Source organism: Rhinatrema bivittatum, chromosome 8, assembly GCF_901001135.1.
Source record: "Rhinatrema bivittatum chromosome 8, aRhiBiv1.1, whole genome shotgun sequence".
Lineage (NCBI taxonomy): Eukaryota > Metazoa > Chordata > Amphibia > Gymnophiona > Rhinatrematidae > Rhinatrema > Rhinatrema bivittatum.
In genome coordinates this window covers 55,816,893-55,888,981 of record NC_042622.1, presented here as the reverse complement: position 1 = coordinate 55,888,981, position 72,089 = coordinate 55,816,893, and the positions used below count along the sequence as shown (strand labels likewise).

The 72,089-nt window shown below is 45.0% G+C and overlaps 1 long non-coding RNA gene across 2 annotated transcripts; it reads left to right on the top strand.

The window, feature by feature from the left end:
- Positions 1–19,128: 19,128 nt before the first annotated feature.
- On the top strand, positions 19,129–58,751 carry LOC115098202. Of its 2 annotated transcripts, none has more exons than XR_003858447.1 (4): positions 19,129–19,290; positions 35,071–35,184; positions 44,662–44,789; positions 58,713–58,751. It is a non-coding gene; the product is annotated as an uncharacterized LOC115098202 (long non-coding RNA). The 2 variants fall into 2 exon arrangements; XR_003858446.1 differs by having other exon boundaries at positions 35,068–35,184.
- The last annotated feature ends 13,338 nt before the right edge of the window (positions 58,752–72,089 follow it).

Here is a 72,089-nt window from a genome sequence, read left to right as displayed (position 1 = left end):
TATGTATTTTTCCCCTAGATACAGAATGGAGTCTTAGTAAATCAGGCCCATTGAGTTGTAATTGAATATTATATTTTTAAAAAGGGCATTTGAATTTCTTTGGTCATTTATTTATTAGCTGTTGCCCAATTTAAAAATTATGCCTTGCTTTCCTATTAAAATGAGAATTCTCAAGTCCCATAGCATTTTAAAAGCAATACGTGCAGCAGAGCCAGGAGATGCATGCAAATGTAGTGTTTACAGGATACATTTTAAAAGGCACACAGGGGCATACATGTGGGTGCGCAGTTCCTGGCACGTGTATATGGACACACTGAGGTAGATTTTAAAAACATACGCGCGCGCGAACAAAAGTACGCTGGATTTTATACGATACACGCGTAGCCGTGCGTATCTTATAAAATCTGGGGTCGGCGAGCGCAAGGGGATGCACATTTGTGCAACTTGCGCGCGCCGAGCCCTGCGCGCGCTGCCCCGAGCCCTGTGCGCGTTGCCCCGAGCCCTCCGAGGCCGCGCCGAAATCGGAGCGGCCTCAGAGGGAACTTTTTTCTACCCCACCCCCCCGCACCTTCCCTTCCCTTCCTCTACCTAACCCACCCCCCCGGCCCTATCTAGACCCCCCCCCCCCTACCTTTATCAGAGAAGTTACTACTGCCTCTGGGCAGTAGTAACTTACGCGTGCCGGCGCGGCAGGCCCCGACACAGGCCGCTGTGTCGGGGCACTCAGCCACGCCCCCAGACCGCCCACACGCCCCCGGACACGCTCCCGATCCCTAACCGTGCCCCCTGGCCACGCCCCCGACCGCCCCTTTTTGCAAGCCCCGGGACTTACGCTCGTCCCGGGGCTTGCGCGCGCCGCCGAGCCTATGCAAAATAGGCTCGGCGCGCAGAGGGGGGGTTTGGGGTAGGTTTTCGGGGGGAACGTGCGTATCTTATGCGCATACCCCTTTGAAAATCTACCCCTCTGATTTTATAACATGCACGCATTGCCGCGTACATATTATAAAATCCTATACCTGCGCGCATATGCAGACTTTGATTTTATATCGACACCCGCATGTGTGGGCGAGTACCAACTCGCGCGCGCAAGGGGGTGAAATTTTTTAGGAAATGCACGCTGACTCCACTAGGCCTTTCCCCCGGTTCCCTCCCAGTTCTAAACTCCCTAGCTAACCTTCCTCCCTTTTCCCCTCTCCACCCCGACCACTAACCCCCCCAACTAATCTTTTTTTTTTTATTTTTAACTTACCTGCTCTCTGAGCAGCAGTAAGTTCTATGCGCTGGCCGACTGCCGGTACATACTTCACCGGGACAGCGCCTAATAGCACTGTCCCGGACAGCCCAGATCCTGGCTCCGGCCCTCTCCGGCCCACCCCTTTTCAAAACCCGGCTCTTCCGCACATACTGGGAGAAACATGCGTGGCTGGTCTCCTTTGAAAATGCGCGCAGCCTGACCATGCGCATATCTCCCGGTATCAGTGCACGCCAGGGTTTAAAAATTAGCCCTTAAGGGCACCCAGTCAATTTTATAAAGCTGCCACATACACGCACAACTACCGATGCACAAATATGTCACATAGGAGGAAAAAAGGGTGGAATGTGGGCGTGACATAGGTGTTCTGGGGCGGAGCCAAGAGATATACATGTATATAGCTACGCACATGGGCACGTGTTTGGATCCATTTCAACGCAAAGTTACTTCTGCAATTGATGAGGTATAAGTATGAATAAAACTATTTCTAACCATATGTGAGGGGACTGGCTCAAATGGGGGTGTGCAGGCTAAAGAAATAAGGGGGATCTTGAGGATATTCTGTAGCTATAGACTGGGAAAACTGGTTAAACTGGTCATTTCCTGGACACATGCATGTTATAAAATTCTCTCACTTGTGCATCATAATGTCAACATTTCCCTGCTATTCACGTACACACTTAAAATTAGGAGCACACATACATGCGCCAGGTCTACTTTATAACATGTGCGCTTATCTGTGTGCAGGATATAAAATTTTAGCACATCTTTCCGCATGTCCATATATATGTATATATGGGGGCCCGTGCGCACATTTTAAAGTTGTCCTCCCTATATCTAGATTTTTTTTTTTAAAAAATCAACTTGCAAGTTCAATATGGGGCAGATTTTCAAAGGGTTACCTGCCAGGCCTATTTTCAAAAGACCCGACGGCACGCGTAAAGCCCCAGGACGTGTGTAAGTCCCGGGGCTTGCAAAAAGGGGTGGGGCATGGGCGGTACGGGGTGGGACGGGGCAGTCAGGGGCAGGATGGGGCGGGGCAAGAGGCCTCCACGTGGCCGCTGGCAGGCGTAACTTCTGAGATAAAGGTACGGGGGCTTTCGGGCTGTGGGGTGAGACAGGGAGGGGAAGGGAGGGGAAGGTGGGGGTGGGGAAGGAAAGTTCCCTCCAAGGCCGCTCCGATTTCGGAACGGCCTCAGAGGGAATGGGGAAAGCCAGCTGGTCTCCCCGAGGGCTCGGCACGCACAAGGTGCACTAGTGTGCACCCCCTTGCGCACGGCGCCCCCTGATTTTATAACATGCGTGCAGCTGCTTAAAATCTGCCCCTATGGGTCTCATGTTAAAAATGGCTCTCACCTAGTTTTTGAAAAGTGCTCCCTACCATACAAGCTTCATCCCTGCTCCTTCCGTGTTCCCTCTCTTTATCTTCATTTCTTGACCCCGTCATCACATCATTTCAAAACTTTGTTATTGTAACCCAGAAGAGATTTCTCCCCTCTTGCCCTTTCCTGACTCTCTTCCTCTAACTAAACTCTCCTTCCATTTCAACATCATTAGTAAAAGTTCTTTTCTTCCCCATTGCCCAAGTACCTTTTCCACTCTCCCCGACGTCTTCCTCCACCCTCTGATTTTGTTCACTGCTCATCTCCTGTGCTGGGTCCACTTTACCCCTTCCCACTCTATTCTTTTTCCCTTGCACACACATTTGGGTATTTAATACTAACAAGTTTGAGACTGCTCCTGTATAAAAGGTACAATTGTATGTAGACAGGGAGGGAAATTTTGAAACCCTACGGGAAACTTGCCCGCCAGCAGATATTTTGTAACGGCAGGCCTGCAAGCACATTTCCAAGTTAAATTCTTTGAAAATTCAAGCAGCGCCCACAGGGGCAGATTCTCAAAGGGTCATGCGCGTAACTTACGCGCATAATCCCGAGAAAGTGCCCCTGTGCGTGCTGAGCCTATTTTGCATAGGCTCGGCGATGCGCGCAAGCCCCGGGACGCATGTATGTCCCGGGGCTTTGAAAAAGGGGCGGGAAGGAGGCGGGAAGGGGGCGGGGTGCCGGTCCGGGGGATCGCACTCTGGCAGCCAGCCGGCGCACGCAGGCAGGCGTAAAAAGGACAACAAAGGTAGGGGAGATTTAGGTAGGGCTTGGGGGTGGGTTAGATAGGGGAAGGGAGGGGGAAGGCGGGGGGAGCGGAAGGAAAGATCCCTCCGAGGCCATGCCAATTTCGGAGCGGCCTCGGCGGGAACGGGGAAAGCCATCGGGGCTCCCCTAGGGCTCGACGCACGCAAGGTGCACAAGTGTGCACCCCCTTGTGCGCGCCGACCCCGGATTTTATAACATGCGCGTAGCTGCGCGTGCATGTTATAAAATTGGGCATAGATTTCTGCACGCCAGGTTGCGTGCACAAATCTACGCCCGCACGCATGTTATAATATCTGGCCAACTACGTGGGTACCTTTGTACCTGCATGCTTTTTCAAATCCCCACCCAAACTTTCCCTCCCTCGACTCCGCCTGCATTTTTTTATGGGGATAAAATTGCATGCTTATTTTTACCCCATAACAGAGAGGGAGGGGCCATTTTTAAACTGCATTCTTACGTGGCTAAACACACGGTTAATGCATAAAAGCTTTTGAATGTTGGGCCCTAAAATTGTATTGGACTGCAAACAGATGTGCATTATTGGGATTCACAGCGTAAACCCACTGTGCCGATTCAAGGAAAGTGAGAGTTGAAAAACTTGGCAACTTTTCCACATCAGGCTGCATTCTTTTTTGTTTCTTTTTTTTTTTTTTTTTTTATTAATTCCTGATGGAAAAAAACATTTTTTTTTCTCTTTTGAAGCCTTATTTTATCCTTTTACTTTATTTATTTTTGTGCAGGGTTAAAAAAAAAAAGGGTTGATTTTGCAGTTTAGCATGTTCAGGTCTCACAATGAACACTGTCGGGGAGGTGCTGATTACCCAACTCCATTTATCAAAGTGTCACTTTTCTGACAGCCGCTAATAAATATACTGCCAGAGACCCTCACACCTGGCAGCCGTGGCACACTGCAACACGCCACTAACCTAATTTGCTAATTGCTGCTTTCCCCATTAATTTTAGTCCTGTCTTGTTTGGTGTTGACATGGAGGGAAAAGAAATAGGCTGTAAAAAAAAAATACAGAAAAAAGTAAAGAAAATATCTTTTTTTTTTTTCAGGAATGTGTAAACATCAACTTGTTTTGTTTTGTTTAGTTAGAGGTTTTTTTTTTTCTTTTACTTAATTTTGTTGCAGGCAAGTTAAAAGTTTGAGGTAGTGATATGCTGGAACATTTTGTTATTTTAAGGGCAAAGACCAGTAATTGCTCAAATAAAACATGAATCCAAGTATGTCTGTTTTAAAACATCACACTAAACACATTGCTTAAATAATTTAGTTAGAAGAGAATATGTCATTAAAGTTCCCCTTTTACTGCCAATATTTATTTCATTTGTAGGAAAAAATAGAAATAATTGAGGCCTTTGAAATGGCCTATTATGTTACTTCTACCAGTATACATCAATTTAAGGATAAATCATGATTTTTAAAAATGTTTAAGTAAACTTTTCTACAGTTCCTCTGTACTCCTAGCAGTAGCAAAGGCTAGAAGAATCACAAATTGCCTCCCCCATGATGGGATCCATTTGGATCATACAGTGTACGTGAGGTCATTTTTGCATGACATCGTAACCAATATGGATTAACCATATCCATTAAATGTAAGGGAATGTAGATTTGGCTGCTCCAGAGATTTGGGGGAATATTTGGAAAAGCTACCTGAAAACAGGGTTTCCCTAACTTCTCCTGGGGACCCTTCAGCCCTTCAAGCTCTCCCAGGATATCCACAATTAATATGCATTAGGTGCATTTGCATACACAAACCCAGCTGGCTGTACTATCACCAGAACAGGTTAGGGAAGCTATGACTTAAAGAATCACAAAAACAATGCCCTTAAAATAAAAATGTTCGCGGAATGAGTATTACTATGTTTCATGTGCATATAGGAACAGTAACTTTCAAATGAGCGCATGCGTGCCCCCATACACGTACGTATGAGCGTGCTAGCGGAGACACACTGGAATTTTAAATCATGCATGCACTTGAACGCGTATGATTTAAAATATGCCTACCGCGCCTAAGTATGCTCCTAATTTTAAGCAGCTACTCTAGAAAACGTACTTCCCATATCTTTCTTAGGACTTTATTGGCTTTAATGCGCTCAGGTAAGCAGATTTTACAACACGCTCGTGCGAAGGATGTTCCCAGTTTTATCAAGTAGCCCACCAGTTTGTTCAATCTATCTCGAGGTCATCCAGACCCCCTCTGGCTCTTCAACCTACACTGCCCCCCCCATTGGTCCGGACCTCTCACCCTGTTGTGTAAATCCTAAAACGCAATTTCTGCAGACTTACTCCTCATCAGGAGCGGCAGTAAATATATGCGGCTAACAAGCTGTTGCACACTGCTGCCTCCGGTTTTAAAATGCCGATTTACACACAACTTTTGGCCCTGGCCTGGAATGCTCATGCCCACCCCTTTTCTGTTCCTTTTTTTTGTTTTGCTTGCGCATATACATGCATAATTAGCGGCTTTTAAAATCTGCATCGCTCACACGCAACCCACACACTCTCATATATTGGCCTTTTAGCGCAAGCAATGCTTTTACAATTCTGCCCCAAGGGCCGAATTCAGCTAGGTTTACCAACCAGCTCTATTTTTTGAGGATGAGCTGATTCAATCCTGATTTTACCCTGTTGTATGCATGGACATATAGTTCTGATTTCCCTAAGAAATGCAGAACTATATAAATGCATGAATGCAAAAGAAGCAGGAGGTAAAACCAGGACTGGAACAGCCTGTCTTGAAAAAAATGGGTCCAATGTAATGTAAGACTCCCTGCACTGCATCAGTTTCTCTCTGTTTTTAATGAAACCATTGTAAAGTAGATTGAAAGATCATTTTGTTGTGTAAATTATGAGAGCAAAGAAACTAGGTCAGTCTGACAGCGGTGAATTGGACTTCCACGCTCAGTCAATTGTACATGACTCTCTGCTCAAAGACCCTGCTGTCGTCCATTGTTTAAATAGGATGGCGGTTTTTTGCAGTCAAGGGCAGACAAAAAGAGGAAGACAGCTTCAAACATCTGTTTTTCCTTCAAAGCCTCAACCCCTGATAGAAGGGAGAGTCTCCCCGTCCAGGCTCTCTTCAGAAGGTTATCAGGGTCCTCAAGGTAAAACACGCTGCAAAGTTCAGGGCCCTTTGGCATCCTTGTGTTAAGCACCTTTTGTGCAAAGCTCAAAGCTGTTAATTAAAGAATGGTGATTAATGATTAAACTCTAAGTGGTTCCAACCTCAGGTAAAACGTCCTAGTGCTGCTGACTTTGCTCAGGGCTTTCCTATTAGCGAGCAGCTATTTATAGTTGAGTCCAGTTGCCAATTGGGCAGGTGGAGAACTATCTGTGCCTTTCTTCTCCGTTTTGTGACTGAGGAAAACTGAAACATTTCATGAGTGAAAAGATCAAACCTTCCTCATGATTTGAACTTACTTCGGGGCCGATGCAATAATGTTCGCAGAAAGCGGGCGCTGACTTTTCAATGCCCGCTTTCTTAATGCACGCATGGCGCCCGCAAGGGGGGAGCCATGCAATATGTAAAATAGGGGGTCACTTTAGGAAGGAGGCGCTAAGGTCGCTTGCTAACGCGACCCGCCGCGGCTGCCAGTTATGAAGACCGACGCCGGTAAACTCAGCCTCGGTTTTCATAACCTGCCTGTCTGCCAGTAATGTAAACAGCCGTCGAGTTTATCGGCTAAGCGCACTGTATTGCATCGTCGCCTGATTCCCTACAGCATAGCGGTAGCAGTATTGTGCAGTAGAAGGGGGAGATACATTGAATGGGATTGCTATATTTTATTGTTTTCTAAGTCCTTTATTATGAGTGTTACATTGTATCCCATACTGTGCGTCTTTTGATAGGATAGGTAAAATATCAAAATAGAGTATGCAAGCTATCAGTTTATGCCTAGCTATAATTTACAAAGGGAACACTTCTACAGTTGTGTTGCCTGATTCCTTTTATCCAATCAGAAATGTAAAAATAAAAATAAAAGTCATATTTAGTCTGTCAGGATGCCTTCAGGAATTCTCAAGCAAACTATCAGTACTAAATAATACTATAATAAATTCACCATGCTTTTTTCAGATCTGTCTGACACTTGGGACTGCCCATTGAATCTGGTTACCCTTGCCCACGTTGTATATGGAGTGAACCTATGAGACCTCCTGCTTCCAGTTTCATAAACATAGTCAACATGGGTATCTTAGAATAGACCTTAGCTCCCTGGAGCCTCAGTCCAGTGGAGAAGCAGCTCCCAGTGGTAAGGGAAGCAACTGAATGCACATCTCTTCACCATCCATAAGAAGCCTGGAGTACATGTTCCCTTAGGAAGAAACTGTCTTGCCTTCTCATCATCATGAAGCCCTGGTTTAGAAAGCGTTGAACTAGTCATAATGAGGACATTAATGAGCCTTCCCATGAGCTTTGCATCTCATTTTCAAAGAGAAACTCCATGCAGAGTCTTCTTTTTAAAATCCCAGTGGTGCACACACCATGGGTAGATAGTGCCCATATACTCTCTGATGTGAAGTACGAGTTGGAAAGTACATGTGGAGATTTTAAAATGCAATCTCCATGTGCGCTTTCCCTTCCCTAACCTAAGCCTGTCCACTTTTCCCTGTGAAAAGTGTGCATATTTTAACATACACTAAGGGGCAATCAAAGACTGTGTTTTTAGATGGGTAAACACTGGTTTGCCTATGTAAAATTCTTGATTACATAAATATATTTTGTATTTCTAGACTGTCCCCAGTTTTTAGCTCACAGAGGTTTTCAACATTATTTTCAGACATAAGTCCCTTCCTCAAAGAGCTCACCATCTAAGCAGTCAACATTCAGAAGCTTAGTGGACATTTATCCGGCTAAAGTGCTTATCTGAGTATCTTGGACATATCCAGCTAAACAAGGTATCAGCAATTGTGCATTACACATTATAGTTGTTGTAAAAAAAGAAGACATTTAGGGTCATGTCAGGGACATACATGAAACTTAGCTGGACAAGTCAAATTTTTAGCACCTCCATGACACACAAAGTGCGATGTATATTTAGCTAAACTTAGTGTTGCTATTGAAGCACATAAAACTTTACACAGCTAGTGTTTTCCACCACAGTTCCTGCATTTAAGCTGGTTGATACACTTAATAAAGGCAGAATGCTTCCACTATGGCAGTTTTGGTGTTGGCAGCAGAGGAGACAGGTCAAGTGGTAGAGGCAGCAGAGGTGAATGAGGAACCAGGCACCAAGGATGTACAGGCCCAAAATGGATTGTTTCCACTTACCTGAAGAGCAAGTCTTCACTAGATATAGGTTCAATAAACAAATCAAGAAATGTGAGCAGGCTCCAGGGATGATCATTTCTCATGATCTTAAGATGGACAATCAAATAGATAAGGCAATGGCAGAACCCAGAAAAAATGATAGGGTACATATGGAGTGGAATGGTCTGCAGAAAAAGGGAAGTGATATTTGCTCCTCTGTGTCCCTGGTGAGTCCTCATTTGGAATATTGTATACAGTTCTAAAGACCGCACCTTCAAAAGGATATAAACCAGTTGGATCAGTCCAGAGGATGGCTACTTAAATGATAAGTGGCCTTCATTTTAAAGCATATGGGAGCAGACTTAAAGATCTGAACATGTATTCCCTAGAGTCAAAGCAGAGAGAGATGATAGAGACATTTAAATGCTTCCAAGGTATCAATGCATATGAGTCAGACCTCGTTCAATGGAAAAGAGGCTCTGGATTGAGGGGTCAAGAGATATCAATGAAAGGGAGTAGACTCAGGATTAATTTAAGGAAATGTTTCTTTACAGAGAGCGTGGTAGATGCCTAGAGCAGCCTTTCTGTGGAGGTGGTGGAGACAAGGTCAGGTTCTGAATCTGAGAAAGCATGGGATAAGCACTAAGCACAGGGGATCTCTGCAAGAGTGGTATGGATTATAGACCTGAGTAGTTGGTGTGGATGGGCAGTAAGGATGTGCATTTGTTTTTAATGAATGCTAAAAATGCAACGGATGAGGCTATTTTCAGTTTGCTCCAAATGGAACAAACTGAAAATAGCCTTTTATGAAAATACGGGAACATTTCTGGGGTATATTCCTATTTGTGGCATTTTAACATATGTTTGTTTGGTTTGTTTATTAAAATTTCTTAATCGCTTTATGCAAATACTCTAAGTGATTTACAAAATGACAGACATAATGATAAAATTAATAAATAACATAAAATCATTCAACAATCAGAAATACACATACAAAATCATGACAGACATAAATAAAATAACCGCATGCTAATCAGGGAAAACTATGGAATGGTTACACAGTTTTTCAAAACTCCACGGGTTTCATGACACAGGAATAGAACCCTCTGATGACCCTGGTTGGTCCTTCCTGACCAAAAAAAATCCCAGGCTGAGCCTGCCTGGCACTAAGGCCTTGTCCTGGGTGGGCTCAGTACGAGACAAAGGCCAGGACCAGTGCCCTATCCATCTGTCACTGCTGGAGCCAGGAAGCTCCCACCCTGGCTCCCACTTACCCTGTTTCCTGGTTCTGGCTGGTACAGGGCAGAGCAATGCCTAGTCATGTCTGCTTGGCTCCTGGCACTTTATGAGTGGTGAATCATCTATATAAAATTGTATGTTCATATGAACAGTCATATAGGATGACAGAAAAATCATGGGTTACTATTTTCACCCTTCTAGAATCATTTGCCAATTATAATCATAGTTCATATAAAATGTACCTAAATGTGATTGAGAAAAGTGTCCAAACATCAAGTGTCCATTCAGAAATTAATAAACCAAATAATTCACTTATATAACTTATGTGTCCATTCAATGTCTCCAAGAGCTCCACAGTCTCAAACTTCCTCGCCCAACACAGCTGCATTTCGGCGTACTTCTGACGCCTGCTTTGGCGGCTTCATTCCAAACATGCGACCTTAGATTCAGACACTGGTCACAGTGGTTTCATTGCCACATCTAATTATCGTGCTATTGCTGTGGTATGAAGTAAATTTGAAGCAAATGTCAAAACATTCCAAACAAGGAGCTGACAAAAGAAATCCAGGATAGCATTATTCAAAGGTACAGACTGGGGAATGCTATAAGAAAATTTCAAAGTGTTTGCATATCTCTTGGGGCATTTTCAAGTCCATCATTGTAAAGTGAAAACGGTGTGACACCACCAAGACATTGCCATGATCAGGTCACCCTTCCAAGAATACTAAAAACAGGGAGGGCAATATTCAGCACTACTTAGCCGGATAAGTTAGGACTTATCCGGCTAAGTAGTGGTGGCTGAATACCCGACCCCACTGAACAGCCAGCACTTAGGGAAGAACTAGTTATCCAGCTAAATAGTGGGTGGGGCATGGGCATTCTGGGGAGGAGCCAACTGAACTCAGATATTCTGAATAACTTATCAAACTAAGGGGTGGATTTATCAAAATGCAGTAAGTACTGCATGCAATAGGGGTGTGTTTTATGCTAATACAGCATTTATCACTAATTTCCTGTGTGAAGAGCTAAGTTTGCACAAATCGTGATACCATTTCAGATTCTGTGATACGTGTCAGACCTGTTGTATTTCTGCCATTCAACCACTGTTAATATGAGAGAGAGAGAGAGAGAGAGAGAGAGACTGAGACTGGCCATAATATTATGGCCCATAGGTAGGTATTTGTATCCCTATGGTAGGCCCACCTTGTAACTCGAGGTGGGCCTCGAGGTAAGAGTGTAGGGGGTTAGGGGCCACTTTGACATTCTACGTGACACCTACGAACAGAACAGTGGTCTCTTGTGAAGATTTGATGGCCTTCGGAGTGAGGAAACTCACTCCAAGATGAGATTTGGGCAAGGTTCTCTCAACTTAGCTTGATGTTACCCAGGTAGAGAGTCCATCAAGCTTGGTTGAGAGTACCTTGCCCAAATCTCATCTTGCATGTTAGTCTATCGCATGCCATGTTAACCGACCCTCATATCCACTTAATCCACCCAAACTCCTCCCACACAAATATTAATTTTAAATTTGCATATGCATGTTTTGCGATACGGTATTTATTGGGCATGTTACGGCATGATTGCAGGTGTTAGGGCCCTAACACGCACAATAAGTCCCTAACGCAATTTGGTAAATGATCCTGTACGTCTGGTCGGCCCAGAGGGCTGTCCTAAAGTTAACTGGATAAATGAAAAAATAAACCAAAATGAAAATTGTGGGCCTGCATATCCCCAGTGTATGGTGAAAAATGTTATGACATGTTGTAGTCAAAGCTATAGGAATAGAAAGAAACACCAGTCAAACCCAGAAAACTAATAATATCAGTTCATAGTAGCTTTATAATCTTTTCTCAGTACATTTCATTAGTAATCTCTCTAGGTTGTTCTACTTTGTACAAAGCTAGTTCTAAGGGACGTTGTCATAGTTTGGCCTTTGAATTAAAAACATAAGAGCATAAGACTTGCCATTCTGGATCAGATCGACAGTCTATCAAGCCCAGTATCTTGTTTCCAACAGTGGCCAATCCAGGTCACAAGTAAGTACCTGGCAGGATCCCAAGGGATAGATAGATAGATAGATAGATAGATAGATAGATAGATAGATAGAGAGATCAAATAGATAGATAACATGCTGCTTATCCAGGGGGTAAAGAGTGGATTTCTGCAACTCCACCTTAATAAGAGTTTATGAATTGTGGTGAGTTTTAAGGGAAACATCCAAGCTCTATTGTTGGGGGCATTTCTGTAGATGCACAGTGTGTTACAGAACTGGAGGTGTAGGGTTTATATTGACATTCTTTCCCTTCCTGTATACATTCCAAACTTCACTCTCATAGCCATATGGAATTAGTTGAATGAGGCTATCAAATAATTTTAATAGTAGTTTTACTAGAAGTATGAAACTAGCCAGCTTTTTAAATTACGCAGAATACCCTTTGGACTTTCTTATTGAGAATTTTTTTATAGCCAGTTTTAAAGCAGGGGGCCATGCTATGGAGGTGGGTGTGATATGAGGAAATGTCATTTTTGGCTTGCTGCCCCCCCTCCCCCCCCTCAAAATTCTTCTGTCTAGAGATGCCACTGATTTAATTTTCTGTGGCTTTCAGCATTAGTACAAGAAGGATGGAGGGCGCTGGAGAGGCACACAAATGCATTGGGCCCCGGGCACTGGAGACCCTCTGTACGCCACTGATCTATGTTACTTTGGAGCTACAATTTTGCTGTGGACTTACTTTAGCTGTTTTTATATATGTATGTTTCTTATTGTAAAGTCCAAAATTAAGCAATTGTAAAACCCAATGAAATTTCAGAATACAGTCCAATTAAGGGAAAAACATTCAGAGAAGAATAAAATCCAGTTTCTCTTTGTTGCTTTAGAACTAAAATTGTGGTGTGAACCTTCCTTCTTTTTGTGGCTCTCGCCTTGGGCCTCCCAGATTTATCTGGTCCTCAGTTGGTGAACTCTGCTAGTGGATTGTTTTTCTTGTTTCCAAGTTTCAGGGGCACCTGCAGCCATCAAAGCTGATCCCAATAAGAAGGGAGTTGCCATAATATAACCAGTTAAATCCCATTTAGATGATTAAATATGCATGATTATATTCAAATATATAGAGGGTCCCAAAATCAAAACTGTCACTTACTAACAAGCCACAGAATCTCAACAGACCTGAAGTTGATGTAGAGAACCTAAAGAATTGTCTACCAGAAAGATTGATCCAATTCTTTGGTAGGGAAACAAAGTAACTAGTTAATGTTACTTTTGGCTGGCCACAGGGTAAGCCTGTGACCAGCCGCACTCGCCAGCTCATCCCCAGTATTTCCAGCGCTCACACATGGGTCCTTTGCGACAAGGTGCCGCCATCGCTGTAACGCTGCAGTCCACTTCTTCAGGGGCATGTATTATAAAGGCCCCACAGCAGGAACTCGCTCCAGGAACCATTTGTTGATGTCAGAGGGTTCCTGTCAGGCTATTTAAGCAAAGACACTTTCTCGCCTCAGCAATGGGTCTCCCACCTAGAGAAGTATGTGTTGCTCCTGTGTTCCTGTTTTTCCTGGGTTCCTGTGTCCAGCCTGCCTTTCTCATCCAGCCTTGCCTTGCTCAGCCTGTGTCATCCAGCCTGTCTCATCCAGACTTGCCTTGCCTTGTCCAGCTTTGCCTTGCCCAGCTCACCTCATCCAGTGTCTCCTCGCCTGTCATCATCCATTCTCCAGTTTGATCTCCTGGTATTGACCATTGCCTTGGACCTGCCCATGCTTCCCTGCTGCCTGGACGTGACCCTTGCCCTGGACCTGACCTCACGTTCTTGCTGCCTGCATCAACCCTTGTCCTGTTCCTGGTATCTCCTGTCTGTTGCCTGTCCTGTCCCTGTTGTGTTCTTGAACTCTTGCTCGCCCTACTGCCCTAGGGATCCACCTAAGTCCTGCTGGCTATCAGAATCCAAGGGCTCAACCTGCGGGGCAGGCAGCTGGTATAGGCGAAGCTCCAGTCTGTCCCACTTCAGGGCACATTTTCCAGCTGTCGGCATAAGCCTTATAGGTTTGTCTATGATCAACTATGTCTATGATCAACTATGCTATAGCACTAGGGGCTCACACCCAGGGCTGGTGGAAGCACTAGGCGAACTAGGCCTGGGCCTAGGGCGCCGAGCATTAGGGGCGCCGAGCTACTGATGGCTGACATGAAGGCTCATGCGGCCACCGGTGCACCTCATCCCACTGGCGGCTGAGCAGTGATCTACTGCTGTGCTGTGTGCCAGATACACACAGCAAGAAGATCGGCAGGGCCGTGGTGGAGCTCTTGTCACCACGGCCCAAAGAAAAAAGTTGCGTCCAAACCTGCAGGTGCTCCTCCTCCTTCCTGCCTGCACGGACCCGGAAGAAAAATGTTGCCGGAGCCACACGGGCAGGAAGGAGGAGGGGCATCAGCCGTGTGCAGAAGAGGAGCAGCGCTTACGGACTGCCGCGAATCCCAAGTAGCAGCGGCCTGATAAGAGGAGGAGGCCCGGTAGCCGGGCCTCAGCCGAGGATCCCACATTGCGGGCGGCCGAGAAGATCAGGGCCTGCAGAGCCCATCCTGTGGTGACCCGTGAAGAGGAGGCCCAGAGATGAGATAGAGGCTGAGGGCCTGTAGAGTGTGTGTGTATGAGATGAGTTGAGAGACTGTGTGTGAGAGTGAGTTGAGAGACTGTGTGTGGGAGTGAGGACCTGAATGTTTGCAGAAACAGCATGTGAGAGCCTCTGTGTGTGTGAGAGAGACAGCATGTGACAGTGAGAGCCTGTGCTTGAGCAAGACAGCATGTGAGAGTGAGAGAGAACCTGTGTGTGTGAGAGTCAGACAGCATGTGCCAGTGAGAGACTGTGTGTATGAATGATTGTATGAGACAGAGCATGTGAGAGTGAGAGCCTGTGTGTGTGTGTGTGTGAGAGAGAGAGAGAGAGAAAGCATGTGAGAATGAGAACCTGACTGTGTGTTTGAGGGAAGAAGACAAAGACAGTTGGAGAGAAAAGAAATAGAAAAAAAGACATTATAAAAGGAATTGGCAAAAAAAATAAGAAAGGGAAGGCATTAAAAAAAAAAAGCCCATGACCAACCGATTAGAAAACTAAGATCAGACAGCAAATGTAAAAAAAAAGAAATTACTTTTTACTGATTGGCACATGTAATCTTTGGTAATGTGCAAGAGTAGTACTTTCTCTTTGCGGATCTCACAATGTATGAGATCAGCATGGAGGAAGTGGAAGCCCAAGGGGCCTGCACAGAGGAGGCAGCAGAATGGGCTTCAGTGCCAGTAGCAGCAATCAGCACCTCCCCAATAGCCACGCAGCAGCATTGACAGTGGCAGCAGAGGAATGAGAGAGGCTCTGAGGTTGCTGGCAAAAGAAAGAGAGGGGGTCTCTGCCTTTAGTGGTGCATGTGTATGAATGGGAGTCTGCCTGGGAATGTATGTGTGTGAATGCATGGTTGCCTGCCTGAGGGTGTGTCTGTGTATGAGAATGAATGGGTGTCTTCCTGGTGTTTGTATGTGTGAGAATAGGTGCCTGCCTGTGTGTGGTGTATGTGTGTGTGAGAATGAATTGGTGCCTGCCCTGGGGTCTGTGTGTGTGAGAATGACTGGGATCTTGCCTGTGTGTGTGTGTGTATTTGTGTGAGAATGTGTTAGTGTTTGTGGTAGTTGTGGGTGGATCCTTGGGCCGGTGGTAGATGACCTCGCCCCCAGGGGAAGATCCCGAGAGGGTCCACCGGTCAGGCTCAGAGTATGGAGACAGACACACACTAGTTATTTTATTAAACAGTATATCGATCCACCAGAGGTGGCAGTAGTGAGCTGGAAGTGCCCGGCTCGGCTGTAGACCCTCAGATACTGGAACAGCGATCCCTGGAGGCTGAGCTGTAGAGAAAATGAAGATAGTGAGTAGGCAGGGTATGCAGAGTTCAGGAACAAAACCTTGATGGTAACACTCACACAATAGTCTCTTAGAAGCAGCCCAGGAGCTGGAAATGAATTAGGCCCTCGAGGAGCAAGTACCTGGTTCCAGGGAACGCTCTGAGAGAGAGAGATGGTAACTCACTGGTGTTGCAGGCAGCGAAGACCTCCTGGCAGAAGTGGTATTCAGTAGCAAGTCTGGGAACGTGGGCCCTCGAGGAGCGAGTACCGGTTCCAGACTGAGACCTGAAAAACAAGAGAGAGAGCGAGGCCCCCGAGGAGCAGGTACCTCTGGTAAAGTCCGAGGAGGCAGAGTAGCAAGGTATGCAGAGAGCAAATCCCATCCGCAGTGATACCTGGAGGAAGCTAGGAATCCTTTCCTTTGCTAACTCGATTAGTTAGCGAATTCAGAGACCTTAAATATCCGATGAAGATGACATCACCTCAGGGGGACGCCCCTGAGGTTCGCGCCACTGCTGGTACTTGAGTCAGGGCCGCACCGCGCGCGCACCCTTAGACTGCTGGGAAACATGGTGGAGTGCAGCGTCTAGCCAGTCCGGGGATGCAGGAGGGGAATGCGCGGCAACCAAACTTCCAACAGGCAAAGAGGGAGTCGCCAAAGAAGTAAGGTGGGCATAGTGGAGACGTTGGGCAGTGACGGTCGCAACAGAATGATTGGGAGCTTGCCTGGGTGTGTGTGTGTGTATGTGAGGGAGCCAGAGAGAGTGAGAGCATGAGTATGTATGAGAAAATCCAGGGGAGTAAGAGTGTGTGTGGCGGGGGGGGGGGGTTGTGGAGGGGGAGAGAGTGTCTTACAGCCTGAGAGTGTGTCAGTGTCTGTGAGAGCGAGAGGTTATGGTGGGTATAAGAGCATGAATGCGTATGTATGTGACAGTGTATGTGTGAGAGAGAATGGACATGTGAGTATGTGTGAGAGAGACAGGATAACCTCCTAATCCTTGACAATATTAGGGTGACTGGAAATCAAGAGCTCCCATGTATGGGCAGCAGGGGCTTTTTAAAATCCTTATTAGTTTTAGTTATTGGGTGTTATTTCATATATATGCTGTTTTGAAATATTTTATTGGTGTTTGGGAAATTGTAAAAAATGTATATGATTTTAATTAATAGAAATTCTATTTATCAGTAGTTTTAAAATATTCTTTTATTAGTATGGTTTTACTATTATAACTGAAGCTTTATGTTTCTTGATTTTATTGTTTTATGAGGAATGGTGGTTCTGTTTTTCCATTGTTAATACACAGAGTCTGGCTTCTTGGGGTTTCCATTTCAGTTTTTCTAATTTGTGCTCCTTTATTTTGTATTCTGTATTTGGTGAGGCTCTGTCTCTGCTCTGTGTATGTGACTATGATGAGAGATTCTGCTAGCATGTAGTGTCTGTATTAGGGATCTATAACAATCGGGTTTGTTTTGTTTCCTCAGTAGGTGGTGTATTGATATTCTAGGACCCAGTGTAATATTTACCCTTGCTTTTTCACAGGTAGGGTTATTGTTGTTTGAGTCCATGGTGTTATTACTGTTATGTTATGATGGGACTGCAGTATAGATTTTGAGTGTCTTTTTTGCGGGATTTTGTGTTAGTTCACAATGTGTCTGACAGTGAAAGGTGTTTGTGCTGCTGTTACTGTGAGGTGACACCAGAATCTGAAAATATCTTTTAGTATGATGAGCTGTAAAGGAAACATCCAAGCTCCATTGTTTGGGGGAATTTCAGTGGATGCACAGAGTTACAGAACTGGAGGTTCAGGATTTATATTGACATTCTGTCCCTTCCTATAAATTCCAGACTTCACTCTCATAGCCATATATTATAGAATTAGTTGAATGAGGCTATCAAATAATTTTATAGTGTGAAACTGGCCAGCTTTTTAAAATTACGCAGAAGACCCTTCGGACATTTTTATTAACCCCCCCTCCCCAATTCTTCTGTCTAGAGACGCCACTGATTTTCTGTGACCTTAAGCATTAGTACAAGAAGGATTAAGGGAGGGATGCTGGAGAGGCACACAAATGCATTGGCCCCCAGGCGCTGGAGACCTTTGGTGCGCCACTGGGTGCGAGCCATATGGGGCCGCAAGCGGTGACAAGAGGAGTGGAGATTTGGCGGGCCGCAAGCAGTGCCCAACCTGCTCGTGACCCAGAAAACACACAGTCAGCGGGCGTAATCGAGAATAAAGTAGGAGTCAGGGCTGAGACCGGGGGGTGGCGGCACAACAGGGGGAGGGGGGGGCACAAGGGAGAAGGCTCGCCTAGGGCGCCTAATCCCCTTGCACCGGCCCTGCTCACATCCATGCCTCTCATCACAATTAGCAGTAATAATTAGCAGTAATAAATTAGCAGTAATAAATTAGCAGTAATAAATTAGCAGTAATAAAAACTACCAAAACTACCAAACACATTACCTTGAGAGATCGGGCCTTTTCAACAGCCGGCCCCCTTCTATGGAACTCCATCCCACCGGACCTTAGACAGGAGCCCAGCCTCCCAACCTTCAGGAAGAGACTTAAGACCTGGCTGTTTAAAAAAGCTTTCCCGGACACCGATTAATTCTATTCAGCCAGATTCTACCACTTCCACATGTAAAAATGTTATTACTAATGTAAATACCTATACCTAATGTTATTCTCTTTCTTTTCTTCTCTCCTCCCAGTTCTATTACCTTGTTATTTGTAACTGCTTCCTTCTACACAAATAGGTTATTGAATTGTTTACTGTACACCCCTGTTATATGTAAACCGGCATGATGTGTTTGCAACATGAATGCCGGTATATAAAAATTTTAAATAAATAAATAAATAAATAAATAATAGGTTTTGGCTCACCCATGTGGGACATTCAGATGATGTGCTCTCACAGTTTATAAATCCCTGCCACCATTTCAAGGCACGGGTTTCCTTGTTTGACCCTCTTAGGGTGATTTTTTTTTATGGGACAGAACTCTGTGGTCATGTGGATTATGATCTGGGTAAAAGAATGGAGACAGAGTGCCATATCCCCTACTTTTTCTCCATGGTTTTGGAAACTTTTCTGTTATTAAAGGAGGACATTTTTCTACCCTTCCTTCCTCTTTCTTTGTTTCCCTTTTGAATAAGATTTTTCCTTCTTGTTTTCATTTAACTGAATGCCCTAAGGTCCAGGGACTCAGATTTGGTAACATCTGGAGGATTCACATCCATTACCTGGGAGAAGGAGAAGACCAGAGGCATCAGCTAGATGCATCTACTATTATCTTATTTATTTATTTATTTATTTATTTTTCTTTTTTTTTTTTTTATATACCGAAGTTCCTGTATGAAATACAAATCACTCCGGTTTACAAGGAACAGAAAATCGCCCAGGGCTTAAAACAATTGATCTTATAAGGAATCTGTAACTGAGAAGAAGAGTTGAACAGTACCAACTAGGTGCTACAAGGAGGAGAAAGGAGAATAAAGAAGACTGCAGGAGAGGTATGAGAGCTGGTACTTGAGATTCATTTCATTTCTGGAACTAAATTTCCACTCATTTCACAATGCAAGGAAGCCACAATTAACTTTCCTGGTTGGGAAAGAGAAGGAGCTAAATTATTAAAGAAATTGGCTTTATTCATCTATTTATTTAATAGCTTTTATATACCGACATTCGTGGGTACATCATGCCGGTTTACAAAATAACTGAAGGAGGAAAATACAAAAAAACAGGGTGGGGGGAGGGGAGCAGCTAGAAAGAGAGAGGAGCGAGAGAAGAGGGGGAAAAAGAGGAAGAGGAGAATAGGAACAGTACCTGATGGAAAAACAACCAAAGAACATAATATGTAACATTGCAAATTATACACTCAAAAAGGGACTGTGTATGACCTTATACACTGTGGATAACCTTCATGTTATATGGTTATTTAGTTAGCCCCTAAGTTCCATGTAAACCGATTTGATATGAATCTTTTTCATGAAGGTCGGTATAGAAAAATGTTAAATAAATAAATATATATATAAATTATACATTCCAAAAAGCACTATGTACAACAATATACATTATCTTTCTAACTAGTACATTCAGAAGACACTATATATGACATTACAAATTATACGTTCAGAAAGGCAACTATATATAGTTTAGCAGGGGTTGCTAATGGGAAGGAAGGGTTTAAGGACAGGGGAAAGGGGTATATAAAGGGGTATAAAAGGGGGTATAAAAGGAGGTGCAGAGATATGAGAGACAAATCAGAGTACAATTATAGAAGGCTCGCCTAGGGCGCCTAATCCCCTTGCACCGGTGCAAGGCTCCCCTTGCACCGGTAATGACAAGGGCTCTTTCTCTGAAGGAGTAGAGGGAGCAGGGGGACTACGTAGGATCCGGATCAGGGCAGGCCATTTAAAAGAACCATGTTTTAACCCCTGTTTTGAATTTCCGAATGCATGGTTCTAGTCGGAGCTCAAGTGGCATAGTGTTCCAGAGGGAGGGGCCTGCAATGGATAGGGCTCTTTCTCTGGTGGAGGTGTGGTGAGCACATTTAAGGGAAGGGGTGTAGAGGGTTCCTGAAAGTGCGGTTCTAATAGGACGATTGGAGGAGCAGAATCGAAGAGCATCCTCAAGCCAGGAGTGATTGTGGTTGTGCAGGGAGTTGTGAATAATGGTGAGGGTTTTGTATCTGATGCGGGAGGAGATGGGAAGCCAATGGAGTTCCTTAAGAATAGGGGTGATGTGGTCGGCTTTGCATGTATTTGTAAGGATTCTTGCCATAGCATTCTGTAACATTTGCAGGGGTCAAATAGTAGAGTAGGGGAGGCCTAGAAGTAAAGAGTTGCAGTAATCCATTTTTGATAGCATTGTTGCTTGCAGGACTGTGCAGAAGTCTTGCGAGTGGAGCAGGGGTTTAAGTTTTTTGAGGGTGTGGAGCTTGAAAAATCCTCCCTTTATGATTGTGTTAATGTAGTTTTTGAAGTTTAGTTGGTGGTCTAGGGAGGCACCGAGATCTCGCACGAAGAAGGGAAAAGCATTTGAGGGGAGGGTGAGGTCATAAGCAGAGGGCAGCGTCCGGTCAGGGTGATTTGAAATGATGAGGAGTTCAGTTTTGGAGGAGTTTAAAGCAAGGTGGAGGTTAGAGAGTAGGGTGTTAATGGAGGCGAGGCATGTTTCCCAAAACCTAAGAGATTTGGTGAGGGATTCTTGAATAGGGATGAGGATTTGGACATCGTCTGCATATAAGAAAAACTTAAGACCAAGGTCGGAGAGGAGGTGGCAGAGCGGTAACAGGTATATATTAAAAAGCGTGGAGGATAGTGAAGAGCCCTGAGGGATGCCTTGGGTAATGAGGATGTGTGAGGATTCGGAATTTGCAATCCTTACAGCATAACCTCTATTATTGAGGTAGGAGGAGAACCAGTAGATGGCTGTGCCTGAGATGCCAATCTCGGTTAGGAAGGTAAGGAGGATTTTGTGACTGATAGTGTCGAAGGCAGATGATATGTCAAGAAGGGCCAGGATAAAGGATTATCCGTGGTCCATGCCCTTGAGGAGAGTGTCAGTCAGTGAAAGTAAGAGGCTTTCTGTGTTACGAGACTTACGGAAGCCGAATTGAGAGGGGTTATGGTCTTCCAGATAGTCAGAGAGCTGTGAATTGACTATCTTTTCCATAATTTTAGATATGAAGGGAAGGTTAGAGATAAGACGGTAGTTTGAAGAGTTGGTGGGGTCAAGGGTAGGTTTTCTGAGAAGAGGCTTGACAACAACAAGTTTGAGGGGGTCTGGGACTTTGCCATAGGAGAGGGAGCAGTTGATTATGTTGGAAAGGGGTTTTGCGATGATGGAGGGAATGGAAAGGAGTGCTTTAGTGGGGATAGTGTCAGAGGTGTGTGTAGCAGGTTTGATTTTTTCTTTTTTTAAATGGATTTGATTTCCTTGGTGGAGGTTAAATTGAGAAACTCGAAGTTGAGGTTGGGATTTTTGGGGAGTGGTTTGGCTGGAGAGGGGTTGGAATGGAAGCGTAGGAGGAGGTTTGATATTTTATTTTTGAAATAGAAGGCGAGTTCTTCGCATTTGCTCTTGTCTTGTTCATCTGTGGCGGGGGGGGGGGTAGATTTAGTGAGTTCTGCGACATATTAGAATAAAGCATTTGCGTTTAATTGGTAAATATGGATTTCTGCAGAGTAATAGTCGCGCTTAGTTTGGAGGGTAGAGAGTCTGTAGGTGTGTAGTGTAGATTTGTAAATGGCTGCGGGCCTAGGGGTAGGGTTTTTGCGCCAGGTTCTTTCTTTACTTCTGAGGTCGTTTTTTAGATTTTATAAATCAGTGGTGTACCAGGGTTTTTTAGTTGACTGAAAGTGGTGTATTTCTTTATTGATGATAGGGCAAATTTCATTGGCTATGGTGGTGGTGAGATTGTTCCAGGAGGAAAGGGCAGCATCGGGGTTGGTGAGGTCTAGGTTGTTGGTAAAATTGTCAAAAGCAGAGATGAGGTCTTCAGTGGCGCATGGTTTGCGAAAGGAGATTTTGTTACTATGTGTGGGGGTGATAGAGGAGGGCAATTTTATGGAGAGGAGTATCCCTGTCCCATGGTCTGACCATGGGACAGGGATACTGTCAGGTGAGTGGGGAGAGTGTATACAGGAGTTAACGAAGATAAGGTCAAGGGTTTGACCTGCTTTATGTGTGGGGGAGGTGATGAGTTGTCTGAAACCAAGGACAAGTAGGGAGTTAAGGAAGATCTCACAGGACAAGTGGTAGGGATGGTGTCCACATGGAGGTTGAAGTCTCCTAGTATTACAGCAGGGGTGTCAATATTGAGATTGTCAGATATAAATTCAATGAGGGGGGATGGGTCATGTTCCAGTAGGCTGGGGGGAGGGGGCATATATGAGGCACATTTGTAATTCTTTGGATTTAAGAAGGCCGATTTCAAATTTGTGGGGGGCATTGATGTTTAGTAGTTTGAGTTTGAGGTGTTTTTTAGTGGCAAGGAGGAGGCCACCAGCTCTTTTTTTAGGTCTTGGGATGGAAAAAATGTCGTAGGCATGTGTGGGCAGCTGGTTTATGAAAACATGGTCAGTGCTTTTGAGCCAAGACTCTGTGATGGTGCAGATATCAGGGCTGGAATCAGTAAGTAGATCATGGAGTATGGGAGCTTTTTTTTAGGAGGGATTGGGCATTGAAGAGAGATATAGCTAGTGTGGTGAGGCCCAGAAACTGTGTAAGTGGTGAAATCATAATTGGTAGCAGTGATTTGTGCTGAGCAAGGGGGCGGAGGGAAAAGGGTATGGGGTGTCTGTGGGAGGGGCAATATATGCGGGGGATGGTGTGCATGTTCAAGGGGGCCGCTACAAAGGGAAGATGGGGGGGAAGAAAGATGAAATTAAGTTGCGGGAACACTAATGGGCGACACTAAGGGGCACAACAAGGGGCAAGCTCCTTGGTCGCGCTCCTTGGTAATGCTCCTTAGGCGCGTGATGCCTGAGTGAGAGGCAGATATTAGGGAAGTGCCTAGGGAAGCTCTCTGGTCTGAGTGTACCTACTGCCTGTGAGCAAAAAACTGTTTCACTTTGTTTTGTTTTGTTTTTATACTGAGACTCTCTTTCTATATTTTTTTTCAATATAGAATGTGCACTAGTGATGTGCATTCGTTTTTCCCAAATTAGGCAATTTCAATGAAATTGCCTAATTTGTATGGTTTGGGGGAACCGAAAAAAGAAATAAATTTTTCCAAAATTTCAGCAAAATTCATTTTTCATGTTAGTGCGTGCTAACTCCCATTAGCGTGCACGACTGCAAAAATTGGGACCCCCCTGAAAAAAAAACCCCGAACCGCAGGAAATACGAAATTTCCCACGGGGGGCCCCCGAAACGAAGCCCGAGACGATAGGGCTTAATGAAGCACATCTCTAATGTGCACTGTGATTTTTGTTTCCTGCGATCAAGGTACCAATGAATGATTTTATGGTTGAACAATAGCTACAGTGTGTGTTGGGGGGGGGGGCATGTTCCTTTTGCTCGTCTGATTCAAGAGGAGCTCCAGGAAAAAATAAATACTCTTAAGGGCCTTGAAAGGCTGACTCCCTGCTGTGCAGGAAGAACTTAAGAGCATGGGGCAGAGGCTTCACAAATATAGCCAGGTAAGTGTAATGTACTCACTCAAACGCTAAATATTAATGCTACTGCCTATCCCAAAATAACCAACTAATCTGCTTATTCAACGTTATCTGGTCAGATATCCAAATATGTGGATAAAAGTTTAACAGGATAACCGGATATTTAGATTTAGCCAGATAAACTCTAGTTCATTTAAAAATTTGCTCCATTTTCACCCATTCTAATTTAACAGGCTATATTGTAGGGATGTGCAGGCAAAAAGTTTTCGTTGACTCGTTGATAAGTTTTCGTGGGGTGTCGATTTCGTTCAATATGGACATAAGGAGAATTCCATAAGTTGAGGGTCTGTCCATTAGAGATGTGAATCGTGTCCTCGATCGTCTTAACGATCGATTTCGGCTGGGAAGGGGAGGGAATCGTATTGTTGCCGTTTGGGTGTGTAAACTATCGTGAAAATCGTTAAAATCGTGAGCCGACACACTAAAACCCCCTAAAACCCACCCCCGACCCTTTAAATTAAATCCCCCACCCTCCCGAACCCCCCCCCCCAAATGCTTTAAATAACCTGGGGATCCAGCGGTGGTCCAGAACGGCGGCGGTCCGGAACGGCCCCCTCAATTGAATCCTGTTGTCTTCAGCCGGCGCCATTTTGCAAAATGGCCGCCGCAAAATGGCGGCGGCCATAGACAAAAACGATTCGATGCAGGAGGTCGTTCCGGACCCCCGCTGGACTTTTGGCAAGTCTTGTGGGGGTCAGGAGGCCCCCCCAAGCTGGCCAAAAGTTCCTGGGAGTCCAGCGGGGTTCAGGAAGCGATTTCTTGCCGCGAATCGTTTTCCGTATGGAAAATGGCGCCGGCAGGACCGCCACTGAACGACCTCCTGCAGTCGATCTCCTGCCGGCGCCATTTTCCGTACGGAAAACGATTCGCGGCAAGAAATCGCTTCCTGAACCCCGCTGGACTCCCAGGAACTTTTGGCCAGCTTGGGGGGGCCTCCTGACCCCCACAAGACTTGCCAAAAGTCCAGCGGGGGTCCGGAACGACCTCCTGCGTCGAATCGTTTTTGTCTATGGCCGCCGCCATTTTGCGGCGGCCATTTTGCAAAATGGCGCCGGCTGAAGACAACAGGATTCAATTGAGGGGGCCGTTCCGGACCGCCGCCGTTCTGGACCACCGCTGGATCCCCAGGTAATTTAAAGCATTTGGGGGGGGGGGGTTCGGGAGGGTGGGGGATTTAATTTAAAGGGTCAGGGGTGGGTTTTAGGGGGTTTTAGTGTGCCGGTTTTCCTGCCCTCCCCCTTCCCCCGATTTACGATTTTTTAACGATAAATCGGGGGAATTGGTATTGTATCGTGGCCCTAACGATTTTTGACGATTTAAAATATATCGGACGATATTTTAAATCGTCAAAAAACGATTCACATCCCTACTGTCCATATGTTCACCGGTTCCCTAAATAAAAATTTAAACCCCTCACCCTCCTTAATCCCCCCCAAGACTTACCAAAACTCCCTGGTGGTCCAGTGGGGAGTTAGGAAGCCATCCCTGCACTCGTCTGCGATTTCCTCATGGCGCCGATAGCCTGTGTTACAGGGGCTGCCGTGCCATTGGTCAGCCCCTGTCACATGGTCACCGGCGCCATCTTGTGCTCCTACCACGTGACAGGTAGGTCATGCGGCAGGAGGTCGCTCCGGGACCCCCGTTGGACCCAACCGGAACTTTTGGCCAGCTTGGGGGGGGTCAGGAGGCCCCCCCAAGCTTTTTTTTCTCTTTTAAAAATATAAGTTGCGTTTTACATATGCGTTCAAAACGAATGCACACCCCTACTATATTGCTACTCACTGACTTACTGAATATAACCCCTGGGTGGCATGTAACCCCTGGGTGGCATAGAATGTTGATGCTGTCCCCAGAGGTACATGGAATTAAAATAGACTCTATATGCAACCGGTTCTCCCCAGATAGCTTTTACTTCTGAGGTCCACGGCTCCCTTTGGGGGGAAGCATAGCTTCAAGGCCCTTTTGCAATTGCCAACTTACATTGCCTTTTTCCAGTCCTTGTAAACAGCACTGATAATCTCCACAGTCTATAGCAGCAATGATCACACTGAGAGCAATGCGGTTTCCAACTTCTTTACTGATAGTTGATTAAACTGAATGAAGATTATTTACAGCATTTAATGTCAAATCAAATTGATGGACAATAATGAAAAAGAAAGATCAATAAATTTGTGACCTCACTCTTTTAGTAAAGTCTCCGAATTTATACTTAGCTACATAAGAAATGCCATACTGTGTCAGACCAAGGGTTCTTCAAGCCCAGAATCCTGTTTCCAATAGTGGCCAATCCAAGGCACATGTACCTGGCAATAGATAGATCACAAGTTTTCTATTGCTATATTGTATATTAGGGATGTGAATCGTTTTAGGACGATTAAAATTATCGTCTGATAATTTTAATATCGTCTTAAACCGTTATGGAACACAATACAATAGAGATTCTAACGATTTATCGTTATAAATCGTTAGAATCGTGAGCCGGCACACTAAAACCCGCTAAAACCCACCCCCGACCCTTTAAATTAAATCCCCCACCCTCCCGAACCCCCCCCAAATAACTTAAACATTTCCTTGCCAAATCCTACCTCCTTCAATCCCCCACCCTCCCGAACCCCCCCCCAAATGACTTAAATTACCTGGGGGTCCGGAACGGGCTCCTGCTACTGAATCTTGTTGTCTTCGGCCGGCGCCATTTTCCAAAATGGCGCCGAAAAATGGCGGCGGCCATAGACCAACAGGATTCGACGGCAGGAGGTCCTTCCGGACCCCCGCTGGACTTTTGGCAAGTCTTGTGGGGGTCAGGAGGCCCCCCCCAAGCTGGCCAAAAGTTCCTGGAGGTCCAGCGGGGGTCAGGGAGCGATTTCCCGCCGCGAATCGTTTTCCGTACGGAAAATGGCGCCGGCAGGAGATCGACTGCAAGAGGTCGTTCAGCGAGGCGCCGGAACCCTCGCTGAACGACCTCCTGCAGTCGATCTCCTGCCGGCGCCATTTTCCGTACGGAAAACGATTCGCGGCGGGAAATCGCTCCCTGACCCCCGCTGGACCTCCAGGAACTTTTGGCCAGCTTGGGGGGGGCCTCCTGACCCCTACAAGACTTGCCAAAAGTCCAGCGGGGGTCCGGAACGACCTCCTGCCGTCGAATCCTGTTGGTCTATGGCCGCCACCATTTTTCGGAGCCATTTTGGAAAATGGCGCCGGCCGAAGACAACAAGATTCAGTAGCAGGAGCCCGTTCCGGACCGCTGCCGTTCCGGACCGCCGCTGGACCACCAGGTAATTTAAGTCATTTGGGGGGGGGTTCGGGAGGGTGGGGGATTTAATTTAAAGGGTCGGGGGTGGGTTTTAGCGGGTTTTAACGATTTTAACGATATATCACGATATTTTACCCCCCCAAACGGCAACAATACGATTCCCCTCCCCCTCCCAGCCGAAATCGATCGTTAAGACGATCGAGGACACGATTCACATCTCTATTGTATATTGTTATATTTTATACGCTTTCATCCCTCGGTCCCAAGCAGCCCTTCTCGCCAGTTCCCCTGTTACCCTCCACTTTTCCCTACCTCAGGTCTCGGTTCATAATGCTCTAAATGGTTTTGAAAAACGTTAATACCCTGTTACCAACCAAGTTGTCATCCCCTGTTCAATGTACCTCTCCTGTGTTTGATGTAAACCAATATGATATGACGGGTCATGAATGTCGGTATAGAAAAAGAATGAATGAATAAATAAATAAATAAATAAATAAGCAAGCTACTATTGCTTATTAATTACCGTAATAGTGTATGGATTTATCCTCTAGGAATTTATCCAAACCTTTTTTAAACCCAGTAACACTAACTTCTGAAACCACATCCCCTGGCAATGAATTCCAGAGTTTAACTATGCGTTGAGTGAAAAAGAATATTCTTTGATTTGTTTTAAATGAGCTACTTGCTAACTTCATGGAGTGCCCCCTAGTCCTTCTATTGTCTGAGAGAGTAAATAACTGATTTACATTAACTTGTTCTAGTCCTTTCATGATTTTCTAGACTTCTATCATATCCCCCCTGTCACTTCTTCTCCAAGCTGAACAGTCCTATCTTCTTTAGCCTTTCCCTTCTTAATAATTCCAAACATTCTGTTTGCTTTTTTGATCGCCACAGCACACTGAGCCGACGATTTCAATGTATTATCCACTATGACGCCTAGATCTCTTTCCTGGGTGGTAACTCCTAAGACAGAACCTAACATTGTGTAACTACAACAAGGGTTATTTTTCCCTATATGCATTACCTTGCACTTGTCCACGTTAAACTTCATCTGCCATTTGGAAGCCCAATCTTCCAGTCTCGCAAGGTCCTTCTGCAATTCATTACAATCCGGTTGAGATTTAACTACTCTGCATAAGTTTGTGTTGTCTGCAAATCTGATCACCTCCTTCGTCGTACCCTTTTACAGATCATTTATAAATATACTAGACGTTAAGCCCGTAACAACAGGCTACATTAAAAAAAAGTTTTCGGTCCATTTCCTCCCCCCATTCTCCTCCCTCCCACCTCATTCTCCCCTCACCCTTTATTCTCCCTCCCACCTCCCCCCCTCTAGTCTCCCTCCCTCCTCCCCTCAGTCACTCCCTCCTCCCCTCTCCCCTCCCCTCAATCACTCCCTCCTCCCCTCAGTCACTCCCCTTCCGGATAGCACAAATGAAAGATCTTCGGGGGAGGTCCCTCGCGCGCGCTTGCCACTACTGCGCCTTGCCTCCACCGCTCCTGGCCGCCGCCGCTCCTCCCAGCGCCATTTTTGTTATGGGCAAGCTCTGGCCGACTTGCTCCCCCGCGCATGCGCGGTAGAGTTGCTCTCTACTGCGCATTTGCGGCACGTCGGTCCGGGCTCCCTTATCTAGTAGATTAAAAAGCACCGGTCCTAGTACAGATCCCTGAGTTACTCCACTGCTAATTCCTTAACAATTGATCTCCTTTTCTTTCCAATTACTTAGACTTGAAGAATGTTGCGGTCCCAGGCCGTGCCCCGGTCCCTCCTCCTACTACCACGGGGATGGTCCGGGCCACTGCGGCGTTTCTCCGGCCTGTACAGGCCTGCACAGCTCCTCTCCACAGCGCTCCCTGCTGGAGGGAGACGCCGCCAATGCTCTGAGGCTGGCCCCGCCGCTTAGGCGCATGCTTGCACAGGGACTCCACTCTTAAAGGGGCCAGCGCGGGAAAGGGTAAGCACCGCCCCAGGATGACTCAGACGTTTTTAGGGTATTTAAACCCTGCATCTAGCTCCAATCCTTGCCTTGCAACGAGGTTCACTCGCCTTAGAGTCTCTAGTTGCAGGTCTGACTCCGGCTTGATCCTTGACTTCGGACTTCAGCCCGACCCTCTGTATTCTGCACTTCTATCCAGGAGACTTCACCTAAGTCCAAGCGGCTGGGTCCTCACAGGCTCCTCCTGGCGGGATCTCGGGCTTCCAGTGGTGAAGATCCATCAGGTCTCCTGCCTCGGGCCGCCTACCGGTTGCAACCTCCACTGTGGGCCTTCCCACAGTGCATCACCATCTGTTTCAGCCGGCTCATGGGTCCACGAACTCAACAGTTTGCAAGGCCATGGACCCGGCAGATCTTGCTGGCCTCCAGGCCATTCCTGGCATCGCCCAGCAACTACAACAACAACAACATTGTCTGGATGTCCTGACGGCCACTGTGGAAAGACTGGCAACCCGAATGGACACCACACCTCCATTACCACAGCCGGTGCCTGCTCAGATGCCTAGCCTTGAACCAGTGACTACTACGCAGCTGCCACCCCCTTCCCAGTATTCAGGGGACGCTAAACAGTTCCGAGGTTTTCTCAACCAATGCTTTGTTCATTTCACCCTGCTCCCATCGCAATTTCTGTCTGACTTAGTCAAGACCAGCTACATCATTTCCCTGTTGGAAGGCCTCAGCAGAACCAGAGGTCACGAGCTGAGGCTCCAGGGAGGAAGACTAAGAACCAATGTCAGGAAGTATTTCTTCACGGAGAGGGTGGTGGATGCCTGGAATGCCCTTCCGGAGGAAGTGGTGAAGTCCAAAACTGTGAAGGACTTCAAAGGGGCGTGGGATAAACATTGTGGATCCATCAGGTCTAGAGGACGTGTATAAAGAGGAGGCAGCAAAACACTGCACAGAGTGGCAGTAGCCACAGAGGCATTCACGGAGTGGGATGCCAGTGGCCAGTGGTTGATGTTCCACCTTCACGGAGCGGAAGGATGGAGGGCTGCCATCTCCAAATTAAAAAAAAACAAACAAACAAAAAAAAAAACAGGGGTGGGTAAGAGTATGTAAAATTAACGGAGAGTTCATAGGCTATAGGTATTACCAATTATTAGGCTTATTCAATATTTGTTGATGGTTAATGTGGCTTTCAATGCATACTTCACTTTCAATGCATATCCAGCATAGCTCTCTGCTTAAACGGCAGGGGAGAAGAAAAACTAATACTTCACACATATCCAGCATAGCTCTCTGCTTCAACGGCAGGGGAGAAGTAAAACTAATAGTTCACACTTATCCAGCATAGCTCTCTGCTTCAACGGCAAGGGAGAAGAAAAACTGATACTTCACGCATATCCAGCATAGCTCTCTGCTTCAATGGCAGGGGAGAAGAAAAACTAATACTTCACGCATATCCAGCATAGCTCTCTGCTTCAACGGCAGGGGAGAAGAAAAACAACCAATAAGAGCTGAATAACATAGTCTGGGTAAACAAATAAGTATGGGTGTAGCTTGCTTGTTGCGGCAGTTACTACCCCTAACTAATCAAGCTTGATATTTCACTTGGATGCAGCTCCATCACTGCTCTCTGCATTAATGGTGGGGGTGAAAGGGAAATAGAACCAAGGGTTGCTAAGAGCCAAGAGAAACAGATAAGTATGAAAGGAAAGAAGTGTGAAGCTTGCTGGGCAGACTGGATGGGCCGATTGGTCTTCTTCTGCCGTCATTTCTATGTTTCTATGTTGTCTGGGCTTTGCTGTTGTGGGAATGTAAAGACCCCATCTTGGGGGACCTGGAACAATTTGTGGCTACCTTTAGACAAATTTTCGATGAATCTGCTCACTAGGGATGTGCAGACAAAAAGTTTATGTTCATAAGTCCATAAGTCGAAAAGGGGGGTCAATTTCGGTCAATATGGACATATGGAGAATTCCATAAGTTGAGTCTATGTCCATACGTGCACCAGTTCCCTAAATAAAAATTTAAACCCCTCACCCTCCTTAATCCCCCCCAAGACTTACCAAAACTCCCTGGTGGTCCAGTGGGGAGTCAGGAAGCCATTATTCTATTCCTTTGCGAGGAGCACGTGACGTCCGCGTCACGTCGGAGTGACGCGGCAGTCACGTGGTCCACCGCGGTTCCGCTCCCGGACCCCTCGTTGGACACAAACGGAACTTTTGGCCAGCTTGGAGGGGCCTCCTGACCTCCCCAAGCTGGCCAAAAGTTCCGTTTGTGTCACTCCGACGTGACGCGGACGTCACGTGCTCCTCGCAAAGGAATAGAATAATGGCTTCCTGACTCCCCGCTGGACCACCAGGGAGTTTTGGTAAGTCTTGGGGGGGATTAAGGAGGGTGAGGGGTTTAAATTTTTATTTAGGATCAACGATCGCGATTTCCAACGTATTCAACATAGCTATGTTGAATACGTTGGAAATCCGATCGTTTTCGCCTCATCACTTTTTTAAGTTAAAAAAAAAAAAGTAGCGTTTTACATATAAGTTCAAAACGAATGCACACCCCTACTGCTCACTCCACGGCAGCTACGGAACTACTACGCTTACGCCAGGGTACTCAGTCACTTGCAGAGTATGCGGTTGAATTCCGCACCCTGGCCACTGAGCTAGACTGGAGAGAGGACAGTCTCCACGGGATTTTCTTGGAAGTTCACTGGGAGAGGCTACGATAGACGGCTGCTACCTCAAAGAAATATGCAGACCAAATGCGGCGCTCTGCGCCAGTATTTCCGCCTGGCGATAAGGTATGGCTAAGCACCAAGAACATCCAATTGCGGATCCCCTCCATGAGTTTGGCTCCCCGGTATATCGGTCCATTTGCCGTTGTGGAGCGAGTGGGCGCAGTCTCTTACTGTCTATGCCTTCCGCCCACCTTAAGGATCCACAACGTCTTCCACGTGTCCTTACTCAAGCCCTTGATTCTGTCGGTCTTCCATGACAAACCTCCAGATCCAGTTAGACCCACTGCTGAACCAGACATTGTCTATCAGGTAAAAGAGGTCCTTGATGTTCGGTTCTTTCATAGAAGATGGGAATATATTCTCTCCTGGGAGGGGTATGGTCCCAAGGAGAATACTTGGGAACCAGCCTCCAACATCCTGGAAAAGAACCTCCTTCGCCAGTTCCACTTGGACCACCCTGCGAAGCCCAAGCCTCCAGGAAGGGGGCGTAGGAGGGTGGGTACTGTTGGGGTCCCGGGCCATGCCCCAGTCCCTCCTCCTACCTCGGGGACAGTCTGGGCTGCTGCGGCATTCCTCCGGCCTGTACAGGCCTGCACGGCTCCTCTCCACGGCGCTCCCTGCTCGAGGGAGACACCGCCGATGCTCTGGGGCTGACCCCACACCTGCACACATGCAGGGACTCCACTCTTAAAGGGGCCAGCCGGGAAAGGGTAGCACCGCCCCAGGATGACTCAGATGTTTTCAGGGTATTTAAACCCTGCATCTAGCTCCAATCCTTGCCTTGCAACGAGGTTCACTCGCCTTAGAGTCTCCAGTTGCAGTTCTGACTTCGGCTTGTTCCTGGCTTCTGACTTCGGCTTCTTCCTGGCTTCTGACTCCGGCTTGTTCCTGGTTTCTGACTCCGGCTTGATCCTTGGCTTTGGACTTCGGCCCGACCCTCTGTATCCTGCGCTTCCATCCAGGAGGCCTCACCTAAGTCCAAGTGGCTCGGGTCCTCACGGGCTCCTCCCGGGGGGATTTCAGGCTTCCAGTGGTGAGGCTCCAGTAGGCCTCCTGGCACCAGCTTCCTCATCTTCACTCCAGGACGTCTCTCCAGCTACTGCCCACAGGAGACCATTAGTAAGTCCAAGTGGCTCGGATCCTCACGGGCTCCTCCTGGGGGGATCTCAGGCTTCCAGTGGTGAAGATCCATCAGGTCTCCTGCCTCGGGCCGCATACCAGTTGCATCCTCCACTGTGGGCCTTCCCACAGTGCGCCACCATCTGTTTCAGCCAGGGATGTAAATAATTTTTCTGACAATTGAAAATATCAGAAGATATTTTCAAACTCGTCAGAATTCGGGGGACCCTCGAACCCGATAGGAAAACCCCATGAAATTTTTTGCGGGTTCTCTTATCATTTGGGGGGGGGCGGGAAGAAAGGGCACTTAAAAATAAACCCCAAACCCACCCTGACCCTTTAAATTTAATTCTTTCGCATCTCCCACCCAAAATTCTTAAAGTACCTGGTGGTCCAGCGGGGGTCTTGGGAGCGATCTCCCACTCTCGGGCCGTCGACTTCCACTAATCAAAATGGAGCCTATGGTCCTTTGCCCTTAGCATGTGACAGGGTAACCATGCCATTGGCCGGCCCCTGTCACATGGTAGGAGCAATGGACGGCTAGTGCCATCTTTAAAAATGGTGCGGGCCATCCAGTGCTCCTACCATGTGACAGGGGCCGGCCAATGGCACGGATACCCTGTCACATGCTAAGGGCAAAGGGCCATCGGCGCCATTTTTATTAGTGGCAGCTGACGGCCCGAGAGCGGGAGATCACTCCCAGGAGCCTCGCTGGACCACCAGGTACTTAAAAAATTTTGGGGTGGGGGATGCGAAAGAATTAAATTTAAAGGGTCGGGGTGTTTGTTTTTTTTCAGCACGACACAGCCGATTAAATGGGTAAGAATCTCGGGAACGAAGATTTCCCGTGGTTTTTGCCCGAAGTCGATACCGGAAACGAGTCCGGTACTGATTCACATCCCTAGTTTCAGCTGGCTCAAGGGTCCACGAACTCAACAAAGAAAGCATAATCCTTCTTCCAATTCTCAAATTTATCTCAATCTTCTCCTCACTGTAGAATGGTTAGAATTTAGTCCCAAGTTATTAATCAGAGCCCAGCAAGTCCCAGTTCTCTTACCTTTCCTGTAGTCTTCTTAAGTATATTAGATCTCCTTCTGAAAGCACAAGTGGACACTTTCCTATCAAATGCAGCAGACTTCAGTCAATAGGAAACTCATCTCTTGAATAATACCTTCAGTTCCTTCCCTCTGGTAATGGACAGGAATCCATTTCTCCTTGTTGGAACCTCCACTCCTCAGGATCTTCCTAGGTGAAAGATTCCTCCTGCTCCCCATTGATTGGAAACTGGGTTCCTGGTACTAAGGGCACTCAGTCCCAAAGGAACAAAAACAGAACTTGTCTGAAAAGGGGAAAAAGCAAAGAAGAGACAGGAAGGGTGGAAAACCTTGTCTCCCAAAATGAAGAAAAACAATTCAAATATGTACCTCCTCTGCATCAGGTCACCGATTGATCTATCCACTGGAGGTGAGATAGAAAGCAGCAGAATCTTCCCTATATAGGGATGCCCCCAATCCTCCATGAAGGGATACCAAGGCTTTCACAAGGAAAGGCTCCAAAAAGTGGCTCATAAGAGTAAATAAGCCAAAACAAATCAGACAAAAGACTGATCCACAAGGGTAACACAGGATGAAGCTCTTAAGTTAAAAAAAAAAATTAACAGGCGGCAGGGACATCTTGCTTTCTGAAAGACTAACCAAAAATCCACCCCCTTAGCTGGTGGCAGGGGTTTATATATTGCTAGAGCACATCATCTGCAGCTCCCATGTGGGGGAGTCAAACCAAAATCTCTCTAGTCTTCACTAAAGCTCTCTGAACCTCCCCAGTTAGTTAGTACATTCCTTCTGGTAAGGAAACCAGAGTGGTACATGTGAGGTCCTCTGTGTGGTAACTGAGGCAGTAGGAGATAAAGTGACTTGCCCATGGTGATGAGCAATATTCCCTCTAAGTTTTGTGGATTGTGTGTGCCAAAAATTTCTCATATGTAATGTAGTGTACAAATGTTCTTTAAAATGCAATCCAATTTTTCTTTGTTTTCATGTGTGCGTTTTGTTTTCTAGCAGCTTATAGAAAGCCTTGATGGTCACAAGGAATGTCAATGAGAGAAGTGGGATTTGAACCCTTGTTTGCAGCACATTGTTCTAACTACTACTACGTCACTTCCTTCTTCCCCCAATGTGAGTACCAAGATAAATTTATGCTGACTGCAGGCAAAGGCAAAATACTGTTCAATAAACTTTATTGCACTGGTACTGATTTTGCTGTATTATATCCACTTAAGACAACCCAGAGACCTATATTAAAATTCTATTGTTTGCATTGCTGTTCATTACTAAAACATATTGTGCAGTATTAGGTATCAGGGTTGCCTAGTAATTTTTTAACCCAGCATAAAAACCCCAAAGAATATGAAAGATGGACACTTATACAACTCTGCCTTGGAAAGGGAGTCACACTTCCAATCCCTGCTGCGTACTGGCTCACTTGTTATAGGATTGGGGAATACTGATTCTGTAATGGGGACAAGGCAAACTATAGAACCCTAAATGGGATCACTGTTGAAAATAACCAATCCACATTTAAAATGTGATTTTCCAAGCAAAATCTAAAAGTAAGCATAAAAAGACTGATACAATTCTTCAATTTCCAGAAGCAACCAAAATACAGGCTTGATTCCTTAAGCTTCTTAAGTACAGATCAACACCACTAGGATCCCAGTGACTTCTAGGGATGTGCAGCCCCCCCCAATTTTTCATTTCAGTTTGTATTTTCATTTTGGGATGATTTCGTTTTTTGGTTTGTATAATGTTGTTTTTTTTCAGTTTAGTTCATCTGACAAAATGAAAAACAAACCCCAACAACAACAAAAAAACAAAACCGCCTCCAGTGTCCAGTGGCCTTCAGGGGACAAAAACTGAACCAGGACTCTCTCCCATCTTAAAGTGTCAGGGCTGGGGAGCTCCCACTTATCCCACTCCCAGAGCCTGGTTCCCAAAGGGCAGGAGCGAAACCCACTCACTTCCATAGGACTGTGCATCAAAATGCTGCTGGCTGCACTGGAGGAAGGCACCAAAATGACATCACTTTGGAGCAACCCTCCAGGCAGCAGTCAGCACCATTTTGAGAGCACCAGGACTCAGATGGGAGTGAGTGTGCATCGTTCCTGCCCTTTCGGAACCAGGAATCTGGGACGTGGGTAAGTAGGGTTAGGGTGCTAGTCAGCTCAGTGGCAGGCCAGATTACTTTTTTGGCCTAGGGAGGCCCAATCAGGGCCATTTTTCCAAAAATTCCAGGAATACAAAAATACCCCCAAATTTTCAGGTACTTTCATTGGTGGCTATTTTTGCTTTGTTCCATTTGGAATGAAATGAAAAAGGCCTCATTTGTTGCATTTTTGGAATTTGTTTGAAATGGACGCACCTGCCTAATATCTTCCCAAGAAAGCTTTTTGCCTCTTCAGCCCCAGAAGGAAAAGTGCAGAATCCTCTTCTTACCCTGCTCTTAATTATTCACTCACTAGTAGCAGGCTTGTAAAAGGCAGTCCCAATTTCTAGGTTGGATTCCTCCTTTTCTCCACCTTTCGTCATGCTCTCCTGCAGATCTGAGAGCCTCAGAGCAGAGCCCAGGTCCTTGGCTGCTTTCCCTGATCTCCTCAACCACTCCTAAAGTGCTTCCCTCTGGTGACTCATTGAGTTACATTAATAGTGGTAATCTGCTGACCCATCCTTCAGGGGGAGAACCCTCCTGTAACGCCTAATGATCACTACACCCACTGAAATCCCTCATTGCTGGAATATTCCAATTATACTTTATGGGGAAAACCCCTTAATCTTCTCTACACTTGTTTGGAAAATTGAAATCATGTCTTCCTGCATCAGCCCCCTAATCTCATGGAGATAAAGTCACCAATGGCCTGCCACACGCCTAAGTTCAGAATATCAGCAAGGCACAGCAAAAAAAAACAACAACATTAAAATAAGCTGATTTTAAAAGTAAATATTTTTAAAATAGGAACTAGGTCACAAATTCTATAATGTAATCAACTCTTTCCAGAATGGGAATAATTAGCCCCTTTAATTAAACTTTTCTTGCTGCTAGACATGAGAACGGTGCCCAGTAGCACCTGGTTGGAATGTCTATCTGCCTATGCAGCAAACAGAGTGCCTAAGGATTTTACTGACCTAATCTACCCCTTGTGTCCCATGGTTGCTCGAGGTGATTCAGTTTCAAAATGGAGAGTTGCAGGAAGGGTAGAACTGCCAATCGTTGTTCCACTCACATACTGTGGCGAAGAAATTCACAGAACTGTGCTTACCTGCAAGCTGTTAATTTAAATTCTCTCTATTGGGAAAAATAACATTGCACTGGCAGGACCGGGCTGGCCCAGTGGCACAAATGAGGCCCATTATAAGCTGCCAAAGACTTAAATTGACTAAACAAATTCTGTGAAGGCGTAATGGGACCTAGCATGCCTGCTGCATGTGTATTCCAAGTATGTTTAACTATGATGAAATACTTCAGTCAATGTGGTTTGTGTTTTTAATCTAAATACAGCATTTATTTCTGCATTCTAACATACATTGAGCTAAGTATGTTGAGGGATTTTTGCTTACACATAGGCACAAAATGACCAGTGAGCCTAACTTCAGTGCCGGGAAAAATAGTGGAAATTATTCTCAAGATCAAAATCGTAGAGCATATGGAAAGACATGATTTAATGGGACACAGTGAACACGGATTTACCCAAGGGAATTCTTGCCTAACAAATCTGCTTCATTTTTTTGAAGGGGTTAATAAACATGTGGATAAAGGTGAACCGGTAGATGTAGTGTATTTGGATTTTCAGAAGGCGTTTGACAAAGTCCCTCATTAGAGGCTTCTACGAAAACTAAAAAGTCATGGGATAGGAGGCGATGTCCTTTCGTGGATTACAAACTGGTTAAAAGACAGGAAATAGAGTAGGATTAAATGGTCAATTTTCTCAGTGGAAAAGGGTAAACAGTAGAGTGCCTCAGGGATCTGTATTTGGACCGGTGTTTTCCAATATATATATATATATATATATATATATATATATAAATGATCTGGAAAGGAATATGACTAGTGAGGTTATCAAATTTGCAGATGATACAAAATTATTCAGAGTAGTTAAATCACAAGCAGACTGTGATACATTACAGGAGGACCTTGCAAGACTGGAAGATTGGGCATCCAAATGGCAGATGAAATTTAATGCGGACAAGTGCAAGGTGATGCATATAGGGAGAAGAAACCCTTGCTGTAGTTACACGATGTTAGGTTCCATATTAGGAGCTACCACCCAGGAAAAAGATCTAGGCATCATAGTGGATAATACTTTAAAATCGTCGGCTCAGTGTGCTGCAGCAATCAAAAAAGCAAACAGAATGTTAGGAATTATTAGGAAGGGAATGGTTAATAAAACGGAAAATGTCATAATGCCTCTATATCGCTCCATGGTGAGACCACACCTTGAATACTGTGTACAATTCTGGTCGCCACATCTCAAAAAAGATATAGTTGCGATGGAGAAGGTACAGAGAAGGGCAACCAAAATGATAAAGGGGATGGAGCAGCTCCCCTATGAGGAAAGGCTGAAGAGGTTAGGGCTGTTAAGCTTGGAGAAGAGACGGCTGAGGGGGGATTTGATAGAGGTCTTTAAGATCATGAGAGGTCTTGAACGAGTAGATGTGACTTGGTTATTTACACTTTAGAATAATAGAAGGACTAGGGAGCATTCCATGAAGTTAGCAAATAGCACATTTAAGACTAATCGGAGAAACTTCTTTTTCACTCAACGCACAATAAAGCTCTGGAATTTGTTGCCAGAGGATGTGGTTAGTGCAGTTAGTGTAGCTGGGTTCAAAAAAGGTTTGGATAAGTTCTTGGAGAAGTCCATTAACAGCTATTAATCAAGTTTACTTAGGGAATAGCCACTGCTATTAATTGCATCAGTAGCATGGGATCTTCTTAGTGTTTAGATAATTGCCAGGTTCTTGTGGCCTGGTTTGGCCTCTATTGGAAACAGGATGCTGGGCTTGATGGACCCTTGGTCTGACCCAGCATAGCAATTTCTTATGTTCTTATGAAACATTTACTACATCTGTCCATTCAGTTTAACTTTTTGCATGCAACAATGTCACAATCATTGTTTTAACAACCCTGACAACAGCTTTTGCAAACCAAACTGCTACTTCCAATCCTGGAGGTTGTATCTCTAAAGGGATATAGATAGAATAAAAAATAGTTAAAAAAAAGACTACCAAAATACAGTCCAGAAAAGAGCCACCAAACAGCCTATGGAGTGAGACTTAAGGACCTAAATATGTATAAATTAGAGGCCAGGAAAGGAAAGAGAAAGATATTTAAATATCTCAATGGTATAAATAACTTGAAGCAAACCTTTTGCAGTGGAAAGAAATTTCTAGAACAAGCGACACAAAACTGGCAGACTAGAGTATTTCTTCACAGAAAGGGTGGTTGATGCATGGAACAGCTTAGCAGGAGTGGAGAGCAAACCAGTAACAGAATTCAGGAAAGTTTGAAGTGAGCACATAGGGGTGAATTTCCAAAACGGTCCATGCATAAAAATGAGCATATTTTCCCTTAGGCTCAGGATTCTGTCATGAGGCTGTTCTTCCATAATAGATCTACCTTATGTTATGGACAGAAAATTTAGATATGCTGAGATATTACAAGGTCCACTCAGGACCGGAGGAAAAAGGTTTTGGCTATGCACCAAGGGGCTCAGGCCCTTGGTGCACAGTTCATGGTTCGTTATCCATGTACCAAATGCATTTTGAAATTATAATAATGCTTGACATGTGTACTTTCAGCCTTCTCAGTTGCCATATTAATAGAGATATGATCTAGTCTTTTCATATTTTCTTCTTCTTTTTCTTGGTTATTCTTGCTCTCATTTATTTCACCTCTCCTTTTTCTTTAAAATGGAATTTTGGTTGTTTTTCCCTTCTTTCATTAATGATGTTCATTTTTCTGTTGTCTGTGGGCCCAAAATTTCTGTAACAAGTCTTGTGTTATAATTGTAAATTGCAATAAAAGTAAAATGAAATTTAAAAAAATTAGCATATACACACACAAGTAACCCCTACACGCGTATTCCATATTTCAAAAAAGTAAAAACTGCAAATTTATTTTCAATTTCGCATAAATAAGGGAAAGTCTACGGGCATTCCAGAGCCAACATTTACACTCATAAGTTGCTATTTTAAAAGACATAGATATAGATTTGCCAACTTACTTGCATAATTTTATACCTGCTAATTATCTGGCATAAATTATATTAAATGTACTTATTGTGTAGTATTGGGTGAACTGAAAGGAGTTCTAGGCTGAAGAACCAGGAAGGTCTTGATGACCTGCAGAAGGACTGGGTGAACTGGTGGGCTAATTTGTAACACTGGTAATTTCCATGATGTGTGCATGTTTTCAAATACACGTCTTACGGCATAAATCCCGATATATGCGAGTAAAGTCCTACTTTATTTTCATGCATAAAATTTCTACATGTATATTTTTAAAATATGTAGGAAAAGTACATGTATTCAATGCGTTGGTATACAGTATGTTGTGGGGTAGAGATACATGGGGTAAATATTCAGCGCTGAGCGGCTAGTGAAGTTAGCCGTATGCACATATCTGGCTAAGTTAACTGGGATATTAAGCGGCACAGTCGCACCACTGAATATACCTGGATAAGTTAGAGTTAGCCGGATATGTCGTATCCAGCTAAGTTTAGACCTGCCTATGGTTAAGTTAACTGGCTAAGTCCGCTCCTCCCCGGAACGCCTACCTCCTGCCCCAAGAATGCTCCTGATTTTCCGGGCTAAATTCTAGCCAGATAAGCCTTTTAAATATTCAGCTAAGCCATTTAGACAGGTAACTTTCCCGTTACCCAACTAAATGGCTTTTGAATATGTACCCCACATGTATTTTATAAAACACACATATATAAAATACTAGTGTAGATCTGCTCGCAGCCATATATGTGCATATGTGCCACCATGAGCATTTGTTTGAAAGTTATCCTCAATGGATTCTTTGTTAAAAAGAAGTGAAGATAACATCATAGATCAAGTGGGGTCTATGGTATTGCAACAGGGAGGAAATTGTACAGGCTAGGTGGGCCTTATGGTCCTTATCTGCTGTCATATTCTATGTTTCTGTGTTTCACTGGTCTGGATCACATTTCTTGTCAAAGGATACCCTCCAGTCCTGACTGTAGTGTAATATAAAGACTGAGGTTATGTGGGTAGTTTTGATCATTTATGTAAACACTCTTGGTGATTGTTCCTAAGCCATGCTTTGTAATTGAGTAAAGTGTACAGTAGAGGTGGGTTCTAATAGCCCTGCTGTTGTGGAGGAAATTGGCTTTTTTCCAGGTTGTGAATCCTTTCATTCAACAGGAGTTTATAATTGCACCAGGACAAAATTATCCAACAGTTATCTGCCCACATAGGTTCCTTCTTCACAACTGTGGACCCTTGCTGCTGTGGTGGGTTGAGACCTTGGATTCCAGAAGCTGGCAGGTCTTAGGCAAGAGTCTTTGTGGCATTGATGTACGTGTTGATCCAGGGCCAGGCTAGGGTCAAAGGCAGGTGGCAAACAAGACTGGTCAAGGTTCAGGCAAGGGTCAGAGGTAGGCGGCAAACAAGAATGGTCAAGGTCCAGGCAGGGGTCCAATCCAGAAGTCAATCCGAGGGAAGGTACTGGTAGACTGGTCTGGAGAGGCAAGGCAAGGATGAGCTGGAGAGACGAGGCAGGCAGTAGGAAGCAGGAACCAGGAGCAGCAGCACCACACACACACACTGCACACATCCGATGTAGGAGAACTGTTGCTGAGGCAATGCTGTGGGGCATGGCTGGGCCTTAATTACCCAGCCGCATGTCATCATCAGGAAATGCCAGCGGCTCGGGTTTCCACCACAGGCCTTTTAAGAGGCGGCACAATCTGCGCGTGAGCACCTGGAGGCAGCTTGTGGGGGAAGGAGGATGGCAGCTTGTGGGGGAAGGAGGATGACAGCACTCACATCGGAGGTGTGAGTGCTGTCAGTCACGAGTGGCTCCCATGACCGCCAAACGTAATAATGCTGTCCCTAAAGCTTATGAAGAATGATATATTTAGCTAATTTGTATGTTGCTCCAATTATAGTTATTACAATTTTAAAGAGTCCAGTAGAAATGGGTCAATACCAGGTGTATAATCTAGGACAGGGGTCAGGAACCTTTTTGGCTGAGAGAGCCATAAACGCCACATATTTTAAAATGTAATTCCATGAGAGCCATACAATATGTTTAAAACTAAATACAAGTAAATGTGTGCATTTTATGTAAGATCACACTTTTAAAGTACAATAAGTCTCTGAAAATACTACACCAGGCCTTAAGACACCAATACATCTCCTATTAGGAAAACGAGGTTTGCTCGCTCATTCACTCTCTCTCTCTCCCCCACCCCCACCCCGGGAACTCACGGCAGCAGCAGCCTTCTCCCAACGCTAACCTCTTCATTTTCAGCCCTCGCGGAGGCGGAGTCCCATCGGCCACGGCTGAACCTCTTCATTTTCCTCCGAGCCGCGCTGCAGTCTTCTTTTCTTCGGGCCGATGCCGAGCGCACTAGCGTGGCCTCTTCTTTCTGCGCACGCACCCGATACTCTTCACTTCCTCTTCCGGGCCGCGGGGGGGAGGGGGGCGGGAAGAAGAGAGCACACCGGTGCCGCTGACTCCAGCTGTCCTGCCGCGTTCCGCCCGGGCTGACAGCATTTTAAGCCCGGGCGGAGGAGGACCGGGGAGCAGCTGGGTCAGCGGGAAAGTGTGGCGACACTTGTCTGCGAGCCAGATGCAGCCCTCAAAAGAGCCATATCTGGCTCGCGAGCCATGGGTTCCCGACCCCTGATCTAGGATCTGCAAATTATGAGCCTATCCATATAAAACAAAGTATTTGTTTCCTAAGATGTTATGTTTCATTTTTCAGAGTCCATTTCAATCATATTACACTCTGGTTCCAGCTGAACCATATTGCTAATGACAAAAAACTGTGAGTGGCTAATACTCATAGTCCATCCTGGACTGCAGCCTGATAACACAAAACAACCAAGCAGAAACGGTGTCCTTTAAACATTTTCTGGGTCTGTTACTTCACAGATAATAGCACAGTTCCTCACTTGAGCCAGCGGTGCTCCATACATGTAGGGCAGGCCTAACAAACTGGAACAAAACTTCATGCACCAACTTAAAATGCCCTTTAAAACAGAATCCTGCCACTCTCTAAGCCAGGCCTAAAGCTGCAGGCTCCAGCCTGGAATGCTAGGTCTAGGTTTACCAGAGTTCTCCCTCTCACTGACCCCTGCTCCTCTGGCTGTGCTGCCTCCCTGGCAGAGTCCTGACTCTTGCAGGCTCCAGCACGCAGGTCCTTGGCCCTTTGTTTGCTGGCTAACCTTTTCCAGCCCCTCCAAGGGACTTTTCTTTCTGCTTAAGCCATGCCCTAATCAGCCACACTTGTTTTGTTTCCATGGCCCCTGTCCCCTTAGAACTACACTATCAGCAATCTCCTTCCTATCTCCCTTTCATTTTCCCCTTTGCAGAACCCTCTGCTCCGCTGCTGGGCTAACTCTGTACTTTATCCCTGGTCGGCTCCCAGCCAGGTGAAGTCCTGACTCCATTATAGACTCAAAAGCCTCCCCTTGAGATCTTCACTGTTTCTTTTCTGCCATTCCTTTTACATTGCTCTTTCTGTCTCTGCCAGCCTACCTGCTCCATATTTCCAGGTCACCTGCAAGCATGCAGAGCCTTGGCTCCACCACAGCTGTACAAGTCAGTAAGTATGAGTCACTACTGTTTCACAGCAGATACAGGGCAGGATGTACTGAACAATTTTCCCATAGGAGTGTGCATTTATTTTGAAATGACAAAAAAACCCAAAAAAAACTGTACAAAACGCTCGTTTCATTACGCGTCACTTCAAAATGAAATGGAAAAAAAAAAAACCTCATTGGGTTGTTCTACCACAGAATGCAGCCATGATGTGGTTCCCCGCCCGCCCGCTTGCCTCCGTCTCTCCCCAGCAACACCAAAATAAAAAATTGAAACTCCCCGGGCCTTCTCCTGTTCTGCGTGGGCTCGTCTTACCCCATCCATGGGACGCAAGAAGTCAAAATGAGGCTGGAGCAATCCCCAGGCGCTCCTTCTGCTCTGGATCCTGTTTTATGGTCCGAAGGTGGGCACCATTCAGTTTTAAGGCGATAGGCTGTACGCGTGCACACTGCATGGCCCCGACCTCAAAGCCTGCCGGCAGAAAGGAGCAACTGGGGGTTCACTTCTGCCCCATTTGGACTTCCTGCAACCCACAGATGGGATAAGATTGACCTGAGCAGGGTGGAGGGATGGAAGAAAGTTTGCTCTGGGGAGTTACAATTTTTATTTCAGTGGGGCAGAGGGGGTGGGTTTGGGGGAGGAGGGAACCCGGCTCCTTCATTTCTTTGGGGGTATTTTTTTTTTGGGGTGGGGGGGGAGAGGGCTTTTCTGGGAAGGGATCGCTTTGTCAAATGCAACAAAAAAATAAAAGATACAAACAAATCCAAACCGATGAAATGAACAAAATCTGTTTACATTCACAGCCCTGTTTTCCTGTAGACACAAAATGAAGAACTCTACAGTGTGCTAATTAAGGATTCCTTCTCAGTACAGTAGAAGAAGGTTGCCTTTATTCGAACTCGGTGAGCTAAACGTTTTCTCCACATAAAAGGTAAGGAAAGTTTCTCATTGTCTGCTCTAATGGCAATTTGTCTTCTTTTTTTTATCTGTTCTTGCTTTCTCCTTCACTGTTTCTCCTCTCATATCTTTTCCTGGATCTCTTTTCCCTTTTAACTTTTCCTCCTCCATCTCTCTCTCTCTGCATGTATATTCATATATTACAAGCATTTGATTGCTCACCCTGACACCAAAGTGTCCAAGGTGAAGTACAATGGAGCCTTAGCTGCCTTTTGCCTCACTTCTCTTCAGCTCTCCTGTCATCACCACCTCTTCCCTCCCTCCTCTCCAGCATATCTATTTTATTCCACTTCCTTCCCCCATCCTTTCAGTTCCCCCATTTTTAATTTCCCATGTGCACTCCATTTGCTCTTTACCCACCCCTCACTGTTTCTCACCTCGTTCTTTATTTATTTATAAACATATCTATTCTGCCTATAGCGGCAAACCGGGCTAAACGGATTATTTCTGCTTACATATTTATTCCTCCTGGACCACAGGCCACCCACAGATTTAACTCTCTAAACCAGCCCCCATTCCCCCCCCCCCCCAACAGTAAGCATCTCCACTCTCAGTTTTTATAGAATTCAACCCTCTAGCACCTCTTCTCAGAATTCTCTTCCAACGCTCACCTCCCCTCTCTCAACTCCCCCAGAACATATCCCTTTCCTCTTTCATCCCTCAACATCTCTGACCTCTTTCCTCCAGAATTCACCCCTCTGCTCTCTCACTGATTCACATTATTCACAGGTACCTCCCTCTATTTCAACAAAATCTCCTTACAGTGATTTTAACCATTGAATGTCCATGGAAGTGATGTATGCTAACATTTGCCTTCAATATCAAAATGCAAGCCATCTGAAACATGAAACTCTAGAAGATGGCACTTGCCTCCTGCATGGTAGGAAATATTTGTTGTAAAAAGTTAAAGGTTAGCTTGTTTCAGTGCCTATCTCTCCTCTATACAGAGATTATACATACCAGTCACCACCACCTAAATCAGGGTCTTATGTACTGAGCTAGATGTACACACTTTTATTCCCAAAATGGGAGAAACCCCATAGAAAGATGATATCTTAAAATATCCATCATGCATCAATAATATTATACCGTTTATTCATCCAGTCTACCTCCTCCATTTGAACTCCTTGTTTAAGCAATAAAACTATTTTACTCAAGCACGTCAGCTTCCTAATAAGTTACATGGGACTTATCCCATCATAATATCATCATATCTAAACAGAGGATCTGTCTGAATCACAGTTAAAATGAATAATGATCACAATTATGGACTATATAACAGTCCAATAAAATCTAATAAAAATGATCTGTGTCCCATCTGCTAAAGCAAACAAGCAATACCAGCTCTGAAAAAAGGTAAAATATACTAAATATACAGCCCAGGCTAAGATTTTCTTTAACCCATTTCATATTGAAAGTAGCCATTTAATTGTAATATTATCAAATGAAAGAGAGAGACTGATCTGAAATTAATTAAGGATTTAGATTCAAAGAATAGTTATAAAAATACTAGGCAGCTGATTTAGGAGCTATTTAATAAAGTGTATAGTATTTGTACCACAGGGAAAACTACCATAGGATTTACTAAATTACGATACTGAATACCACATAGTAGAGATGTGCTTCGGGATCAAATTTCATGTCGGGCTTTGTTTTGGGGCCCCTCTGCGGGAATTTTGTTTTTCCCACAGTTCGGGGTTTTTTTTTTCGAGGGCCCTGAGTTTTGCTTTAGTGCGCACTAATGGGAATTCTGCCATGTTAGTGCGCACTATCGGGTGAGTTAGCACGCACTAACTCCCATTAGTGCGCACTAAAGCAAAAATGAAATTTTCAAAAATTTCGGAAAAAATTCTATCATTTTTCGGTTCTCCCGAACCATTCCAATTTGGGCAATTTCTTTGAAATTGCCTAATTTGGGAAAAACGATTGCACATCCCTACAATGTAGTGCATCCACCGATAGTTTTCTGTGCATTACCATAGCTAGGAACTTTGTGTACCTGGATATAGCAAAGTGCTATGATGGCCTCCCTCCCCTCATCCTAGGACCACCATGTTTTAAAGGGGCTGCAGAGCTCTAGCAAAGTCCCCTCCCTTCCCTCTTCCAAAATGATCTAGGGGTCTAGTGAGATTCCCTATCCTAACCCCACGTCTACACTTCAACCCATAAAAAAAAGAAAATTAGTAAGAAGCTCCCTTAGGACCTGCTCTCCCTTCCATGCCGAATTGACAAAAACTGCCTCCCTACCACCCACTCACTGGATTCTCCCCCTCCCAAAGCTTACTTTAAATCCTGGTAATTTAGTGGGGACTGGAGTACAAAATGGTGCTGGCTGACCCCACAAGAACATAAGTACTGGAATATTAGGTCAGTCCACCAAGCCCTGTATCCTGCTTCCAACAGTAGCAAATCCAGTTCACAAGTATCTGGCAGGATCTCAAATCGTAGACAGATTCCATGATGCTAACACTCAGAGATAAGCAGTGGCTTTCCACAAGTCTACCTGGATATTAACTGTTTATGGACTTTTCTTGGGGTGTGCATTCGGTCCCTACATATTGGCAATCCGCAACGGATGTTGCCATATTCGTTGTATTCGTGGGGAAGCGAAAGCGAAACGTATCGCGATTCCCCATGAATACACGAATCTTCGCCGAATTATTCGGCTGCCTAAATAAATCAATTTAAACAAACCTCCCATCCTCCTGACCCCCCCCCCCCCCAGATTTGTTTGCGCCGGGTTGCGTATGTTACGCGCGTAACCCTTTGAAATTCTGCCCCTTAGGAAATAGCCACTGCTATTAATTGCATCAGTAGCATGTGATCCTCTTGGTGTTTGGGTAATTGCCAGGTTCTTGTGGCCTGGTTTGGCCTCTGTTGGAAACAGGATGCTGGGCTTGATGGACCCTTGGTCTGACCCAGCATGGCAATTTCTTATGTTCTTAAGTTAGGGCTGTTCAGTTTTGAGAAGAGACGACTGAGGGTGGGATATGATAGAAGTCTACAAATCATGAAAGGACTTGAACAAATTCATGTAAATCACTTATTTACTTTCTCAGATAATAGAAGGATTAGGGGGCACTCCATTAAGTTAGTAAGTAGCTCATTTAAAACAAACTGAAGAAAATTCTTTTTCACTCAGCGCATAATTAAGATCTGGAATTCATTGCCAGAGGATGTGGTTACAGCAGTTAGTATAACTAGGTTTTTAAAAGGTTTGGATAAGTTCCTAGAGGATAAATCCATAAACTGTTATTAATTAATAAGCAATTGTAGCTTGAGATTTATTTAATGTTTGGGTACTTGCCAGTTAGTTGTGACTTGGATTGGCCACTGTTGGAAACAGGATACTTGGTTTGATGGACCCTTGGTCTGACCCAGTATGGCATATCTTATGTTCTTATGGGTGGTAGAAGATAGATTTTCTAAGATGGTTCATTTCATGCCTCACTCTGGTCTCCCATCCGTGCCTGATCTGGATAAACTCTTTGTCCAACACATCTTCCATCTGCATGGGCTCCCTCTTCACATCCTCATAGACTGGAGGGTTCAGTTCACAGCCCGTTATTAGAAAGACAAGAAGTTTGGAATTACATTGGATTTCACCTCAGCTTACACCCCAGAGCAATGGACAAACTGAGCAGGTAAATCAGTCTCAAGGCCTTTTTGCAAGCTTATGTGAACCAAAGGCAGGATAACTGGATCTTCCTCCTCCCATGGGCCAAATTCTCACATAAGTACATGAACAGTTCCACTGGGTCATCACCCTTCTACATCATTTCTGGACACCATCCCCATTCATCCAGACCCATTCCAGTCTCTGACTCTTACCCAGAAGGTAACCTGATGAGACAAGAACTCCAGGAACTGTGGCGGAAGACACACCATCTTCTAGAACAAGCGGTTGAGCGTTTTAAAAAACACACTGATAAGAAACATCACCTCGTGCCTCAACGTCATCCAGGAAGTTTAGTTTAGCTCAGCACTAAAAATCTACAATTAAAGATGCCATCTCTGAAGATCGTACCATGATTCGTGAGTCTGTTTCTCATTGAGCAACAATTAGGCCCTATAGCTTACAAGCTCAATCTATCAGCAGCTTTATGAATTCATGATGTTTTCCACATCTCACTGTTGAAGCCTGCCATTCTCACTTGGCTGGGCAAACCTCCCCTCCAGACCACTGAAGTTACTACAGAAGAGGACACACAGTTTGAAGTCCAGGAGATTTTAGACTCCCAATGAGTCTGAAACCAGCTGCAGTATCTTATCTCTTGGAAGAAATATGAACCCAAGGAGAATTCTTGGGAGCCAGCCTCCAACCTACAAGCCCCCAATTCATAACTGAATTCCCCAGGAAACCCAAACCCAGAAGACAGGGAAGGGGATTTGGAGGAGGGGTTCTGTTATATTTGGCCAGCTGCAGTCAGGCACCATGGCTGGCTACACTTACCTCGTGAACACTGAGGGCCCCTGATGCTACACAAGAGTGCCACACAGCAGGGATGCCACCAGGATGCTGCTCCCTCTCCTCTCCATGCCAGCCTTAGGCACGTACGCACACAACTGCATGCACTTTAAAGGACCCATGGCAAGAAAGCTGCTTTATGGTACCTAGTGAAACCCTCACTCAGTGCCCTATTTAAGGCCCAACCATTCTGCTCTTCCTTGCCTCAGCAATGGGTCTTCCACCTTGCAGTGTGTGTTATCTTGCATTCCTGATTCCTGTGTTTCAGTACCTCATCCAGACTTGTCTTACCCAGCCTTGTCTTCCAGCCTTGTCTCCTGCCTTGCCTTGTCCAGCCTACCTGGTCCAGTCTCAGTGTGTCTGTGTCTACCCTTCGCCTGACTCTCCGGATATTGACCTCTTCCTTGGACCTAACCACGATTGCCTGCTGCCTGGACCCTGACCCCTTGTCTGGACCTGACCACAATTGCCTGCCACCAGGACCTGACCACTCTTGCTAGCTGCCTGCCCCAACCTTGGCTTGTCTCTGACACGTCCTAACTCCGGTGTGCTTTTGGACTTTAGTTATCATTACCATCCTAGGGATCTGCCTAAGTGCTGCCAGCCACCAGAACACAAGGGCTCAACCTGTGGGGGGGAGGCAGCTGGTAAAGGTGAAGCTTCAGACTATCTCACTACAGGGTGCATTCTCCAGCTGCTGGCAAAGGCATCAGGGGTTCATCCTTGAGGCTGCAACAACTATGTCGCAGCAACAAGAGCTCACACATCCACTACCCTTCACACCAGCCACCCAAGGGAAATCAATCAAAACCAACCCCCAACTCAACAATGTATATCAGACCCCTCCAACGCTCTGATCAAGATGAGAGCAATGTTCCCTCAAATTTTTAAAAGACTACATGTGGAAAAAAAGTTTTTGTGCAACATTTTATATCAAGTTAAAATTTGTACAGTATGAGCCAGTATAATATAAATACATTGGGATTTTTTTCCATGCTATATTTTGCTGTGGGCACAGGGTTCTTGACCTCTGAGCACACACACATATGTGCACAGCTTAGAGGAAACATTGGATGAGAGCCCCATCCAACCCCTGATCTCCTCCAGCCATCTAAAATGCTTTCTTACCATTGTAGAGGGTTCCCATCTTCACCTGCAGGTGGTACACGAGAGTCCTTCTGCCTGAAATGCAGCACACTGCCAAATGACCCTGCTTAGCTGTGTTTCCCCACATATCATAGCGCATGATGTGGTGAAATACCACTAGGTGACATCATTCAGTGATGTGCTGTGCTGCCAGAAAAACAGCTTGTATGTTCCTCCTGCTGGTGAAGGTGATTCTCCAGATTGATAAAAAAAAAACATTCTGGTGGAATGGGAGGGGGAACATAAGATGTGGGGATCCACTTTTCCTCTTGTTCTCTCTTGATCAGGGGGCCACATGTCTTGATCAGGATGGAGGTCAAGGGGGCCTATATGTTGATGGGAGGACCTGAGGGAATGCTAACATTTAACATCCAGTCCAGAGAAGGTGTTAATATAGTAGCCTGGAGGGCCTTGTGCTAATTGCACAATGCTTAATGCATTGGATGATAATTACTGTTTGCTCTTATCACTATAATTTTGTATGTAATTTCATTATTTACATGCTAGTTTTAGCATACACATGCAAAAGGCTTGCAACTGAGTTTAACATGCATGCTAAGGTCTTAGAGCATAGTAGGCAATTTTATGTGCATGCTAAATAGCCTTTGTAATATATGTACAGTAAGCTTTAGTACATAGACCCCTAAGAATATCATAGAAAAAACACTATAGAAAAATAAAATAAAATATTTATTTTTATTTATTTATTTTACTTAAAGTTTTCTATACCATTGTACGGACGGGTCCATCTCGACGGTTCACAATCATTACAATATTAAAATGAAATGAAACAGAAAAAAACCCAGTTACATTAGTATAATCAATATAATCTAAAACTCCAAATATATCTAAAAACTCTAAATACAGGTTGGCAAAAGGATCCCTCTGTTTGGATGATAGGGAAGCACACTGTATATTACTGTGATCCTGCAGGGGAATGTCAAATTGTCCAGAGCAAGTTATGTTGACAAAGCAAGCTATGTAGTTCTGGTCCTGATCCAGTTACTTGGACTCTTATCCTGTCACAGGTCAGATTCTTAGTCTGCCATAGGATCATACTACTGTATTATAATTGAACCTACAACAAATCAATAGAAAAATGCATATTCTTATTCCAAAGACCCCCAACATACAATGATATATTGCAAATCGCCTTCTTTCGGTATTTGCATTTCTGTGCCTTCCAGTCAATCAAAAAGCTCTGGCAACTGATTTTTTTTTAATCATCTCCAGTTTAAGAATCCTGTCATGGTAGATTCGGCATATGGTAGAATATTGGTCAATGGAGCCTCCTGATTGGCTTATCTAATGACAACAAATCAAGACATCTTTCCTTAATAAGACAGACAAGCTCCAAGATGATAATGTATAAATAAAAAAAAGATAAAGATAATAAAAATCATTTCTTTCCTCTTCATTTTTCATATTAAGTAGCTATCTGTCATCATGAAGAAGTTCAGAATATATAAGTACTGTAATAATCTTGGGTAAAATGTTCCGATAAAATTAAAAAAAAAAAATGCGTAGCATAAATAGAACCTCCAGGAACAAAAATATAATCAGAAAAGTTATTAAATAAACAAGCTCTGTCAAAGGCTAGGCCTGGTTTACTCCCTGGCCTTGCTTTCTCTGTGTTTCTTTTCTAATAAAAGGCAGCCTTCCAATGTTTATCATTTCCGAATGCATAATTCACAACTCCGAGGTGGAAGTGCTTGTCATTTCCATAAGGCACTCTCAAGTTGTCCAGTCTTTTATTTTGTATTTTCCGCAGCTGCAGGAGGGCAGGATGGTTGTGTGATGGCGAACGTGCCCCTTTATCCCAGGCTCCTACTGCGCTGGCACTGCGCATCCTGAGCAGAGAACCTTGCAATGCAAAATGACAGCTCTCGGCTTAGCCACTGCCCTATGCTGTGAGCCACTGGATTAGATTCATTCGAGAGTTTGCCAAATCGTGCACGACTGGTGTATGCGCCCTAAATAAAAGTCACCTCTCAACAAACGATGTGCTATGATGAGGTCAATGAGTTTCTTCCACCACATTACTCTGCCCTACGCAGTAGGTTTCCACAATATAGTAATACAGTGAGATGTTTTGATGTAAAGCTTTTACACTAAACCACCTTAGAACTGATTCATGAATAAATTGGACAAAACTGTATGATAATAGGAGAATCTTCTTCCATCCTTTTCTACCCATTGGGTGTCAGGGGTAAATGCATAGTACAGTTATATGCTCTTAATGTTGTTTCAATATGTGCTTGATGATATCTATCTACCCATCTTCTGCATGGCCTTCCTTTGGCTTTCTGTCCATTTTGTTGCTGCTGGTAAGTTTTTTTGTGGAGGGTGTGAGGAGGGCAGCTTTTTCCATATTATATAAGCAATAACAGCCATGGTTCTTTGCCAGATATAAAGCCATGAGGAATGGAAATACCCATGTGGTTAGTGCAGTTAGTATAGCTGTGTTTAAAAAAGGATTGGATAAGTTCTTGGAGGAGAAGTCCATTACCTGCTATTAATTGAGTTGACTTAGAAAATAGCCACTGCTATTACTAGCAATGGTAACATGGAATAGACTTAGTTTTTGGGTACTTGCCAGGTTCTTATGGCCTGGATTGGCCACTGTTGGAAACAGGATGCTGGGCTTGATGGACCCTTGGTCTGACCCAGTATGGCATTTTCATATGTTATTATGTTCTTATGTTCTAGGCTACTGCAATTAGGCTTGCAGGTCGGTGTTCTGATGCATTGACAGAGATAGGCAGGCGCTCAGTCTTAGCAAAGTACAGAATATTTATTTATTATTTATTTATTTAGTGGTTTTTATATACTGATAACCGTTTGCACACAATAAGCCAGGGCCTGTGACACATTAACAAAATATATCAGGGAAAGAAGACAGAAGCAATTTATCATGTACTGTATGATTCCCTGTAGCAGAGGCTGTCTCTTATCTATGTCTGTGTAGCACTACATTAAGACTAGTAGTGCTATAAAAATGTAAATATAATAGTAGTAGTCAAAGCAGGCTATTATTATTTATTTACTTACTTACTTGTTTATTTATGACATTCCACTTTATACCATGAATGGCCTCAAAGCAGATTACAATACATTTAAAGTAGGTTACAATAGTATTAGATCAATTAGACTAGCCAGTGATAGTTCTACAGGCAGAAATAAAATCCATTGGCAGGGCTGTGTGAGAAGCTATCTCCTATGCTACGGAATTACTTTCAGGCTTATGTGGGTGGTGAAATTTAAAAAATAAACAGTGCTAATCTAGTGTGTAAAGCCTCAAGTCTAGATCATATGATTTATTTATTTTATTTATTTAAGCATTTTTGTATACCGACAACCGTTTGCACGTCGTATCGGTTTACATAAAACATAAAAACGGCGTCGCCAAAACAACAGACGTAGCCTTTACAAGGAACAAACTGTAGAACTATAAAACATAAAAGTGGCATCGTCGTGACAACAGACGTAGCCTTTACAAGGGGCAAAAGACTGTAGCAAGAGGCTAACAAGTGGGTGAACTAGATACAATATTTTTTAAAAACAGAATAGCTAGGTACAATGTTTTGGAAGGGATATTATAGGAAAGAAAATTAAATGAAGAGGAGGGAAGAACTCAGTTATAAAGTTAGCGAAAAACTAGGACAACGTTAGGAAAATAAAAATGTATATACAGGTAAAATATTTACAGAGAGCATCAAAATAGCTGAACTCAATATATATATGATGAAACCTTTTACTCTTTGGAGATAGCAGAAAGAAGCCCATTTCTCAATTTTCAGCTTAAAACAAACCTTAAATATATACCTATAGCTGACAAACCACTGAATCTCAAATAATCAAATATTACCCCAAAAATCTGAGAGAAGCATTCTGTTCATTAAAATCCTGTTGTGTTTGGCAGTTTGCAGGCTAACCCTGCAGACCACCGCGCTCACCTCATGCCAGGACCCCCAAAGGTGTTGCTTACCGCTGACATTTCTACAAGGCGGGAAGCCACTGGTCCAAAACCGCCAGGCTTCCAGACGCTACCACTGTCTTCTTTTTGGATGATGACGCTACTAACCCCTGCCCAGCACTGATCTCCTTAGGTTCGTGTGCACACCTCAAGCTAAAATTTAAAGGGACTGCAGTGGGAGAACCCCACAGCCCCCATTGATGACATCAGCCAGCTAAGCCCTATAAAAGACCTCTAAACCTTGACTTCCTCGCCTCGGCAATAAGTCAACTCCGTTGGAGAAGTGCATTGCCTCAACGTATTCCTGATTCCAGCTTCCTGTCTCTTAATTCCTGATGTGTTCCATTCCTGAATTTCTGTGTCCTGTTCCAGGTTCCTTGTGGTAGTGTTCAAGTTCTCAAGTTCACCTTGATCAGTTCTCTTCCTAGTCTGTCTTCAGCATCTTCATCCTGCTTGTGTGGCCCCTTGTCCTCCACTCCCTCTTCATTCCTTGCCTCTTCGGATTGGACGTCTGGTTTCAACTTTGGATTTGGATTTCTGGCTTGACCTCAGATCAGACCTTGATGCTGCTTGACCTCTGCCAGAACCTGATCCCGTTTGCCCACCAGCTGCCCTGACTACTGCTAGACTCCGACTCTGCTTGTTTCCTTTGTGCTGACCTTAATATCTTCCCCTCCACAAAGGCCTGTGCCTAAGTCCAGCTGGCCATGGCACCCAAGGGCTCAACCTAATGGGAACAAGGGCTGATTTTGGTGAAGCTCCTATTGGGCCTCTGCTTCAGCTAGCTCTGCCTGCCAATGGTGAAGACCTGTAGGGCTCCTTCCTGCAGGTTTGCCCAACATCACCTCAGCCTAAGGCTTCACACCTGGAGCAGATTGCTGAGGCTATGGACCCAGAAGATCCAGCTGCATTGAAGGCCATTCCTGGCTTAGCCCAGAAATTACAGGCCCTCCAGACAGCTTCAGAACTCCTGGTTGCAGATATGAACCACCTCTCTGCATGCCTGGATTCCTTGACCACTGCCCCACCACTGCCTGCTGCAGTTCCAGTGCTGGTTCCAGGAACCTGTCAGCCAACAATTCCATTACCAGCTCCACCCCGGTCTGCAGGGATCTTAAGCATTGCCAAGGATTTCTTAATCAATTCTATATGCAACTTTCCCTCCAGTCGGCATGGAGCCTGGCCGGCTGCCCATGAAGGGCTCTGACCTCCTGCACTTGCACCAAGGAAATCAACTGTTAATAAATTATGCTATCAGTTCCAAACCCTGGCCACAGAACTAAACTGGCAGGGAGACAGCTTACATGCAATATTCTTGGAAGGTTTAGCTCCCAAAATTAAAGAAGATTTTGCGGCATGGGAACTTCCCACCTCTCTCGAAGACCTCATTGATCTCATGGGGGAAACTAACAGACAGCTCCAAGAGTGAGCTCAAGAAACACTCTGAGCTCAAAAGGGTCTCTCTAGGACATTGTTCCTTCTATACTTGACCCCATCATGCCACTGGAGGTGGGGGGGGGGGGGGGTTTACCGGAGGAATGAAGAGAGGACTCAACACCAACAACTAGGCCTCTGAATTTTTGTGGGGCTTCTGGTCACCTATTGGCTCAGTGCCTGGAGAAAGGGGTACTGTACCATGCCCTGAGGTGCCTAGGCTAATGACCATAGGCTTGACGACCCCTCTGCCTCTGCTGCCAGACTTAATTGAACAAACCTCCTCATGCTTCTCCACTTGAGCCCTGGTGGACTCCGGTTACAGAGGGAATATTGTGCAACAAGAGTTCATTGACAGGTTCCGGATCCCCATGATTCCCTTGACCCCCCACCATGATGCTTTCATCCATCCCTGGAGACCCTGTTCCAGGACTGGCAACTCACATTATGAGTAGGATGTGAATAATGAAGACTTCAGTTTCCATGTCATGCCAAGAGCCATGAGTCCAGTCATCCTTTGTCTGCCATAGCTGTGGAGACACCAGCCACAATTTGACTGGTTCATGATGGAACTCACCCAGTGGGGCCAGGGGTACATAGGATCCTGTTTAAGATCTGAAAATGCATCCTGCACGATGGTCATGGCCTACTTCTGTTCAATCTAGATCCAGAAGAGGAGGTAGACGGCTTCACCCTCATGATAGGAACTGTCCTCTGGAAAGACAATCTATAAGAGACCCCTTTCCCTGCTTGGAGCTCCACTACTGTCCCTGGAATTGTATGGAATAGGGGAGAAAACCAATCGTTTGGTTGTAGAAGCTACCTTCTGAGCCAAGAAGACCATAAGGATCCATAGGAATAAATGGTTTGTTTTCACAGTGGAAAAAGGTAAACAGTGGAGTGCCTCAGGGAGCTGTACTAGAATTGGTGTTTTTTAATATATTTATCAATGATCTGGAAAGGGGTACAACAAATGAAGTGCTTAAATTTGCAGATGACACAAAATTATGCAGAGTAGTTAAATCTCAAGCAGATTGTGATAAATTGCTGGAGGACCTTGTGAGACTGAAGGTTGGGTATCGAAATGGCAGGTGAAATTTAATGTGGACAAGTATAAAGTGATGCATATAGGGAAAAATAACCCTTGCTGTGGTTACACGATGTTAGAAACATAGAAACATAGAAATGACGACAGAAGAAGACCAAACGGTCCATCCAGTCTGCCCAGCAAGTTTTAAACTTTTTTTTTCCCTCATACTTATGTTACTCTTGGCTCTTAGTAACATTTTGATTCTATTTCCCTTCCACCCCCACCCTTCCACTCCCACCATTAATGAGAGATCAGTATTGGAACTTCATCTAAGTGAAATATCTAGCCCAATTAGTTAGGGTAGCAACAACCACAATAAACAAGCCACACCCATGCCCACCTACCCACCCAGACTAAATAATTCAGTCCTTGTTGGTTGTTGTCTGTATACAGATCCACCTTTCTTCATTCCCCCTGCCATTGAAGCAGAGAGTTATGCTGGATATGCATTGAAAGTGAAGTATCAGACTTTCACCCCTGCCATTGAAGCAGAGAGCTATGCTGGATAGGGATGTGAATCGTTTTTTGACGATTTAAAATATCGTCCGATATATTTTAAATCGTCAAAAATCGTTAGAGCCGTGATACAATAACAATTCCCCCGATTTATTGTCAAAAAATCATAAATCGGGGGAAGGGGGAGGGGAAGGGGGAGGGCGGGAAAACCGGCACACTAAAACAACCCTAAAACCCACCCCGACCCTTTAAAATAAATCCCCCACTCTCCCGAACCCCCCCCCAAAATGCCTTAAATTACCTGGGGTCCAGAGGAAGGGTCCCGGTGGGATCTTTTACTCTCGGACCTCCGTGCGCTGTAGAAATGGCGCCGGTGCTACCTTTGACCTGTCATATGACAGGTCAAAGGTAGCACCGGCGCCATTATGTTTTTTTGTCCCCCGACGTCAGGAGCGTAGGAGATCGCTCCCGGACCCCCGTTGGACCCCCAGGGACTTTTGGCCAGCTTGGGGGGGCCTCCTGACCCCCACAAGACTTGCCAAAAGTCCAGCGGGGGTCCGGAACGACCTCCTGCAGTCGAATCGTGTTGCCGTACGGCCGGCGCCATTTTGGAAAAGGTGATGAAGATAAGAGCAATAATCAAGTTCAAAAGGGCTCTGGATAAACACAGAGGATCCCTAGTGGCTAAAGAATGGAAATGAAGAAATGGGGTAACCTAACCTCTGTTACACCTAAAGTTAACATTTCTGCATGGAAGTACCTGCACAGAACAGCGGTTACTACCCTTAATAGAAGGTGTAAGGGTAATCTGCATAGAGCAGCAACTTGCTGGGCAGGCAGGATGGACCATATTGGTCTTTATCTGTCATTAATAACTATGTTGCTATGTTACCACTACATCATTAAGTTCCATAAATATGTGGTGCTTACGTGGCCAATTCATTTTCTAAATAGATATATACTTGCATATCTTGGAGGACCAACAGCAGATGTCAGACAGCAAGGGATTAATATTCCCTGACTGTCCAACCTGACTCTGCATGGGAAGGGGAGGGACTGTAAGGGTTATTTAGATATTAAACAAACCAGAGCCACTAACAATGCTGGTATATGAAAAGATATGAATATATATATTTATAATAGTCACCACCCCCAGAATAAAAATTGAATTTCAAAATTAGGCAACAGAAGCTTTTCACAAATCCATAATTAGCCTTGTTCAAATTCCATTATTGCTTATCTCAAATGAATTAGAGAACCATATATATATATATATATATATGATTTTTAATTTATTCATCTCTTCTTTTTTGTGTCCTTTTTTTAGATTTTTGAGGTGTCTTCTGTGCCATGGTTCCCCCTGAGGAAGCCTTATCCAGCGAAACAAGGGCCTTGTTGGGGTTATTTACTAGGGATGTGAATCGTGTCCTCGATCGTCTTAACGATCGATTTCGGCTGGGAGGGGGAGGGAATCGTATTGTTGCCGTTTGGGGGGGTAAAATATCGTGAAAAATCATGAAAAATCTAAAAATCTAAAAATCGCAAAACCGGCACATTAAAACCCCCTAAAACCCACCCCCGACCCTTTAAATTAAATCCCCCACCCTCCCGAACCCCCCCCCCCCAAATGAGTTAAATAACCTGCGGGTCCAGCGGCGGTCCGGAACGGCAGCGGTCCGGAACGGGCTCCTGCTCCTGAATCTTGTTGTCTTCAGCCGGCGCCATTTTCCAAAATGGCGCCGAAAAATGGCGGCGGCCATAGACGAACACGATTGGACGGCAGGAGGTCCTTCCGGACCCCCGCTGGACTTTTGGCAAGTCTCGTGGGGGTCAGGAGGCCCCCCACAAGCTGGCCAAAAGTTCCTGGAGGTCCAGCGGGGGTCAGGGAGCGATTTCCCGCCGCGAATCGTTTTCGTACGGAAAATGGCGCCGGCAGGAGATCGACTGCAGGAGGTCGTTCAGCGAGGGTTCCGGCGCCTCGCTGAACGACCTCCTGCAGTCGATCTCCTGCCGGCGCCATTTTCCGTACGAAAACGATTCGCGGCGGGAAATCGCTCCCTGACCCCCGCTGGACCTCCAGGAACTTTTGGCCAGCTTGTGGGGGGCCTCCTGACCCCCACGAGACTTGCCAAAAGTCCAGCAGGGGTCCGGAAGGACCTCCTGCCGTCCAATCGTGTTCGTCTATGGCCGCCGCCATTTTTCGGCGCCATTTTGGAAAATGGCGCCGGCTGAAGACAACAAGATTCAGGAGCAGGAGCCCGTTCCGGACCGCTGCCGTTCCGGACCGCCGCTGGACCCGCAGGTTATTTAACTCATTTGGGGGGGGTTCGGGAGGGTGGGGGATTTAATTTAAAGGGTCGGGGGTGGGTTTTATGGGGTTTTAGTGTGCCGGCTCACGATTCTAACGATTTATAACGATAAATCGTTAGAATCTCTATTGTATTGTGTTCCATAACGGTTTAAGACGATATTAAAATTATCGGACGATAATTTTAATCGTCCTAAAACGATTCACATCCCTATTATTTACCTTTTAACCCGGGACATCTTCCATCTCAGTCCATCAATTTTGTGCATTTGGCATGAATGTTAGTGTGTGCATATGTATTTGTGTTTATACATTTTGTCTCTTTAATGTGTATCGTCTGATATACTGACCCGCAGTTAATCTATGTATACAAATATCAAACATTTGTTGAGTCATATGTACTGAAGTATTGCAATGGTATGTTGCTTTCTTATATTTAATGCATCTATACAATGCTATGACCTGACCTACTGCTATGCAGCGAACTGCATTGTAGTTCGACAAATTGTATTGTACTATACTTTATCTAGTTGTTAGTTTATAAGATTTAATCATAGCAGGCATTATTCACTTATTTTAACATGTGTAGTTCATAAATATTTTAATATAAATTCCACATTAGTGCTTTTTTCCTCCTTTGATACTTACACATATATACATACACATATATGGGAGGAAAAGGCCTCTGAAATCATCAAATGCATTTCTTGCAAAATTGGCAGGGCAAATATTCATATAATCTTTGGTCTAAAAAACCTCCCCTTTCATATCTTTAAAGGTGAATTTTAAAAGCTCAGTGCGCCCATCAATTAGGGGATATGCACACAAGTCTGGCTCGAGCACGCCCACCTATTATTAAAAACCACCCAAATACGCACGTATCTCCTGCAGCGCGCACATCTTGCTCCGATTCAAAAAAGGACATGGTCTGGGTGGAATCTGGGTGAGGCATGGGTGTTCAGGGGCAGAGCCAAGAGATGTGTGCGCAATTGCATGCCCAGATCTGGTGCCACATATGTTTACTTCTGCTGTGGAGGAGGTGTAAGTTTAAAAAAAAAAGAAAACTTACCTATATCTGAGGGGTTTTAGGAGTCTGGGCTAACTGGGGGGAGTAAAGGCTATTAAATTAGGGAGGTTTGGAGGACCTAGCTCTTAACTGTGCAAACTAGTGAAAGAACTAGTGAAACTGGCAATGGCATGGGCACACACCCCTTTTAAAATGCCCCAACTTATGCAGTAGGAGCGGGACTTGCACAATCACTTAAAATTAGGCGCATAGGTGCACATGGCTAGGCTATTTATAACATGCACGCATATGCGCACAAGTTATAAAATGGACGCGCACCAACGCACACATGCCAATGTGCACCTATGCGCCAGTTTGAAAGTTACTGTCCCAGGGAAAATAGAATTTCTTATATTTTTTTTGTTTAAATTAAAACTATTGCAGCAAAAATACTGCTTAAATATGTTCAAGTGCTCAAAACTAAAGAACTTCAGAAACTTGGCTAGTCTATCTTCAAAAGCCAGAGAGCAAAAATTTGATGCAAATGGAAGCCAATGCATAGTTGATGGAATAAAGTAGGCAAGGCTACTTAGCCAACATTAGCCAGCATTGGAATTCATTGCCCAAGGATGTAGTTAAGGCAGCTAGTGTAGCTGGGTTTAAAAATGTTCCTGGGGGAGAAGTCCATAAACTATTAATCAATGTGGAATAGCAACTGCTTGTTACCGGCATTAGTAGCTTGTGATCTATTTAATGTTTGGGTATTTGCCAGGTACTTATGTCTTGGATTGGCCACTGTTGGAAACAAGATGCTGGGCTTGATGGACCCTTGATCTAACCCAGTATGGTATATTTTATGTTCTTATGTTTCGCTGATAGCTGCCTCAGGGCTCTTCAGTACTTTGAAGGGGTTTTTTTTATTCAAATGGGTGCTTCAATATGCAAACAGCTACTTTTATTCAAGATATATATAGAAAGCATAGTCATGCCATTTGAAAATGTTTGTACTTTGAATCTGCTAGTACTGAAGATGTTTGTAATAGCTCTATGTGTTTTGAAACAGCCACTCACACACCTACCTGTATGCAAACACACCCAGTAGCAGCAGAAACACTGGGGCTAATAGGTTTTCACCTCCTCTCTCTTCGATCTTGGCCATTCTCCCTCATGGCCTCCTCAATTGTGCCAGCAAACTACAGAAATATCAAGGCCATGTGGCTGCTCCCGTCTCAGGGTAAGCAGCTGTAACACGCTCCGCTCTGCTTCCTCTAGGGCTAGGGGGCCAGAAATGATCCGTGCCACCATCAACTCTAATTCTTTTCTGCAGGGGAGCCGGAATTGATTTCCGCCGCTGGCTCTATTCTGCCTACTTGACTACTAGGAAAAAGGTGGCAGAAGGGCCCATTCTGGATTGTTCTGGGTAACAGAAAAAGGGGTTAAATTAGGATAGGTTTGAAACTTCTGAGCTGTAGTGCTAATTATCTAGGCCAGGACCGAAGTCTTGACAACTGGCGCTGCTGCTCATAAATTTTACACTTGTGCTAATACAATCTCTTTTGCACTTGCTTTTTGTTCTGCAATGTCTTTTCCAGTATCAGGAGGGAATGGACTGGACAGGGAGCAGAGTTGCTGTTCTCTGTCTGCTCCAAGCTAAAACCCTCTCCTCCTCTTCCCTGCAAATTGCCTGAAAGAAAGGAACTGGAGCAGAACACCCCTGCTGCTCTGCCTCTTAAATCTGAAACAAAGTGGTGGAACTGCATTCCAGGCCATTCCCCACAAATTAAGCTTTGCATTTTATTAGACTTGTTCAGGGCAATGGAGTTTGGCTGTGATCTAAACTAAGGTGACCATATTATAAGGGTTAAGCTGAGCTAGCCCTGCTTTTTCTCACTGCATCTACGAATCTGTATATAAGGCTGACTAGACCTCAATATAGGTTAGCATATGGAAATTTCTAGCATTGGCAGGTTCCATGGGTTGTTTTTGAGTGATAGAGTCCATCCCTTACAGGATGGATCATTTGTATAAAATCTATAAAGATGACTTCATGAGTCACTGGGAAGAGTCATCAACCAGAGCAGCAAAGGAGAGGTAGCAAGGGTAGTGACTCTCCAGGCTTCTGGAGCAGGAAGGGCAGTGTGGTTCTCTTCTTCATTGAAAAGTCCCAAGAGGGACTTATCTGCCTACAGTGCCCAGGCATTTGTCCCTAGCCCCAAGGATAAAGCAGAGTTGCTTAACTGTAACAGATGTTCTTCAAGGACAACAGAATATTAGTTCTCACACATGGGTGACATCATCAGATGGAGCCCTGATGCAGAAAACTTATGTCAAGTTTTCTAGAACTTTGACTAGGCACAATGAGTATACCCAGCATGCCCTATATGATGTGACCATGCAGGGTCCCTCTCCAGTCTTTTAATATAGAATTATGATTAAAATAAAAAATAGAAGAAACCCAACTCCGCAGGGTGGCAGGCAGAGTTCATGAAGACCAACATCCTGCTGTCCACAGAGAATACCTGTTATGGGTAAGCAACTCTGCTTTCTCCGAGGACAAGCAGGATGGTAGTCCTCACACATGGATAAATCCCTAGCTACAGGCTGCTCCCCAACATAAAAGGGAACCAACACCAAACTAGGTGCCAATGGACACAACAACATCGGTGCTGTTGGTAGGAGGAGGAGGCAACCTGAACCCAAACAACAGGCTCTATGTGGGAGAGTTGGGTTCTACACCTCAAATAGGTTCAGAAGGACAACATAGCTGAACCTACTAATGCATCAGCTGTCCCTATCCAGACAATAATGAGATGTGAATGTATGGAGAGAACTCCACATTGCAGCCTTGCAGATCTCCTCCACAGGAACTGCTTGCAAGTAGGCCACCAACACTGCCATGCCTCTGACAGAATGAGCCTTGGCATGATCCCCAAGATGCAGGCCCACCTGGGCATAATAGAAGGAGATGCAATCTACTAGACAATTGGATAGTGTCTGTTGGCAACAGCAATGCCCAACCTATTCTTGTCAAATGAAATAAAAAGTTGGGTGGACTGTCTATGGGCTTCTGTCTGCTCCAGATAGAAGGCTAAGGTTCGCTTGCAGTCCAAACTGTGCAGTGCTCATTCACCTTGGTGCGAATGGGGCCTGGGAAAGAATATTGGCAAGATGATTGATTGGTTAAGATGGAAATCCATCACCACCTTAGGCAGGAATTTAGGGTGCATACGCAAGACCACCCTGTCATGATAAAACTTAGTATAAGGTGGGCAAGTCACTAAGACCTGGAGCTTGTTGACCCTGATTGCTGAAGTGACCGCCACCAAAAATATGACCTTCCAGGTCAGGTACTTCAGGTCACAGGAGAGCAGTGGCTCAAAAGGAGCTTTCATCAGCTGAGCTAACACAACGTTGAGGTCCCAAGACACAGCAGGAGGCCTTAGGGGAGTCTTCAATTGAAGCAGGCCTTGCATGAAACATACAACTATAGGCTGTATAGAGATGAGCGTACCACCTACACCCTCCCTGTTGGTAGACACCAACTGCACTGAGAAGAGCTCCATGGAGTTGGTCTTTAATCCAGCTTCCAATAGTTGTAGGAAGTGGTCAAGCAGATTTTGTGTGGGCAAGAGAATGGATCTAGGGCCTTCTGCTCAAACCACACGGAAAACCTTCTCCACTTCAATCCATAGGACTTTCTAGTGGAAGGCTTTCTAGAAGCCATCAGGACCCAAGACACATCCTCTGAAAGATCAAGCAGCTGCAGGATCAACCTCTCAACATCCAGGTTGTGAGCGACAGGGCCTGGAGGTTGGGATGCCCTGATGTCGTATGATGAGAACTGGGGAAGTCCCCAGACTGATCGGTCTCTGGATGGACATTTCCCATAGGAGGGGAAACCAGACCTATCTCGGCTAATGAGGGGCTATTAGGATCATAGTCCCCCTGTCCTTGTGAAGCTTCAAGAGAGTCTTCGCTACTAAGAGAATCAGAGGATATGTATACAGAAGACCCATGCCCCAATAACGGACGAGGGCATCCGAGATTGGTTTGCTAACTGACCTGTACAAGAAGCAGAACCGAGGCACCTTCCTATTGCAGAGGGACATGAACAGATCTACATCTGGGCTCCCTCAGAGGCAGAATATCTGATTCGCTAACCCCTGGTCTAGTGACCATTCGTGGGGTCTGAAGGCTTGACTCAGCCTGTCCACTACCATGTTTTCCATCCTGGCCAGGTACATGGCCTTAAGCACCATCCCGTGAAAGAGGGCCCATAACCAGATCTGGACCACTTCCTGACACAGGAGGTACAATCCCATGCCTCTCTGCTTGTTGACATATCACATAGCTACTTGGTTGTCAGTGTGGATCAGGATAACTTTGTTGGACAGCCAATCTCTGAAAATTCATGGCACATACCTGATCACCCGAAGCTCCAGGAAGTTTATTTGACAAGAACGTTCCTGGGCAGACCAGAGACCCTGAGTGCTAAGCCCATCTACATGAGCTCCCCACCCCAAGGCAAATGCATCTGTGGTTGGGACAATTTCGGGAGGAAGACTTTGAAATGAGATCCCCCATTCCAGATTTGAAAGTACCCGCCACCAGGACAATGAGTCCCAGAGAGACGGGATGACTTAGATGCAATCCTAGAGGCTCTGAGTGGCCTGCTGCCACTATGACCTCAGGTCCCCTGAGTTCTGCGCTGGTGTAGATGTACCAAGGGAATGACATGGACGGTTGTGGCCATATGGCCCAACAATCTCAACATGTTCCAGGCTGACACCTGTTAGATCTCTTCCACTATAGTCATCAAAGTGATGGCCCTCTGGCGAGGCAGGAAGGCCTTGGCCTGAGCTGTGTCTAGCAGGGCATCTATGAAATCCAATTGAAGTGATGGGCTGAGATGGGACTTTGGGCAGTTGAGAACGAATCCTAGTGACTCCAACACCCAGATGGTCAACTGCATGGACCTGGTGGCCCCTGCCTGAGACATGCTCTTGACCAACTAATTGTCCTGATATGGGAAAATATGCCCTCCCAGCCTGTGGAGGTGTGCTACTACCTCAGCCAGGTATTTTGTGAAGACCCATGGGGAAGACATGAGCCCAAGCGGCAACACCCGGTACTGGAAGTTCTGTTTTCCCATGACAAATCAGAGATACTTCCTGTGACTGAAGAAGATCTCAGTATGAGTGCATGCATCCTTTAGATCAAGGGAGCATAGCGAGTCCCCTTTTTGAAAAAGGGGGATTATGGTGCCCAGGGAAACCATCTTGAACATTTCTTTTTTTTGAAACTTGTTCAAGGCCCTTAGATCTAGGATGGGATGGAGTCCTCCTATTCTCTTTGGAATCCGGAAGTACCTGGTGTAGAATCCCGCCCTTTTTCCCCTAGTGGTACAGGCTCAACACTCTGGCCATTAAGAGGTAGGAGATCTTTGCTAGTACTACCTCCTGATGCACTACCAGCCCCCAAAATGGGCACGGAGGGCAATTTGGGAGGGACAACAAATAAATTCAATTGGTACCCCTGACGGATGATGGACAGAACCCACTGGTCAGAGGTTATACTGGGCCACTGGCTTACAAAGAACTGCCCCCAGCCGGAGGGTCCATCGTCCCAGGTACAGGCAACTGGCTTAAGCTCCCTACAGCCTAGTCAAAACCCATTCCTGGAGTTGACCGAGGAGCCGGCTCAGGATAGAGGGTTCTCTGCTGCTGATGGTGCTGTTGGGAGCGAGAAGTCAAAGGATAGTACTTCCTTTGGTGAAAAAAAGACTTCCTTGGCCCTGGTCTCGCCAGTCTCCTGGATAAGGAGGACGGGACCAGAGTACTGGCAGAGAGTTGTTGGAGGGTCTCATGGTGGTCCCAAAATTGGGACACAGCATCCCTCACCCTATCTCCGAAGAGATTCTCTCCAGTACACAGCATTCAGTGAATCGTTCCTGTACCTCTGGTTGGAGTTCTGACTCCCACAGTCATGCCATTCTGTGGGTGCCAATTCCCGCTGCAGAGATTCTCAATGTCACCTCGAAAACATCATAGGTCACATGGACCTCATATTTTCCACACTCCAGGCCCTTATGCACAGCAACATGAGGATGTCCTGCTGCTGTTGAGGCAGCTGTTCAGCCAACTCCTGCAAGTGCTTCCAGATGTCCCACAAGTATTGGCTCATGTAGAGCTGGTAGGTGGCAATGTGGGCAATAAGCATGTTGCCTTAAAATCCTTTCCTCCCAAGAGTGTCCATCGCTTTATGGTCCTTCTCCGGGGGCACCGAGGAATGAGTCCAAGAGTACTTGGCCCTTTTTAGGGTGAATTTGACCACTAACGACTGGTGGGGCAGCTGACAAATATTGAATCCGACAGTCTTCTGGATGAGGCAAACCTGTCAGCCTTCTTATTGATTGGAGGACCTGTAAGGGGGTGTTCCCATATCCTCAGTAGCAACTACTTAAGGATCTCCTGTACTGGGGCCACCAACATCGCCTTAGGAGGTTCCATGAACTGGAGGATCTTAAGCATTTTGTGCCTGGTATCCTCCTCCATCAATAACTGAAAAGAGATGGCTTCTGCCATCACCCTCACAAACCTTGTGAAAGTCAAGTCCTCGGGTGGAGACTTCCTTCACTCCTCTGGAGGAGAAGGGTCTGAAGGGAGGCCCTCAGAGTCCTCAGAGGACTCCAAAATGTCATCCTTCCAGGGGTCATAGAGTTCCACATCCTCACTGAAAGCAACAGGTGATGGGTCCCTAGGTGCTCAGCCTATGTCCAGAGGTGCAGGTAACAATGCCAACTGGATTGTTAACACATCAATGAGTACGTTGGGCTTCTCCAGAAGTGGTATGGGGACGGGTGGCACTGAGTTCAGTGTCGTCAGTGCTGCAGGACCAAAACCCTGCAGTGCCCAGATCACCACTAGCTGGACTTGACACTCCCGCTCCTCCTCGAACATTGCCGATGTCAAGACCATCTTGGATGAAGCAGGAGTAGCCAGAAATTCTTCAGATCCTCGAGGTGAATTGGGGACTGGCATCAGGACCGGTGGAGACCGATGGAGGATTGGAAATCCTCACCGCGGGATTGCTTTGATGACATCATGACAAAAGCTGGTGCATCCCTGTGCCTGACACCATGCATCAACGGGGACTAGTGCCGATGCTTCTTCAGCTTCCCTTGATGCTCAGCCTGGTCTTTCCCCAGTGCCGAGGACAATGATGAGGAACCCAACATCCTTGGCCTGGAAAAGATCAATGATGGTAGGTCTCTGGTGCCCCTGTCTGCTGGTGACATTGATGGAACTGGCAGACCCACCAATGTCGATGGCTCAATTTCCATCGGTGTGGTCCCTTGGTCCTTCGATGCCAATTTCAAAGGCTTGGACTTCTTCCACCCGAAGAGCTGCTCTATATTGTCGAGTCCAAGTTGACGTCCCTGCTGCATAATCTGGGTGCATAAGCAGCAACCCCGGATGTCATCTGATGCCCCAGGCAGAGGACACGTGTTTCATCTGGATCCATAATGGACATGGTCTTTGGACACATGGGGCATCGACAAAAACCTGACTTGGCCATGATGGATAAGACAAAAGGACACTAACGGAAGATGATGGTGGCAGGGCGGCAATGCCCGGAGAGCACCAATGCACCGCTGCCACAGGGGAATCAACTGAGAAAGGAAACTTACCTGACTTGCTGAAAACCCTGACTAGGAGACACCAAGAGGGATCTGGTGATGGAACCATGAGAAAAAAACCCGAGAAAATGTGAGAAAAAATGAAGTTTACAACAAAGCCAAAAAACAGCCATGTGGGCTCACTCACACTGTGATGTTTACAGCTCCACGGAAAAAAAGAGACTGGAGAGGGGCCCCACATGGACACGTGGTTTAGGGTATGCTGGGTATGCTCAATGTGCCTGATCAAAGTTCTAGACACTGTGAAATAAGTTTTCTACATCGGGGCTCCATCTGATGATGTCACCCATGTGTGAGGACTACCAACCTGCTTGTCCTCGGAGAAAGCAGTTGTTTGAAGGTTAAAGGCACTAACAAGGAAGTTATTGAAATGCCATTTAGACGGATAATGTAATAGTTATCCACCTAAATGACTTACCTGGGTATATTCAGAGCTTATCCAGGGGTGAGCAGGAGGCGTTCCCGGGGAGGAGTGGAGTTAGCTGGATAACTTAACTCCCACTACCTCTAGTAGGGCCAAAGGGCTGTCCTAAAGATAGCCGGTTATATTCAGCAGTGCGACTGTACCGGTGAATATACCCAGCTAGTTAGCCGGATAAGTTTATTTGGCTAATTAGCTGAGGCTCTCAGCAGCTGAATATTGCCCCAAATAATCAGATTTTCCAAGTGAGAGACAAGGACTTTTTTTTCTCAAGTTCAAAAACAGGGTTTAAGGGAACAAGAGGAGGGCCAAATTTTCCTCCTAATTTACTTAGGTTACATGAGACTATATTTTTGGATTGTTGATCTCCACAACTATCTTTTCTGTTTTATTAATATTGAAACTTTTTATTTGTGTCTTCGATAAAAATTGCTTTGTTTTAGAACAACACTGTTTGTGTAGGGGCTACTTATTTATTTTTTGAGAAACTGTAAGCATGATCCCTTAGTCCTGCAGCTTTTCCTGGCCCCCTCTGGAAATTTATGATCCTAGAGTTGCAGCCAATTTTTCCGTACTCTTCAGCAACTGAAAGTGGTCCCTTGACTGTTTCAGGGATAACCCTAAAGAAAAGGGGTTCTATTATGTTTGTTTCTAGATTTGACCTACAAACCTGAACTCAAAGCAAATTACTCTTTAAGAATAGCAGAAGTACATCTGTAAATGCAATGCTGGTTAATTATTGTGGTTAGTCTTGGATCGGTCTAATTGCTGCCCTGCACTGCCATTCAAGAGACCTGGGATCTATTCCCAGACCAGCCTCTTGTTCCTCAAAGCATCATTGGACGCTGTGGAGATAGTGCTTATAAATAAATGTATATGTTGTATCGATATGCTTGATATAATGGAATGGTGTGATCTGTTTTGTCCAGATATTTTGAAAAATGTGAAATATAAATTTGGAAATTAAATCAAATTATAGCCCCTGGCTGCAAGAAACAGCAATAACTACTGGCTGATATAAGATCACACTCACAATGGTTCTGAAGCCATGGTCCGTGCTTCTCCACCAGAAAACTGGGATTCAAAATGGGGAAAACCTTGATATGAAGGCCCATGCCACCATGGTCCCAGCTGGGACATGATTTGATTGGTCTGGAAGCCCAAAGAGTCAGGCGGAGACTGTCACTAAAATAATCCATCCTGTACCATTCGCTCTTGTATTTTGTTTACCTATGTATATATAGTCTCTTGGAGATTTTTGCTTATCTGAGAACTTCTCCTAAAATAAATAGACATAAAGGTCACAAAACAAGATATAGGTTTTACCATGGTATTAGACTCACTTAATACATTTGGGACATGTTTCATCTGGTCAGTATAAACTGAACTATGAATGATGTTGCCCAAATGCAGAAGTGAATTACTTGCTTTGCAAGTTGCTTCACAACAGTTGGTTCATTCAATAAAAAGGTATCACCTAACATCTTGCAAGTCATCCATTATTTCTATATCAAAGTGGACTAACACAGCAATCACATTATTTTATTCTAAAATAAATAAAAATAAATAGGAAATATAACAGCTTAATTCAAAGTATATATATATATATATATATATATATATATATATATATATATATATATATATATATATATATATATATAAAACTCCCAGATGTTAATGAAAGTGACCAATAAAATATTCGCAGGTATGCCTTCTAAGTGACCAGACAGCACTTTAGTAATTGCTTAGAATGACAGCTCTTTGAGTCACTGTTGCCCTCACACAGACAGGCAACTTCTCTTTAAACCATGAAACTACAACATTGAAAAATGGCCCTGACCTTCCCTATGTAATATATAAAACAACAGATGACAAATTCATGCAGTATGCATTACCCATATAATATACCTTTACCAACAGCCATCTTTGTTGCCACTGAATCTTCAGGCTTCAGGGACAATCAATACAGCACTATTACGTGGCTGCAATGCATTCTCTGACATCATTAACTAGATCGGTAGGTAGCGTATGTATGTAGACAGCACAATACATTTGCCATGGTTAACATAATTCAGAACTCCATGAAGGCTGTCTTGTCATTGGTTAGTGACCGGAGATAAAAATAAACAAGTTCAGGGAATAAAATGTTGAATATATACCACAGGCAATTAATATTCATATGCATCACTCTCAGGCCAACATAAGCTAATAGTTTTTCGACATCCGGTGATTTAAATGAAATAATCTGTCTGCCTCAGTTCGCTTTGCCATATGTGTGTCTGACCCTTTTGTTGACCATAGAAGGCTTGTAAATTTCAACCACGAGCCAGTGTACTGGTAGGGTGACTGTGAAACTCTTCTCCCAGATGTCATTTAATGACAGGGTTGAAAAACCTATTGGTGTGGCACAGTGAGGAAGCAGCTTGTTCTGTGCTACACATTCCAGTACTGACAATCTGGCATCTTTCAAAAGCTCTGAATTCATAGCTTTATGAACGGACAATAATGATTAAAAATGCATATGCATTGTGCCAGTGACTGGAGAGATGAATAATATATTATCCTCTATAACAATTAGATGCCCAGGCATGAGAAGTAAAAAAAAAAAAACAAGTCTATCTGTTGTTGCTCTTTGTCTTTCTCTCTCTCTCTCTCTCCTTTTTTCATCCCTTGAAGCTTGTTTCTCTTGAAATTTCCACCTTGTGGTTGCGTACTGCTGACTTCACATTTGTTGTGGTGTGAATTTCACATCTGTGAATGGCTGACAGGAAAGATTAATAACCTCCAATTCCCCTCCCCTTGACTATGGGTCTATCGACAGGGTAAATAAATAAATAAATACAGCTTATATCCTCTAAATAGAGATTTGGAGCCTGTGAAGAAACCACTTTTTGCTGAATCTATTTTTTTCTTTCTTCCTTTCCTTTCCTTTTTTTTTTTTTTACAAAAACAACCTCTAATGATCTCTAGTTTACATAGTCTGCAGTTTCAGCTTTCAACATTTTATAAGACAGAAATGATGAGAAGGAACTACCTCTATATAAACCATTTTGAATGCCCTTTCCCTAAAGGTTCCTGTCCTAGCAGAATCCTATGGTTATGCTTTCTTGTGGATGCATGCAATTTGCAGAGCCTAAACTGGGCAATCCGAGTAGCCACATTAGAAATTTGGGCTGCATCAAGCCCTGTGTGATTAGATGTTTTTCTAGGCTATAGAACCTAGGGGCTTACACCCCCTTTATGTCTATTGAGAGAATTCTTCAGCAT